Here is a 72089-nt window from a genome sequence, read left to right on the forward strand (position 1 = left end):
TGCCAACGAGGCACCAATGAATATTGGTACCATCTTCATGGAGAACTGAAGTGTATGCTGAGAAACCTGGGACCACCAATGTGGTTTTTGACATTGAGTTGCACAGACTATTCATGGGATGGCCTGACTGAATTCTTAAGAGAAGCAAACTCTAACCTAAAAGATATCAATTTAAAGGCAGCTGGAGAACTATGCTCATTAAATCCTGAAAATGTTTGCAGATATTTCAACGGCAGGTATCAAGCTATGCTTGCATCTATCTGCAACAAAAGCAATCCTCCTCTTGGAGACGTGAGTGATTTATTTTGATGAAAAGAGTACCAGGCAAGTTGAGCTCCTCACATTCCCATGATACTATGGATAAAAGATGCACCCAAATTTGGGCACAAAGTGATGAGTTTGTGTTGTCTTTTATAGAACAGTATGTCACAAGTAGCATACCAAAACAAACTGCTGAAAGAGGTCTCACACAACACTTTTTGCATTTTCAAAGACAGATGTTGGAAGTAATGTTGTTGTACATACAGGTCTAAGGGAAATATTTACTGAAGATGTCGATTTGGATTTCCACGACTTGTAATTTAAAATGGAACAGCTTTTTGGCTTCATTCAGATATACTGTGACACCAAAATCACCCAAAAAACATATAAGTTAAAGAGAACTGAAGATTCCAAATATATTAATGACTACAACCCTATGATTTCAAAAATGTAAAATGATAACATGGACATACAATTTGTTGCAGACAACTCCATTGCCGTGGCTCGGTATGTCACATTGTACATCACAAAGTCTGAAAAAACTGAGATGAAGGAGATGTGGTAGGAGATTTATGCAGAGACACTCTGCAAGAAATTGTATTCCTTCAGCTTGAAAATGCTTTCACATACGGAAATGGGATCCCATGAAGCCTGTGACAAACTGAGTTCTGCAAGTTTCTTTTCAAAATCAAAAGAAATTGTATGAGTAAGTCTTGGTCTAGCTACTAGAACCAGAAAGTACAGACATTGTAAAATCAAATATGTTGGATACAAACTATCCAAGAAGAGGTCCACAGCTAGAAGACAAGTGCCTTTATGAAATTCTTCAAATGTAAAGACACAGAAGTAAGGTAAGTGAAATCATAGAAGAAAGGAAATACGTAGTACGTGGTTGTGACGGATGTTTAGTGAAACATGGAAAAGAAAACCTAACTAACCACCCAAAACGTAGCTTCCAAACATCTGAGAAAAAATAATAATTTTATTTAGCACTTCTTCAACTTTTCAAACCTTGGCATAGTGAATTGTAATTACTTGGGGATTATGACTGCTATGAAGATTGTTTTAATACTGTTAAAGATAGTATTGAGTGTCCCCATGTTCGCAAACTACTTACAGATGTTAAATGATGAGATACAGCAGGAATAAATGATTGCTGCTGAGGATAGTTTTCAAAGTAGCCAAAGTTCTGCATCTTCAAGCAGTATCCTCTTGGAAAACCTATTATTGAAAATGAAGCTGGAGTAGCTATGAATGAAGTGGAAACTGCCATGGAACAAGCTAGACAAACATTTGTAGATCTGGAACAATTAGTTGGACAACTCAATGACGAGCAAAAAGAGATTTATATTGAAGTTAAAGAGAAAATAGAACATGCATTGCTACATGAGAAATGGCTATGCAATTGCTCATTATTCAAACCAATACTACTATATATTAACTGTCAGGCTGGTACTGGAAAAAGCTTTTTCTTCAAAGTTATCTCTAATTATCAACAGAAAACTACAGAATCAAACTTGCTGCCTGTAGTGATAGCACCTACTAGATTAGCTTCACAGAATATCAAGGGAATAATGTTACATAGACTAGTAATGCTACCAGTTGAAAATGAAAATAAACTGAAATACTAGAGGTTATCTGGTGAAGCTTGTCATGAGGTGGCAAGAGTATTGAAGAAAATAAAGCTTTAATTATTGATGAGGTGAGCATGGTCTCCAATCTCATGCTTGCCTTTGTTCACCTGAGAATGCAACAGGTACTCAAAACGGAGTAGAACATCTTGTTTGGAGGAAAGCATTTGATTGTTTTTGGAGACCTACTACAGCTAACTCCTGTAAAAGGACAGCCTGTTTTTAAAACTCTTTCACATGAAGAGACTCAAAGCTCATTGGGATGTATTGACAATGTAAATATTTGGCAATATTTTCAATACAATGAACTTATTACAAATATGTGTCAAGCCTCTGACATAGGATATGGAAACATTCTAAAGGACATTAGAGTAGGTGTTCTGATAGAGGAGGGAAGACTTATGTTGGAAAGTTAACTTATCAAGAAACTCTCTTCCTCTAAGAAGATAGCAGTAGAGCTAATGTGTAACTTTTAAATAGAGGAGACACATGTAATTTCTTTGATGTCTACACTTCAAGAATGTGCTGAAGAATTACTAAAACATTTTGGAGATTACTTCTACTGACAAAATGAAACACCAAGGAGTAACTGTCCTGCTGAATGAAAAATTACAAGAAGCATTGGACTCTTTGGAGACATCTGGATCCAGGACTGCTGGACTAGAGAAGTGTTTGCCTGTCTGCAAAAACTGTAGAGTAATTCTAAGATGTAATTTAAATATAAAAGAAGGATTGGTAAATGGTGCAGTGGGTAAAGTTTTGATTTCATAAATCTTTCTAACCGTGTTGAGGTTGAATTTTTAGCCATATAGTTTGATCAGGTTGATGGCATAAAGAAAATAGGACGAGTTGTTGTATGGTTTTTGCTTGTAAAAGATTTGTATATCCGACGAAAACAGTTTCCTCTTTGTCTTACATATGCAGTAACAATCCACAAGTCTCATGGCATAAATGTTGACATTACATTTATTAATATCAGAAGTACAGTTTTAAAGAAGGAATGTCATATGTAGCATTGTCTCGGGTTTGAACATTATATGATTTGTTTTTGATTCATTTTGATGAAAAAAAGCTTAGTGCAGATGCAAATTGTTTGAGAGAGTACAACTGATTAAGAAGTGAATATGCTTGTCATCTAGGACAGTACCCTGTTTATGAAAAGTGTATATTATGCCCTAAGCAGAAACTAACAAAACAATCAAAGAACATTATAGAAAAGACCAAAAAGAAAGCTAAAGAAGAAAGTGTCAAGAAAAAAAAACTGGAAAAGGATGGAGATATTGTAGGTTACCAGTTGGACAACACTACTGGTGTAAACCGCTGTGCTAATGTTGTTCTCAATGTTCTCTTCCATTTACCACGTTGTAAATGCAATCCAAGAAAAACCATTGTACAAAGCACTAAGTAATTGCCTTCAACGCTTATCTTGTGACAGAACTGTAATACATTCTGCTTCATGCATTCCATAACTAGAAGACAAATATAGTGGATCTGTAGTATTTATTCTAAATGCTCAACAAAATTCACAGGAATGGTGATGATTGGCGTTTTAGAAGATGAAGATGTAAATATTGATGACATATTTGGACTGAGTTATACATGGAACCATGAGTGTGAAGATTGATCTTTCACATCTAGAACTAAAATCCAATCTGAGCGATTTCAGTACTTAACCCTGCCAGATTCTAAAACTGTGGCTAATAAAAAAGAGTGACCAAAATATGACTTGTCCAAGCTGCAAATGTATTCTCTACATTGCTTATACAGTGGAGTGTTAAATGCATTATAGCAATGTTTTGGTGATGCAGAGCAGATGGAACAAAAGTGGACACTGAGATTACAAACTTTAAAGCTGGACAGATATCAATTTCTGGTAAAACATACTGTACTTTGGCTATCATTTTCCATAAAGGCCTAAATATTATATCAGGACATTTCTATACTATATATTTAAAGACTTAAACTGGATGGAAGGAGTGCAATTAGAGCAGTCTGCAATTTAAAAAAAACCCTACCTTTTAGACTTCCTAATTCTTAACTAATATTCCTTCAGCCAAAGTTCTAAGTCTGTTTTCTTTAAAAAAAAATTTAGATAAGGTCTTACATGTTGACATATATAGTGCTATTCAGCTTATGAGGGAGCAAGTCTTCAAAAATATATCAATACATGAATTGTGCATAAATGAGATGAAAGGATTTCTTTTATAAAAACATACGTCATTTTTTTCTCTACATGGATTTTCAATTTTCAGGGGTGATGTCAACAAAATTATATCCAAAACGTAAAGGACCTCATTATGACCCTGGCAGATGGGGAGAAGTGGCGGTAAAACCGCCAACAGGCCGGTGAAAAAAAAATTGAATTATGACCATGGCGGTTACCGCCATGGTCATCCGCCACTCCTCCACTCCGACCGCCAGGGCGGTGACGACCGATGGGCTGGAGACTTTGGTCTCTAGCCCAGCAGCCGTCACCATACCGCCGGCAGTATCAGGACCCTGCATACCGCCATGGATTTCGGGTGGTTTGGACCCACCACGAAATCCATGGCGGTCGGCACTATCAGTGCCAGGGAATTCCTTCCCTGGCACTGATAGGGGTCTGACCCACCCCCCTTCCCCACCCCGAGTCCTCCCCCCACACCCCCACACCCCTGCCACCCTCCTAAGGTGAAAGATTGTTTTCCCCACTGTTCAATGATGATTATACAGTACTATGTTTATAGGTGCTAGTATAAAGAAACTGAGAATAGAAAATATGGAAACTGAAATGTTTTAGTAAATTGTGATATACTGCTATAGCATAATAATGTATACTGATTTGTTTTACATCAATATTTGGAGAGATATGTCATCAAAATTGTGAAGATAGCAGACTGGCAGAAAGTATTTGTTTCTGGTACATACTGACACTTGTTTATTCTTAGTCAATATTCTTTATTGGTATAACAGTGTGTTTTCTGGTTTCTGACCTATATAGTGTGTGACACACACTTACTCAGTGTGTCATGTAGGTACTCATATAACTGTACATACATCACTTATACATTCACTCAATCATTTATTCACTCATTCACGCAGATATACTACCACTCAGTCACACATACTCCACCCATACATTCTTTAATTCATCCATATATCAATACTATACCCATTTAGCCATATACCAGTAATGTATTCACTTACTCAGACATAGATGCACTCATGCACCCAGTTACTTAACCATACAGTACCAACTACAAAATCTCACTCACGGATGACATTACTCTTATATCGACTCACTCACCTAAACAACCACTTACGTACCCAATCATTTATGGATACAAACACTGATGCATGCTATCACTCACACATCCAGTCAGTCATGCACCCATTCTCTCACTCAGTGCCTCACTCATCCACCCACTGAGTCATGGATACACCAAGTAATATACCCACTGACACACCTATGTAGTCACGTATGTACCTATTCACTAACAAATACAGGAAGTCATGCATTCTCTCTAAACGATGATCCCACTAATATACCCAGTCACACACCTATTCAACCACTCATACACCTAGTCAGTAACACATACACCACGTATGCACCCTATCACTCTTCCATACATCTACTCATGCACCCACTCACTCACCAATACAACCACTCATGCAACTTATCGGTCATACATACACACCCTCACGCAGCCATTCACTCTGCCATGCAGCCAATCATGCTCATATGCACTTAATAAAACAGACACTGAAGTACCCAGTCACTCATCCATACAGTGACTCCCACATGCATTCACTCATCTACACAAGCACTCACACACCCATGCACTCACCCATACAGCCACTCACATAACCAGTCAGTCAGGCGTAAAGGCATTCATGCACCCTACCACTCACTCATACAGTCAGTTATGTACCGATTCAGTCACCCATACACTCGCACATACCCTTTCACTCACCTATACAGACACTCATGCACCTAGTTACTCACCCAACTCACTCTTGCAATTTAGTTTTAACATGAAAGATGTGGTTCTAAAAAGAACTGTTATTTTGTTTTGTGGGTTTTGTGTGTGTTTGTTGTGCTCTTTTAACTATTTAGATTTTTTTGTGTTTTAGTGGTATTTTCTGAAAAAAAGGAACATTACATGCAACGGCAAGCAAAACAATTTGCATAGTCCGTCAAAGTAGAAAAACTAAAACAATGGCATTTTAACATTCGTGCGCCTTGATTGTTTGCACCAGATTTGGAACAGCTTGGTTGCCAACACTCAAAACTGAACTCCAGAAATATGGCGTGCACCAAATGATGGTCCTGGCTGGTGAGGAGATGCATTGGAATCACCTTCCTTCACCAGCCTCTGTATTTTCGCTCTTGGAAATCAAGTAGAGTGCATCCTGCTAAGATTTTTGAACATGCCCGATGTCCCACAAGAGTATTTCCTCTCACTCCCTATGGACAACACCTTCTCACAAAGAGTGCATGCCACTTTCTGAGCATTTACTTTTTTTCTCCTTTCTTCTTGTGCAGTTCCTCTTCCTCTAAGATGCTGATATCCTCCATGTCCTGCTGCTCTCCTGAAGCTTCTGTATCCAAAAAGAAGAAGAAGGACAAAAAACACCAAATCACAGGGACTAACTCTTGGGTTTGGTAGAGAAGTGTGAAAACACATAGCCACTCCCAAACTAAATTGCAATACATGGGACCTCTCACTATGGAAGATGGAAAGGGTCTCAGCCAAGGATTGGATTAGTTTATGTACCATGCATGGCAAACTGTCAGCAAGGGGTCATACATTCACCTAATTTCCCCTCCTATGTACAGCGTGTCAGTTAAGTTGTATGAGTTGGAGTTCAACCGGTACTATAACTGGAAGCAGTTATTGTTAGCACATGATGTGCTCAATGAAATGAGAAGCCTCAACACACCTTGATCGGTTTATTTACCAGTTAAAGACCTCCAATCTACATATCATTGAAAACATCTCTGTATAGCAATGCAGTGCAAGGTACCAATGCTTGCCAACATGTTTTGGTCACAGAACACGTCATGGTGACATTTAGTGCTACAGATTTCCTAACGCCATTCTCAGCCATTTTTATACTAACACACACTAACATGAAAGAACGTCACTGTAGAAAATACATAAGCAGGTCTGATTTCTACTGGCTACACCTCAGTTCCAAAACAACAAGTGCATCATCAAAATGGCCATCCCAGGCACTCTAACCAGTAGTCCAGGACCCGTTCAGTGCTAATTGAGTATAAGGGAAATCCAGGGAAATCCAGCCTATACAACTACACATTTTTTTCTTATGGCACACACTCTCAAAAGAGCATCATTGCAAGATTTATTGCGGGACCATAGGCACTGTACCAGAGCACATATCCAGAGCATGCTGCTCAGCCACATGCAAACCTTCAGTCAACTCGGACTCGCTCTACAGCCTCGCTCTTCTGCCAGCACAAGACCTCTGCAAATCTCTAGCTTTCTTGGTTCTCCAGAGGTCATGTTCTCTTCTTCAACAGACAGCAGTTGTCCTCAGGATTCATAACTACAAGGATCCTTCTGAATTTGGTCTGGAAACTAATGAATTTGTTTCTGCACAAGACCTCTAAACTTCCAATGACTAAACAGTTGTGAATAGAGTCCTAAGAGTTATTTAAATAGCTCCTTTTATGTTGTCATATGAGTGAAAAGATGTCCTCTCTTAAAACAGGCAAAACTTGGAAAAAATTGACTCAATCTCCACCTTTGGGTTACAGACAAATAAAGCAGAGCTCAGACTGGTCAACTTTCAGCTAACTGGGCACCTGCTGAATCTCAATTTCTCCACGAGAGGCATATGGCTCATTGTTCATGTTAGACAAAGCTATCTCAGTTGCGACTGTGAAATTAATTTCTGCCATCCGGGTCTTAAACAACGCGATTTGTGGGTTATGAACATTAAGATCCTGTGCTCTTGTGTCAATATTCACATTAACATCTACTAGAACCAACTTCTGATTGTATTGAATGACAGTATTCGGGTAGACCACACTCTCCTCTGTCATGCTCCTGTCAGCTCATCACCAGCTTATGAGCTTCTATGACTTCCAACAAATTCATGTCAGTGTTCCTGTACAAACAAATCTCTAGAAACAAGGCACCACAATGTATCTGTGATCTGACCATTGTTTGCCCAAGTGAGTTATAGAGCAGACCCATGATTGCATCCTTCATATTCCATTTCCATCTAATGTCCTAAAACTTCCTTAGGCGGGCAATGGCAGGGAAGACCAGGGAGAGGTTTCATACCTTTGTTACCACTTTAGCTAGGTGCAAAAGGATAACACCGAACACTGCCAATCTGAGCAGAAATGTGTTTGCCTCTGGCCACCAAACTATTGTGTTACCTATTTGCTGCCACACAAATCAAATTTCTTTTTTTTTCAAAACAAATAGTGTCAACGTGTTTCAGCCTTTATTATTTATCGGTCTCATTAGGACCTATGGTTGATAGCTAATTTTCTGATCTTAACATAACATATACAGTATATCCTCGTTATATGCGTAGGGCCAATGTGGCATCTCCAGCAGACCGCTAAAGACAGCGAAATATGTCCGGGGAAAGCAGAAAACAAATTTGCTGCAAGTGAAATGGAGGTGGTATTCATTTAATAGCCACTCTTCATATCAGGGGTCTACAAATCTTAACAGAGTCAGGAACCAAACTATGGTTATTAAATAACTAGGGATATGTGTCTTCCTTATGGCGACCCAAATGGTAGATTATGTTTTTGAAACCATATGTATAACCACTTTTGGACGCTTTGGTCCTAAACATATTGGCTTGATAGGTAATGGAATGCTTTTTGTATATATATATATATATATATATATATATATATATATATATGTATATATATATATATATATATATATACATATATATTTTTTTTTTAGATTGATGTGTATACGTTTGTTTAGATACATGTCTTGTTTTTATTAACAAAAGAGAAGATTAATTGACAATTTAACTCACATTTCAAATATGTTTGGATTAAAAATAAATGTGAAACAAAGTTTATGATTGCTGAGTCTAATAATTTAAAAGAATGTTGAATTAACAATTTGCCTTTACACAAATATGTTGTTGTGTCCGCCAGATTTATGGGTATTTGTTGGGGATCTCCTGTTTAAATTGTTATTCCTATTTCTCCATTTTCTTACTTTGTGGTTCTTGCCCTAGAGATGCAATAATTATGGGGGAACCCCATATTATATTTCTGACCATGACTAGGCTTGTGGCACTTAGCACCAGAATTTCATGGATTGCTAATTCTTGTGAGGTGTTAATTAGTGCTGCAGGTTCTGTTTGGTTTTAGGGGTACACTGCCTGCTTGCATCGCAAAGGTCTTTCAAGAGGTGGCCCTCATTATGGACATTACACTTGATTTACAGGCTTTTGCCAAAACTGTCTCTATGATTACACCCACAGAGTTGGTGGCATTCTGCATTGCTGTCTCTACCACCAGTTACAGTTTTTATTGTTTCTTCTTGCTCTTTTGTGTTTCTGGCAGGTATACGTAGACAGGTAGTCTAGGCAGGTAGTCTGCCATACTCTGTGCTTCAAGATGATACCCCATGATAAAATTATTTTCTTGCAATTAAAGAATCAACTAGTGGGTATGGTGCAGGCCCTTATAACAGGTGTACTAGTGGTGTATCATTGTTTGCAACCTTGGTGGCCATAAAGAGATGTGGAAGTGCCATCACCCCTAGAGAATTTCTCTTGGTTATTTCCGAGTCTGTGAGTAGCCACAATCCACCGAGCTGGCATCCACTATACGCTACATGAAGCAATGGGGCTCCAGACCTTTACTGTGTCATCCACCAGTGTGTTCTTGTTAGTCTGGAAGGATTTATTATGAGGTAATGACACTCCCACTTAATGTTCTTCTTGATGAGTTAATATTACAAGTGATATCAAACACTCTTTGATGAGTGGATGATTGATAATTTTTTTATTTTTAAAGCACGCTGATGTCCATGGACAGGGTTGCGGGTATGGTGCAAAGTCTTATAACAGGGGCACTAATGGTTGGTGAAAATTTGAACATTGACTGGTGTCCATTAAGACAGAGGTGAAAGTGCCAATACCAACAGAGAATTTCTATTGGTTATTATGTGATCAACGGGTAGCGCCTGTCCACTATAACATACATAAAGGAAAGGTCCAAGCCAGCATTTACTATACCATCCAGCAGTGTGTTCTTGTTGGCTTTGAACGCTTTAATTCTGTGGTTACCATACACCTGCTCAATGTTTTTCCTAACAATCTCATAGCCAAGGGACCTCACACATTCACTTTAATTATTAATTAATTCATTGAATACTTTTAAATTTATAGATAATTTATTTTGTAATTTGTTGATCAGCCAGCAGCACCTATCAACAGGGGATGGTGTCCACTATCACCTACATGGAGGAATGGGGTCCAAGCAGGCATTTAGGCCCATATTTATACTCTTTTTGCACCTGATTTGCGTCTTTTTTTAACACAAATTTGGCGCAAACATAACTCCATATTTATACTTTGGCGCTAGACCCGTCCAACGCCAAAGTTATGAAGTTTGAGTAATTGTTTGGACGTGAAAACCTACCTTGTGCTAATGACATGCAAGGTAGGAATTCCTGTGGCAAAAATGACTTTAAGGCATGCGCGTCTTATTTATCCTCTGGCATCAAAATGGCGCACAGGAAGAGGTGGGCCTCAAAACACGGCGCCCAGCCAGATTTGTGCTGTTTTTTAACGCCTGGGTCAGGGCAGGCGTTAAGGGACCTGTCATTTCCATGGTGGGAGGCCATGGAAACAGTCCACAGGTGCCCTTCCCTGCACCCAGGGACACCCCCTGACACATTAGCCCACCCCTGGAGGACACCAATGGTTTTATAGGTAAGTATTAGGTCCCTCTTTACAACCTCGCCGGTCTTTTAAAAAGATCGCTGAGGCTGCAGGAGCCAGAATACTGACAGTGCCGGCGGCATTTCTGGCTCCCTATTATGACTTTTCCGTTGGCCCAGTGGAAAAGTCACATCAACATTGCTGCCGGCTTGTAATAGAGCCGGCGGCAATGCTGATGTGCAGCGGGTGCAGTAGCACCCAATGCGCATTTCAAACGACGGGGCTATGCTTGGGGGCCCCTGCACTGCCCATGCCAAGAGCACCCAAAGTCCTCCTTACTGGCAGCCTTTCCATGGCAGTGTTTACCGCCGTGGCCAGGCTGGCAGTCGAGGACTTATAATCCCCAGGGCAGCGGTGCTTGTACCGCTGCCCTGGGGTTTATGGCCGCCAGGCGAAAGTCTGGCGGTATAGTGAAGGGGCCAGCGGTATGGCTGTGGCTATTGCACCATGGTCATAATAGCTGATGGAACACTGCCAGCCTGTTGGCAGTGTTACCGCCAGCTTACCGCCGGCCGCCAGGGTCGTAATGAGGACCTATATGTTTTATATTTATATCTATATATACAAGAGAGAGATAGAGACAGAGACAGAGTTTTTAGGGTGGGTATTGTTTTTTGGAGGGCAGGGCGTTTTTAGGGTGGGTATGAGTTTTTGGGTGGTAAGAAGTTTTTAGGTGTTTAGGGTAGTTGGGTTTAGGGTGCTAAGGGCATTTTTAGGTTTTAGGGTGGATATGGTGTTTTGGGTGGTAAAAGGTTTTTAGGGTTCTGGTTCAGTATGGTATTTAAGGTGGTAAGGGTATTTTTAGGATTTAGGGGAGTATGGGTTTTTGGGTAGTAAGGACATTTTTATGTTTTAGGGTGAGTGTGGATTTTTGAGTGATAAGGGCATTTTAGGTTTTATTGGTGGGTATGGATTTGAGGGTTGTAAGGGTATTTGTAGGCTACGTATGGGTTTGTAGGTGGTAGGTGCATTTTTAGGTTTTAGGGTGGGTATGGGGTTTTGGGTGGTAAGGGGTTTTTAGGGTTTAGGGTGGGTATGGGATTTAGAGTGGTAAGGGTATTTTAGGGTTTAGGGTGGGTATGGATTATTGGGTGTAAGGGGTTTTTAGGGTTTATGCTGCATATGGGTTTTAAGGTGGTAAGGGTATTTTTAGGGTTTAGGGTGGGTAGGGAATTTTGAGTAGCAATATAAATATATAGCCAAGGAGTTGTGGGCCCTAAGGTGAGGGGAAGCATAATTGTATACTAAAAATCAGTCACGTGTCTAAGAGGCTTTGATAGTCTAGCAATTAGGTGTAGGATGAGCTCAAGTGAATGAGAACAGATGACTTTTCAAAATGTCAGCATGTGAGCAAGTTTCTATTGGAGCAACAGTTTTTGAAAAATCATGCCTTGGTAACGGGCCAGAAATGAGAACATTTGGTTATCATGTTTTCACACTGTCAAGCAAACAAAGCCATTACAAGCTATATGGGGTCAAGGACCATCTCAAATGCAGCATAGACATTAGGAACAACTAGTGCAGCTTTGCCAACTTTGCCTAAGACTAAACCAATGTCATTGATGTGGTAAACTAGCCCAGCCTTTGTCCCACAAGAAGAGTAAAATCCTGAATGAGTGGGGTCCAGAATACAATTGCTTTCAATGGTCTTAATGAGATGGTTATTTACTGTACTTTCAAATATTTTGGCTGTAAAGGGGGTGTGGCCGGGTGATGCAAAGAGGACACGAAGGCAGCGTTTAACAGTTCAGGTGAGGTTTATTTTTAGTGTGAAAAAATAAGAATTCTGTATTGTTTTGTGTCTTATTATTGTGACGGCTGCGGCTCAGGTTCTCCGTTTCTTGTTTCTCTTCTTCCAGGGCTCCCAGGAGGCACATGTGAGGAAACACAAGATAAAAGTACCGGTAAGTAGGATATCCTAAATACAGGTTTTATCTTTTCCTCTTCGTCTTTTTTGTCTTCTTTTTCCCTTTTTTCTGTCTATCTTTTCCGTGCCCTTCTTTATTCTTTGTTCTTTATTACGTGATGGGAGTCTCTCCCTCTCCCTCTCTTGTTCCCCTTTTTCTCTACCGCTGGTAGCCTGTTAGTTTCTTGGAGGTCTTTCTCTCGTTCTCTCTTACTGTCTTTTGTTGGAGTTTCCTTCTTTCGTTTTTGTTCTGCCTTTATTAATTCTCGCTGCCTTTACTGGACCGTTTTTTGTCTGGCTCTGATTCTGGGTCCTTTCTGATCCACCTCTTTCTTTCTTGTATAAGTATTGCCCTTCTTACACCACCCCATCCCCGTATTATAGTGTCTCCTCCCTCCACCACACCCCTTCCTTTCCACAAAAACAAAAACCAACAATGCAAAAAAAAAAAAAAAAAAAGCTATGAAGTCTCACAGCCCAAATACTTCCTACTACTGTCAGGGCTGGGTATTGTCTCCCAACCACCCCCTCTTTCCCCTTTCCCCCGGAGCAACACACACCTGGAGAGGCCACGCTTCTCCTGAAGCGTGGCTGGAATTTGAGTTGGGCGCCTCCCTCGCCGCTGGTGCCGCTCTGGGCTCTCCTGTACTGGGTACGGCGTCCTCCTCAAAATGGGCAGCTCCTGGGCTTGGTTGTCGGTTCCTGGTCATCGTCCTCGCGGCAGTCTCGGTATCCTCCAGCTTCCTGACGTCTGGCGACTTCTTCGAGGCAGGGACATCTTTTATTCGTGAAAGGGCGCGAAGTTGCTGTCCCTGCCCTTTGGAACCCGGAAGTCGAAGGGGATTGGTCGGCGGACCTTCCCCTTCCGGGTCGGAGGCGGCAGAGGCAGTCCGAGCTGCAACCTCCGTTGGGGCCGTCGTGTGCCATGGCCCGTCACATACACTCCCCCTAGTGAGTGGCTGATAGAGCCGCACCGAAGCTGGGTAGCGAGAAAGATAATCAGCATTAACCATGCAGGATCCAGGGGAATGATGAACCTGGAAGGAAAAAGGCTGTAGTGAGAGGAACCATCTGAGAACCTGTGCATTAGTATCTTTATGCTTGGAAAGCCAGGTTAAAGGCGCATGATCCGTCAGTAGCGTGAAGGTTCTCCCAGGCAAATAGTAACATAGTGCTTCGACAGCCCATTTTATTGCCAAACACTCCTTTTCGAGAGTAGGGTAGTGTTGCTCCCGGGGTAACAGTTTACGACTGATGTAGACAATGGGATGTAAAGCCCCATTCCTATCCACCTGCGACAATACAGCCCCCAGTCCCACATCAGAGGCATCAGTCTGCAGTTCGGATGTAGAAAGGGTGGCTATATGGTTTGGGCTTGTTTTCTTTAGTAGGTCCGTAAGGGGCCCTGCTATGGTAGAAAAACAGGGTATGAACCTGCAGTAGTAACCCACCATTCCCAGAAAGGGGTAGTTGTGTAATGGCTTGAATTTTCTCTATTTGTGGTCGCACCTGTCCTTCCCCTAGTATGTAGCCCAAATATTTGATGCAGGTGTTACCTAATTTACATTTCTCCGGGTTTGCCATCAGGTTGGCTTCCCTCAGGGCCTGTATTATGTGGTGTAAGTGCTCAAGATGTTCTTCCCAACTTGCACTATAGACCACTATATCATCCAGATATGCTGCAGCATACCCGTGAAAAGGCCGGAGTATTCTGTCAATGAGTCGCTGGAAAGTGTCAGGAGCCCCATGGAGGCCGAACGGTAGAACCGTAAACTGATAGAGACTTGAAGGAGTGGCAAAAGCAGTTTTTTCCTTGTCTTCAGACCACAGAGGAATCTGCCAGTAGCCCTTTGTCAGGTCGAGGGCAGACATATATCGGGCTTGTCCTAAGCGGTCTAAGAGCTCGTCTATCCAGGGCATCAAGTAAGAGTCAAAATGTGATAATGCGTTGACTTGCCTAAAGTCAATACAGAATCGGGTACTTCCATCTCGTTTTGGGACTAGCACTACCGGGGAACACCATGACTGGCCGAGGGTTCGATTATACCTGCTTTCAACATTGCTTCTACCTCTTGTTCTACTATTAGTCTTTTTGCCTCAGGGATTCTGTATGGTCGTTGACGGGAGATTGTGTCTTTAGTGGTGCGTATAGGGTGTTGAATTAACAGAGTTCGGCCCGGGATTTTGGAAAATACATCAAGACTCGTATTTACTAGAGTTTTGAGTTGCTTTAGTCGAGTTTCCGTAAGGGACGCGTTTTATGGGGTAGGGGTGTTTCGGTTACGGGAGGATCAGGGATTGGGTATATGGGTATGTCTCGTTCTGGCTCTCTAGTGATGTATAGGGTAGGGTGGTCATCAGTCGGTTCATACCATCTCTTGAGAAGGATGATATGGTATATTTGTTCTCGGTCTATTCCCGGTGGTACTTCCAGTTTATAGGTGGTAGGATTGATTTGCTCTATTACCTTATACGGTCCGTACCACCAGGCTAGTAATTTGTTGTCACAGGTGGGTAATAACACCAGCACATTGTCTCCTACTCTCAGACTCCGGGTGTGCTTTTAGGGTCATATTATATTTTCTGCTTGGTTTGGGCATCTCTTAATGCTGTGTGGGATTCTTCCCACAGAGTGTGTAGGTTATCTCTCAGAGCTTTCGTGTATGTGAGGAAGTCTTTAACGTCCTCCTCTGATTCCTCCCAGTGTTCCGCTAACATTTCTAAAAGGGTACAGGGTTGATGTCCGAAGAGTAATTCAAAGGGGCTATGTCCCGTAGAGGATTGGACATGAGTGCGGATGGCATACAGAACAATAGGTAGCTTCTTTTCCCAATTCCGCCCGGACTCAGTGATAACTTTCTGTAGCAGGGTTTTAATGGTTTTATTGTACCGTTCAACTAAACTGTCCGTTCGTGGATGGTACAACGAGGTACGTATCTGTCGGACCCCTAGGGAATAACAAACTTCAGCCATAAGCCGAGACATGAAAGGTGTTCCCTGGTCCGTAATATTTCTTTTGGAAAACCGACGAAGGAAAAAAAAACAATCATGGCCTGGGATATGGTTTTGGTATGCATACTGGAAATGGGGATAGCCTCAGGATATCGGGTCGCGTAGTCAACAAGTACCTGAATATACTGATGTCCTTTCACCGACAGGGTCAGGGGTCCCAGAATATCTAAACCTACTCGGGAGAAGAGTGTGTCTATAATGGGTAAGGGCTGTAGAGGAGCCACCCCATGAGGTGAGGGATTAACGAGTTGACACTTTGGACATTCTTGACAGTGTTTCCTAATGTCCCCGTAAACACCTGGCCAATAAAACCTTTGCAATATAGCTGCCTCAGTTTTTTCTCTTCCTATATGTCCCTCCACATTGTCCCCATGTGCCAAGTGAAGGACCTACTGTCTATGAGTGTGGGGTACTACTAGTTGAGGGGTTCTTCCAGGAGTGTTAGGACTGGTTCTATACAATAAATTATTCTCTATGGCAAAGGTAGGACATACCGCTGTCTCATCCGGTGCTAATGCCTGTTGCCATGTGTTTTTCAAGGTGGGATCCTCTCGTTGGGCTTGTCTGAAGCTTCCTACCGCTGTTAACACTGTTGCTGGGTGGGGAATAGGTTGTACTGAAACAAGGGTGAGATTGGCGTTATAAGACTGCCGTTGTCCCACTTTTGTTTTCGACTAAGTTTGGGTCTCAGGGGTTTCTCTTCTACCTCCGCCGTTACATATGGGGCGTCCTCCCACCAGGTATTGGTTTTATATTCCTGTCTGGCTTTAGCTAACAATGGAATAAAGTCCTCGTAATCCGTGCCAATGGTTAGATCTTCACCCAGGGCAGGAATCACTCCCACTGTGAGTCGTGCCTCTGCTCCTCGCCAACTGAGGGAGACCGTTGCTACCGGGTATGACCGTTAGTCTCCATGGACACAGGTGATCAGGACCTGGGTGTGCGGGTTCCATTGTTCTGGCTTCACCAGGTCCTGTTTTACCACACTTTGGCTGCATCCTGAGTCTATCAAAGCTTTTCTCTCTTGGCCATTAAGATACACAATGATGGTGTATTTCGTTCTCTTGTTACCAGACCATAACACTCGTCCCTTCATCATTCCTATCTCCATTGGTTCATTTGTCTCCTTTTTTAACGGGTAGTATTGGGTGATATGGTCCCATTCTGAACAGTGAAAACATTGGGGCCCAGTTAGGAGGTCTCGAGTGGATGAAGTTGGTGTGGGGTTTGCACGTTCTTCTCCATGAGGAACCATGACCCGTGGATGAGTTTGTTTTACTGGCCCCAGCCGAGGCGCGGTGGAGGTTGTCGGTTTCGAGTGGGCTCCTCTAAAGTCTGGCGCTCTATGGTAAGCACAGGCGAGGTCTACGGCAGTACGGTTGGTTAAGTCAGGGTGTTGTCTGACCCAATTCCGGGTACCTACGGGGAGGGCTTCAAGGTATTGTTCTAGTATAATGGCATCAAACATGTCCTCTTTTGTGGACTCAGTGGGATGCAACCATTTTCCCCCAGCGTGGTGTACCCCATAGTATAAGTTACGTGGATTCTCCTGGGATGTCCATTTTGTCTGACGGAACTTGACCCTATAACTTTCCTGGTCCAACCCCAATACGTTCCAAGATGGCTTTTTTTATTTCATTGTAGGGTGTAACCCCTCCGGGATTTACCGCTTGGTATGCTGCTTGTAGATGACCGGTCAGGAGTGGGGCTATGTACTGTCCACATTTGTTCATAGGCCAATTGGCGGTGCTTGCTACCTGCTAAAAATTTGTAAAGAATGAGTCGGGGTCCTCCTGTTCCTGATATTTCTGAGGCTCGTTGCTCTGAACGTTGGGATGCACTTTAGTGCGTGCGATGGTATCCGTTAGTTTTCCCAAGGCGTTCTCGTGGACCAGTTGGTTATTAGCCATGATGGTGGCCTGGCTTTTCAGGGCTGTTTGTAGGGCTTCCCGCTCTTCCTTGGCCTCCTTCAGTTGTTGTTCCCAAACCAACTGCAGATGCCGCTGCCCTTCAGCCAATTGCGCTATCATGTCCGCAAGTGTGGGCTTTTCCTCCATGTTGCCGTGTTTCGAAATCCAACTTCTGACACCACTTGTGGCCGGGTGATGCAAGGAGGACACGAAGGCAGCGTTTAACAGTTCAGGTGAGGTTTATTTTTAGTGTGCAAAAATAAGAATTCTGTATTGTTTTGTGTCCTATTATTGTGACGGCTGCGGCTCAGGTTCTCCGTTTCTTGTTTCTCTTCTTCCAGGGCTCCCAGGAGGCACATGTGAGGAAACACAAGACAAAAGTACTGGTAAGTAGGATATCCTAAATACAGGTTTTATCTTTCCCCCTTTGTCTTTTTTATCTTCTTTTTCCCTTTTTTCTGTCTATCTTTTCCGTGCCCTTCTTTATCCTTTGTTCTTTATTACGTGATGGGAGTCTCTCCCTCTCTTGTTTCCCTTTTTTCTCTACCGCTGGTAGCCTGTTAGTTTCTTGGAGGTCTTTCTCTCTCGCTCTCTCTTACTGTCTTTTGTTGGAGTTTCCTTCCTTCGTTTTTGTTCTGCCTTTATTAATTCTCGCTGCCTTTATTGGACCGTTTTTTGTCTGGCTCTGATTCTGGGTCCTTTCTGATCCACCTCTTCCCTTCTAGTAAAAGTATTGCCCTTCTTTCACCACCCCCTCCCCGTATTATAGTGTCTCCTCCCTCCACCACACCCCTTCCTTTCCACAAAAACAAAAACCAACAATGCAAAAAGAAAAAAGAAAAAACAAGCAACGAAGTCTCACAGCCCAAATACTTCCTACTACTGTCAGGGCTGGGTATTTTCTCCCAACCACCCCCTCTGTCCCCCTTACCCCGGAGCAACACACACCTGGAGAGGCTACGCTTCTCCTGAAGCGTGGCTGGAATTTGAGTTGGGCGCCTCCCTCGCCGCTGGTGCCGCTCTGGCCTCTCCTGTGCTGGGTCCGGCGTCCTCTTCAAAATCAGCAGCTCCTGGGCTTGGTTGTCGGTTCCTGGTCATCGTCCTCGCAGCGGTCTCGGGATCCTCCAGCTCCCCGACGTCCGACGACTTCTTCGAGGCAGTGACATCTTTTATTCGTGAAAGGGCGCAAAGTTGATGTCCCTGCCCTTTGGAACCTGGAAGTCGAAGGTGATTGGTCGGCGGACCTTCCCCTTCCGGGTCGGAGGCGGCAGAGGCAGTCCGAGCCGCAACCTCCATCGGGGCCGTCGTGTGCCACGGACCGTCACAGGGGGCAAAACAATAGGTCTGAAATTGTCGAGAATAGAAATGTCAAACAATTTCAGACTAGAATTCTGGCTCCTGATGGTGGCCAGCAAATTATTGCATAATTCATTAGGTTAGTAGCTACTGGGAAGTGAAAACGTTTTCACAATGTTCACTGTGCACGAAACAAAAGGGAGACATAAGTAATGCTCGCTATCTTAGATAACATCCAGTTCCAATGCAGATGAGAAGAATGGCACATAGGCAAGGGCCACTGTCCCTGCCATTGCCATTATGGTTGTACAGTTTCATGCCAGTCCTAAGAGAATAATCCTTCTAAAATGTTTGCAGAGATATCTATTTATTTGTGCTATCCCTTTACTCCCTTCCCCCTTGTTACAACCTATTTAGTGATGTTTTCAATCAAAAAAACACAAATGGCCACATAAAAGTCAGATTTCCAAGATTAATTTGTATCTAGGTGCACATATTCCTTGTAGTTCAGTGTATACACTTATTGAATCAGAGAGAGAATACAATTGGCAGAATTGAGATGGAAATGTGGCTAATAGGTTTATAGGGCTGCCATAGTTTCCTGCTTCTTCTCCATTGTTTTTAGATCCCAAAAAAGGGGGTGAGCTGAGACCATGTACAGTACAAGGGCCTCAATAGAACCATAGTGAAGAATCATTACCCCTTGCTATTGATATCTAGTATGTCAATAGATTATCAGCTCTGTTAAGATATATACGATGTCAGATCTGAAAGGGACTTAGGGGGTCATTACAACCCTGGCGGAAGGCGGAGAACCGGCGGTAAGACCGCCAACAGGCTGGCGGTCTTACTCTGTGGAATTATGACCATGGCGGTTACCGCCATGGTCATCTGCCGGTTCTCTGTTCCGCCCGCCAGGGCGGAGACGACCGCCGGGCTGGAGACCTGGGTCTCCAGCCCAGCGACCGTCACTATACCGCCGGCGGTATTTGGACCCGGCTTACCGCCGTGGATTTCCAGCGGTTTGAACCTCCATGAAATCCATGGCGGTAAGCACTATCAGTGCCAGGGAATTCCTGCCCTGGCACTGATAGGAGTCTCCCCCACCCCCCACCCCCACCCCGACTCCCTCCCCTACCTCCCTACCCCCCCACCACCCCTGCCACCCCCCAAAGGTGGCAGGGAACCCCTCCCCACCCCGACCCCCAACATCATTTCACCCATACCCACACGACACGCACGCAGGCACCACCTACATACTTACACACACACACGCCGACAAACATGCCTACATCCACACACACAGTCATACACGCACACCCACATTCAAACATACACGCACACATCCATACAGACATTCACATACACACGACACCCCCGCAGGCATACACGCACTCACACACCCCCTCTACATACACACACGCACAGCCCCATGCACCCACACCACACACAACACCCCCTGACCCCCTCCCCTCACGGGCGATCGACTTACCTGGTCCGACGATCCTCCGGGAGGGGACGGGAGCCATGGGGGCAGCTCCGCCGACACCACACTGCAAACAGAACACCGCCACGGCGAATCACAGGACGTGATTCGCTGAGGGGTGTTCTGTTGGTGTGGCGGTGGAGGTGGAGCAACCTCCACTTCCCCGCCTCCCGCCAGTATGGCTGTTGGCAGCTCTCCGTCCGTAAAAGGACAGAGAGCTGCCAACGGTCATAATAGGCCGAGCGGCAAACCGCCACCAATGGCGGTCTTCTGCACGGCGGTCCCTCGGCGGTCTTCAAAAAAGACCGCTGAGGTCAAAATTGCTAGTGCAAAAGAGTTAATGACTTTGTCATGTGTCGTGCATCAAACTGTTTTTCTTTTTTTTTCAAAAAGAAAAATCCAAAGCAGGATTTTTTTAAATAAAAAATAAAATGCTCCACTCTCCATTGTTCTCTACCTTTGTGAGGGGACTATTTAGTCGTTTTCACTGCCCCTTTCTTTCAGGGTTTTTCGGTGGTGACAGGCAGTGAAAACTGACCTTTAATTCAGCCCATCTAAATTAGGTTGGCAGACTTATAGGTCTGCCTCCGACAGGACTTACTCCACAGGGCCATTGGTGGGGTTTAATCATGGAGGAGACAAAGTAGTCTCCACTGTGATTAAACCAAAGGTCCATCCACATCTAAATTCAATGGGGGCACCATTATGTTGGTAGTAATCATACTCCATCACCATTGCAACAGACTACAGTTACAGTCAACATATAAATCAGGCCCTATGTTTGGATTGTGCAAACACAAGGCCCTACCTTTTTGACTTTGCAATACTCCTTCACAATTTCAGTATCTCATGTTTGAGATATTGAGAAGATTTTTGGACGTCTCTGTACGTGCTCTGTATTGTCTATTTAGAGCATATTTGATCTACTCTGACACCTTGGAAAGTCATATCTCATATGTTAAGGCCATATTGCAGCAATTAAGAGGGCACCACTTTTTTGAGAAGATTGATAGATGTCTTTCCATTACTATGGAGTTTTTGTAATATTATTTTTATCTCCGAGGGCATTAGGTTGAATTAAAAGAAAGTGGCAGCAATTGCCCAAGCTCCCACAGCAAATTCAGTTAAAGCTATTGAGAGTTTTTTGGGGCTTTGGAAAATATTATAAAAGGTTTATTCATCAGTTTTCTAAAATCATAAGACCCATTACGAAGTTACTATGGAAGGGAGTAGTTCATGTTTGGTCAAAAGAATCAGATCATGCATTTTGGTTTTTAAAATAATGCTTTTCTAGTGCTCCAGTTTTTCAACATCCCCATATAGATTACTCTTTTATTGTTGAGACTGCTGCTTCTTATCATGCTGTTGGGTGAGTTTTGTCTCTGAGAAATCCAAACAGCAGTTGGGTTCACGCACTAGCTTACTTTTCTGAGAAATTCTCGTCTGCAATAATTGACAAAGGACCTTTGGCCATTCGGAGAACTTTTGATCACAGAAATGTTTATTTACTGAAATTAGAGCACTTACCCCAGTGTAACTTAGTTCTTGTTTTTCTCTAACTATGGTTTTGTGATAAACTATGGACTAGGTCCTATGAATGTACAGCATATGCTATCTTGCAATAAGATCAGCTGAATGGTAAGAATCAGTTGACAGTGGATCTACTATTAATTCTGTCCCCAAATGTTTTGCATGATTGCCCCACTGATTTAAGTAATGTAGATTTATGTCTGGCTAGGATACGTACAGAAAGACAGTTCACAGATAAACAGGCTTTCCTAAATGAAGAATAAGCAGAAAAAGATGGATGGTTGTATCAATTGAAACAAAAGGCTATTAATTGGCTCCATTATTCAAAGTATTTGGTGGCTGGACTGTAGCAGCAGTAGAGAGATATGTTAGATAATCATTTGATAATCATGATTATTCGTTGATGCTGAAATGTTTATACAAACAAGATCTAAATTCACAGTTCACATAATAAACAAATGTGTTGATTGATGCCCATACCCATTCAAACTTGACCTTGGCATACGGGGTCAATGGTTTTATGGTAGAGTTGCCCAAGAGTCACGGCTGCACAATACTTCTAGTGAATGACAATCATTTAAATAAGATGGGTCATTTAATATAACTAAAGCAATTCACAAAGGCAGCATAGATTGTGACATCATATCCCCCCCCCCCGATTCTTTCACTCAGAGTTTGCTTTAGCACTGGTGGTAGCCCAGTCCCACAAACTTTTTTGGCACATCACCTTCCAATGACCTTGTTCTCTACAGATTACCTTACTATAACCCTGAGACACTTCCCCTTCTCTCTTTATAGCCCCTCTCTCGCATGCATTTAATTTGCTTTGTAGCAATAATCATACCCGGGTATGGTTTCATAGCAGTTTGAATCACGCACACATTATATAGAAACAATGAATCATAAGTGTATAAATCAGTCTACAGGAAATGTTACCTTGGGAAATTGAGATAACAAGGTGTAGGACACATTTCATCTATACTAGCAGGAGGTATATATTAAGAGTACTTGGTCTGGAGAAGCACAAACTAAGGTTTTAATACAAACCACAGTGGTTGGAGTTGGCTTTACTAATAAAAATTTATTTTTGCCAAACCTAACCCTTTTTAGCAACATTAGGGTAATGAAAGACTAAAGAAACAACATACCATTCTAACCTATACCATGCCTGTCAGATTTCACCAGGAATTTTTACATATGTGCTGACAAACATGCACACACCCTCTCCCTCTCTGTTATGAAAGTCTTCAAAAATGTTGGTTATTTCACAAAATATTGTGTTTTTACATGCATGGTACCCCTAAAAAGCCATATTCCTCTCCTTTCCCCCTACTCCTTAAACCCTCTTGTGCACCCTGTTTGTCATATATTAGTATTTTAACATCATATGCCAGCGCCAATGTTGGGAAATCTGAAGCCACCCCCCACCCCCAGTCTTGCTGACTAAGGTGCGCCCATGATAAGTCCACTTCAGCAGTAAATTACTTTGTTTCTGCCAGGACTCTCATTTACTTCGCAGAGTGCCTAGTAGTGCACTGCCATTCCTGTTAGGCCCTCATTTACTATGCACAGTGTCAATGGGTGTTCGCAGAAGGGGGATAAGGGGAGGGTGTGCTTGCCCCACCTGGATTTAGGTGCAGCCTGGTGTGCAGGCTTACAGTGCAGTGTAACACTATGCCACCATAATGTTATGCTACCTCAGGATAGATGAAGTTAACATTATGCCCCCCAACCTAAAAAAGTGTCTGCGGACGCCCATGACAAAGGCAGCCCTGTTCTGTTCCTGCCAGGTCAATTATTTACTAAGCAGAGCAGCCAGAAGCCTCTATTCCCTGGCTAATAGGAGAATGATCATTATATGTGGGGCACTGCTTTTTACTTTCATGAGCAAAAAAGATTGCAGAATTCTAAAGCAGGATACTAAATGAACATGTCAGCTGTTCATCACTTACATCTGAGCTCCCATCTGTGTGGAGTTCTACAAAACTGGTTAGCAACCAATCATCACTGTGCTGCCACACTTAGGCCCATATTTATACTTTATTAGCGCTGCATTTGCGCCGTTTTTTGACGCAAAAATGGCGTAAACTTACAAAATACAATTGTATTTTGCAAGTTTGCGCCGCTTTTGCATCAAAAAATGACACAAATGCGGCGCTAAAAAAGTATAAATATGGGCCTTAGTGCACGTGAAGCCAAGCATAAAGTCCATGACAAACCTAGAGGCTAACATTATGCACATGCTTTATAGCTGGTATTATAAAAACAAAATTATTAGCGTCTAAAACAGCATGATTTTATTGAGTGAACATTTGTCAGGGCAGAAAAAGGTCTTGCACATGATCTAGTACTCAAACTAGGAAAATAGGAAGAATGTGTCTGAAAATTAAAAAGAGATGACTGAAACTATGCAAAGATTATGGGTATGAATTATCAGATCAAGCTTCCAGTGCCGTTCCCGACTTCATTTAGTCCCTCCCTCTCACTGCACACGAGTTGGCCTTCCTGTCGCCTTTCACTTTTCTAACAATCAGGACTATCATGTCACATGGTGAGACACCTCCGTTGCATTCACAAGATAGCATCTCCACCCAGTGGCTTTGTAGTGGGGCAGGGGCCTTAATTTAAACATAGAATTAGGGACCATATCCCACGATTTGGCAGTGAAAAAAACAGCCATTATTAGTGGGCCAAGTGAGCCCCTCCAACTCCTGGACCCTAGTACCACTACACTTGATGCTCTGTGGGGAGCTACATATCTATCCCCACCACTCAATCACTACACAATTGCAGCATTAGATTATGGTATTACTAGTATTCCAAAGAATATTGTCACTATCTGTGGATGTACCAGCAAGTAGTTCCTTTGGCTTTCTCCAGCAGTCCATCACACCAACACTGGATGAGCCAGTTGTTAGTAGCAGTGGCAGCTCGCATTCTGAGGTAGCGAAGGGCAGGCACACACACACAGACACATACTCACAGTCATCAACATGCACACTCACTCCATTCACAAGCACATACACATGCACACACACACAAACACAGATCTACAGTCATACGTGGATGTACACACCCAAACTTTAAAAAAAAACAATTACTGGGTCATGGATGGTCCAGCAGGTGGCGTGAAGAGAAGCAGAAGGCACTGGAAGGAGCTGGATACTTCGGGATGGAAGGGAAAACTGGAAGATCCTGCTGCCTCCTATTGTTGACTGAGCTTGTCATGTGTCAGACACTAAGAAGAGGACCTTCCCTACCTCCTCTCAGAGTCGCATGCTATTACTGAGAGTTACTGTCCCCACCCCACTCTGTGGTGAGGCGAAATGATGGATACTCAACCCTGGGCACTTCAGGGCCCAGGTCTGAGGCTATCAGTGATGCTCTCCCTCATCATGAGAGGGGATCTCACAGCGCTTTGCTGGGCTGAGGAGGTCACACCCAGAGGGGTAAGAAATCATAAGCCTGGCAAAGCTTGTCTCAGGCTGCCAGGCTCCTGTGCATATAGAGCATGCACAGCATCTGGAAGACTGCCTGTCAGGCTGATCTTTGCTCAACTTGACACTCACTCTTCATGGTTTGCAAAAGGATGGGTGGGTAGGGCCCTCCACCCTTATGTCAGGCTGCTGCTGGTTAGTAGAGGTCTTGAAGGAGATAGGTGCCAGCACTGGATGTACGGTATGCATTACCTCGTGTTGTCCCTCCCTATGCAGACTTTCACCAACACTGGAACTACTAAAGAGTAGTTCATTTGGCCTTTTCTAGAAGCCCCTCTGTAACACACAACTAACACTAGATGAACCAGGGTGCAGTATTGAAGGCTGTTTGTGGAGGCCCCAGTGGAGACTGGCATAACCACTAGATGTACCATATGCAGAACCTTATATGGTATCTAGAGGTCTCCCTGGAGACAAACGGCATTGGTTCTGCCACAGTGCAGGGCGGCAAGTATTATTATTAGATCACCCTACAAGCATCAGTGTTCAGTGCTGGATTTAACAGGGTTAAGACATAAACCTTTCTTGACATGATATATCAGACAAGCGTCTCCAAAGGAAACAGTTGAATTGGTAATTATTACAATCGCTTTAGAGTTTATTTTAAGACGGTTTTTGAAATCCCTGTTTTATGTGCTGTTTACTGGGGCGTCAAGCATATAATATTTCATAGGCTTTTTGAGGTTTGCCTGAAATGGTGACGGTGCCATTGTCATCAACCAAAGCTATCTCCTTCTTTACTAACTCGAAACAGCAGCCAATCAAAATACAGAAAAAACAATAACTACATATCCCATGAGGCATAAGCGTGACATCACATGGCCCAATCACCACCCATACCCTTTGTCCATAAATGCTTTGACCTTAAACGTCACTTCCTCTTTCTTTGCTGCTCCGCAGCAGATAAGTGATGTTTTCTTTCTCCTCACTAATTTGTGTGTTTAGAGTCTTTATTAATAGTTATACTGCTTTTAATTAATGCTATCGGGTAGCGACGCGATTCCGCTCGCGCTACCCTGTGTGTTTCCTGCTTGTGCACTTTGTTTACTTTGGCGGCTTCACGCCGACTTCTTCTTTGCCCTGTGGAGCGGGGAGCGGGAGCGTCTACACGTCTGTGTAGTCCCCTTTCCATGGCAACGCTCGCGCTTTGCGCGTGCGTTTCGAGCCGATCTCATCACTTTTGATGAGCCGGCTCGATTCTGCAGACGCGCAGAGCCCTTGCCAACCGTTTTCCCCTGACACCCGATGACTGTTGTTCTCCCTGACGCCCAGTTCAATTTAGAACTTGGGTTGTAAAATATAAAAAAAAAAGGCTTTGCCTAGAGTGTATATATTCAGGCAGCTCCCTCCACATTATATCTGGGCTTCTTGCCTGTCAGGGGCTCACACTCCCCCTGTTTCTCTAATAACAAAAAATCTTTCAACACTCATTATGGCTCAATGGAGTGAAAATGATACTGGGTTTTACCCTGATGATTTGGGCAATCAACTAGAAGTAAACCTAGTTGAAGCCCTTGATAACAGAGTACAACAATCTGTTAATGACGCCCTGGTAAGAGCTTTAGGACCCTTTTCAAGGCAATTATTAGACTACGCCAAATCCCAGGGTTGGCATAATGAACCACAATCCTCTTCTCATGAGAAAAAATCTAAATGCAAAGCAAAAACCAAGAATCTAGAAGGGGTTGAAAACACGATCACTGGAGTACATGCAGATGCATTTAACAAATTGCTTAAAAAGCACTCCAATGAACATAATTATAGTTCCTCAAAAGACCTGGACTCCTCTCAGTCCTCATCTGATTCCAATTCTAACTCCAGCGACTCAGATGCTTCGGAATCCCCTATCCCCAGTAAAAAACCCAGGAAAGAACCTTCCTCATCAAAAACCCTGGATTTCGATCCCACTCAGATCATGCACCCTAGAGCCTCTAACTGGACCCCGTCTCCTGAAGTGGCACAATACGTCCACGACAATGTCAGAAGGAGTTTTGACAAGGAGGTCCGTTCACGCCTTAGAGCTGAATGCCCTAGACCTGATGTAGAAGACAAGGTTACGGACACTCCAGACATCGACCCCACAATGGCCACCTTTATGAGAAAATTTGGCAAAGACCCCAAAAAAGGCTTGGACAGGTCATGGCGGATTTGCCAAGATAAGCTACTAGATGTCACAGGCCCCTTGACTAAAATCCTAGAAATGGCATTCCTTGCCAAAGAGTCGGGTACACCCGTGGATACTGAAGTCTTGATTGGTTGGGCCCAGAGGTCACTTTGCCTTTTGGGCAATGCAAATTGTGCGGTTTCGTCAGAACGACGTAAGTCAATTCTTATGAGAATCGATCCCAAATTAACAGATCTGGCAACTTCAGAAGCTGGCCCATCGGCTGATGGCCTCCTTTTTGGTTCTTCCTTTATAAAGGACCTAGTAAAATTTTGCGCTACTTTCTCTTCCTTAGACAAAGCTCATTTGTCTCTTAAAAAAGTATTCAAAAGAAACCTTTTTGCCAGGGCTGGACGTTTTGGAGGGCGTATGCCCGGCCGAGGATCCTTTCAAGGCTCTCAATATTCCTACCCTAGAGGGAGAAACAACTGGTACTCCGATCAATCGGACGCCACCTTCTACCCCACTCGCAACCGAGGGGGACGCCCCAGATACAGTTGTGGACCCCACAGGGGTCAGCAGGGAGCGATCCAAGAATCCAGTTATTCAGGTGAGCATTATTCCTTATTCTCAATTACGTCTTGGGGGCAGAGTGGGCTTATTCCTAGAAAACTGGAAAAGAATTTCAGGAGACCCCTGGATTCTTCAATTTCTGGTTTTCATCTAGAATTTCTAGGAACTCCAGTTCAAATTTCCCCTCCAACACAAATGTATTTTTCCCTCGCAGACCAGACTTTTATAGACTAAGAGGTACAAGACCTCTTACACAAAGGAGCAGTGAGTTTTTCAACCCCTCATCCATCAGGGTTCCTCAGCCCCATCTTTGTAGTAGACAAAAAGGGAGGAGGTCCCCGTCTGGTTCTAAATCTAAAATAATTCAACTACTGGATATTATACAGACACTTCAAGATGGTGGGTATCCACTTGTTACAAGACATTCTTCTAGAGGGAGGTTGGATGGTACGTCTCGACCTCAAAGACGCTTATCTGTCACTGCCCATCTTTCCCCCTCACAGGAGGTTCCTACAATTCCTCTGGAAGGGGCACTGTCTGGAATTCAATGCACTCCCCTTTGGCCTCTCCTCTGCCCCTTGGTGCTTCACAAAACTATTGAGGCCAGTGATGGAACGGCTGAGATCCAAGGGAGTCAGACTGATAATTTACCTTGACGACATCCTTCTGATGGCTCAGAACCCCCAGACACTCCTGATTCATCTGGAATGGACAATCAACCTTCTGCAGGAATTAAATTTCCTTAGCAATGTGCAGAAGTCATTATTAAATCCCTCCCAGGTGATAGACTTTTTGGGATTCAGGATAGATTCCATCCTCTCCCTTCTGATTCTCCCACCTCAGAAAATTTGAGGCATCGAGAGAGAATTGAGGTCTGCTTTGTCCAACCAGATAATTTCATTGAGGAACATTGCCAGAATAGTAGGCCTTCTGGCTTCTTCGATTCAGGCAATCTTCCCGGCCCGCTTCACTATCGCGCCCTTCAGAGACTCAAGATCAGACACCTACAACAGGGTCTCAGTTACTCAGAAATGATTCTCCTGACCGACGAAGTGAAAGCAGAACTTCATTGGTGGCTCCAACACATGGAAGCTTGGAACGGCAGGGCAATTTTCGGTTCTCTCCCAGAAATAGTGATAGAGTCCGATGCCAGCCGGTGGGGATGGAGAGCCGGATGCGGCTCAATAGTAACTGGAGGTCGTTGGTCGACCTGGGAGCAGTCTCTTCATATCAATTGTCTAGAACTCCTAGCGGGGTCCTTTGCCATCAGGATCCTTTCTCCTCAAAAGACGGACTATTGCATTCTGTTACGAATGGACAACATTTGTGCAGTGCAGTATGTCAACAAACTAGGGGGCACGAAATCCAGGATACTGGCAGAAATTGCCAAGGAATTCTGGCACTATTGCCTCAGCCATCGCCTGACTATCATGGCAGAATATCTCCCAGGAGACCAGAATACAATAGCAGACTGGAACTCCAGGTACCTGACAGACTTCAGCGACTGGAGACTAGATCCGATAATTTTTCTGCAGATATCCAAAGTTTGGGGCTCGTGCGAAGTGGATCTATTTGCATCTCGACTCAATACACAGATACCAAAGTTTTTCAGCTCGCGCCCGGACCCTCTGGCCTTGGCGACCGACGCTTTTCTTCAGGACTGGTCGAAGTTTTGGGGATATGCTTTTCTCCCGTTTCTAATGATCCCCAGAGTACTGTCTCCGATAAGGCGTGAGAAAGCAGAGATCATATTAGTGACTCCATGCTGGAGAGCTCAACCTTGGTTCCTGCTTGCCCTTCAGTTAACCTGCGCTCTACCTCTTCTCCTTCCTCCTTGCCCGAATCTCCTTTTGAACCCGGAGAATCATCAACATCCAATGATCCGTGTGATAGACGGGATCTCAATCCCGTGGAACTGAATGTTGAAATGATTGTTAATTTTCTAGCTGAATTAGCTGGCTCAGGTCTAGCTCATAGAACCGTTAACAACTTTAGATCGGCCATTTCAGCCGGCCATGCTCACCTGGATGGAAAACCTGCGGGTGAACATCCTCTCGTTTGTAAGTTACTTAGGGGTATCCGTCTATCTAATCCTCCACAAACCAAATATTCTGTATTGTGGGATGTCAATATTGTACTGAGATTTTTGGATTCCTGGCCAGACAATAGATTATTATCTTGTAAACAGATTTCAGCTAAACTGACAATGTTATTATGTCTCATCTCTTGCAAGCGCGTATCGGACGTCAAAGCCTTGGACTTAACAGGTAGAGTGTATTCACCTGAAGGGGTTACCTTTAACATTACCAAACAGACAAAGACTAATTGCAGGTCGGTAACTTACCTAGCATTCTCAGACACCAAAAAGCTTTGCGTGGTTCAATGTTTAAGAGAATATGAGCTAGTTACAGAGCAACTTAGACAAGATTCTACTGGTCAGTTACTCATAGCTCTGCAAAAACCTTTCAAACCAGTCTCATCGGCCACCTTGTCTCGATGGGTTAAATGGCTAACGAATGAGGCAGGCATAGATATTAATGTATTTGGAGCTCATTCAGTACGAGGCGCAATGGCGTCCAAGACATATGCTTTAGGTTCTCGCCTAGAGGACATTCTGAAAGCGTCTGATTCATCGTCAGAATCTACATTTAGAAAATTTTATCAGAAACCTGTTTTAGATGTTGCTTCTGTGGTTATTAATCAGCTTTAAACGAGCATAATCGGAGCATCCGGTCCTGAAATAGAATAAAAAAAATTCTAGCTTACGCTTCAAGAATTTTCAATTCTATTAAGGACACGGAGGCGAGGATTATCCCTCCCAAAGAAACAATGTTGTTAATAACAAATGATTGTACTTATTTATTGATTGTATATTATGCATTATTTCTTCCCACCATGAGATATTATGAACATTAAAGCTTTTGCTTCCCTACATTATTACATGATATTGCCTTATGTATATTATTTTTCTTAGGTTCTGATCAGAAGAACTCTTGAGATTTTGGTTTTTCTCCTCTGAGGATATCGTTTATGGATCTGTTCTTCGGTTCATTTAAGAGGCTTGGTTTCCAGCGGAGTTCGGCTCGCGCCAAGACTAGAGTTTGAGAACTTTTGACTTTTTGTCTATTTGTGAAGTTTTGTTTCTCTGAATTACATTATTGCCGGATTTAGCCAAAAAAAGAGGAAGTGACGTTTAAGGTTAAAGCATTTATGGACAAGGGTATGGGTGGTGATTGGGCCATGTGATGTCAGGCTTATGCCTCATGGGATATGTAGTTATTGTTTTTTCTGTATTTTGATTGGCTGCTGTTTCGAGTTAGTAAAGAAGGAGATAGCATAATCCTCGCCTCCGTGTCCTTAATAGAATTGACAATTCTTGAGGCGTAAGCTAGAATTTTTTTTATTTTCACTCAGCAAGATAATTTGTACTTCCTGTTTTCACTTGTCAGCCCACCATGTCTTGTTTTGCGTGGATAATTGAGTATCTGTTGAACGGGGCATGCCTGCAAGAAAAATGCAGAAGTTAAACTTAATAGCTTCGCTAGTTCTTCTATCGTTTAAAGTTTCCAGTTTATGTGAAGAGAAAACATATGTATTTAATTTCGTTTTCTTGATTTCATGGTTTTCAAGGAACACCGCTGGATGCGTACTTGGAAATGTTTGAAAAATTGTTCATTAAATATAACAGTTTGAAAAAAATCTTAGCTACATTCAGAGGCTTACAAAGCCCCTTTAAGGATATGTTAGTAATGTTTTAGAAAGTACAGTTATCAACGAGTTTTGAGTTACAGCACTTGGACTAGCACGGTTCTATAACTCCGATTTTTAGCTGATTGCGCCATCTAGCGAACTTTGCTGGCTATAGCGACTGCGGAAGTTAAATAAAAGTTGATAAAAACTACAGTTTGGGCTTCTGACGCTATTCCTGACGCAATCACCTATAATAATAATAATAATAATAATACAGGATAAGAACAACAACAAACAATTGAGAGACATTCAGGCTGTGGGATGGAGTGTGCTCAAAAGGGTGAGTGAGACATGAATATCGAGTCCGGTTTACCACGGTTCATTGAATGTAGGCTTTTGTGTGAAAACCCAGCAAAGACTGACATTGGACTACAGTCTAACATCAAAACCTTAATCAGTGGTGCCTTCATACACAAGAAAGTTACATTATTTTGTTCCTCAGATGAAGCGTGCAGATTAACACTACCTGTGAATACATTTAGTGGGGCCAGAAATTAGGAGATGGAACACAGAATTTGGAACTGAAAAGTAGAAGCGCGCAGCAAAACACATTTGTCTGAAATGGCACTGCATATAAGAAAATTATTTTCTGCAATTTATTCACCGTTTTGCACGAGGGCGGTAAAACTCCGGGTCAGTGGTGCTTTATAATTACCCAGGACAACTAGGTCCGTATCAGGGTCTCGGATAACAAGTGACTGTGACAATGTATCTATTTGAGATCCCTTTTTATGTTAAATGCTCTTTTATTGATATCCTGAATCTGTGGCGTGGATCCTGCCCACCTGGACCGCCTGTGCTGGACACTATTGCATGGCATTACCTAGTGGTGACTATTCATGGAGCAGCGAGTCTTCAGTGGCTGCGTCAAAAGTAAGTTGCAGGGTTATAGACTGAATAGAGTGTTGGGGTGGGGGGTTTACAGACACAGAGAGGGTCACGGGGTGGTAATCGCTGAGGAATCCAATCACAGCTCTGACGTGTTTGGGGCGACAAGGTGAAACTTTTGCTCAGGCAGTATTAAAGTGGAAGATGTATACATTGTTTTTTTAGCTATGGACATATTTTTCGCCATTACTCCTACGAATTCCCCTTACGCCAGATACACTGAGCTCAAAACATTTTAATTCACTTGCAGTGTCTTTGAGCAAGGCTTTGATATGCAATATAAAATTCTGCTTTGCAAAGCTGTTTCTCAATGGATATTGGCATTTCGAGACGCCCATATTCTAGACATCATTAAAAACAATAAATGACGACCAGTTGTAAAATGTAAAACATAATTGGAATGCACAGAATAGAACACGTCCATCTGTTATTAAATAAAGTGCGAACACGCACATTTGTTTTCCACTCAGTGCAACGTTGTACGTTTTACAGAAGGTATTGTACTCTGGGAGTTAGAAATGCTTTTACTGTGTTTCCATGCAAGAAAAATACTATTTGTTAATGAATAATATTTTCTATAGTATCTGGTTAAAGGGTGAAAGTATATACATTTCTTTCTTAATAAGTGTTGCATTTTCCATGTCATTCCGATCCATGTTCTAGCAATGTGTGTTAAAATAACAAAACCATAATCTAGCACTGTCACATAATGTGCTTCATATTGTTCATTATTTGCTTTCCTTGTTACACAATTTAGTCAACTCTTCTACGTAATGCTGTCCTCCTCTGCTGCATAATTCCAGTGGCCCTTTCTATACCTTATCATGTATTTATGAGCTGCAGGGTTTCATTCCACTTACTAGGAAGAGCCTCGCCCACTCTTTCACACACTCCTCCCTCAACGGTTTGACATAGGCCCCGGTACCGCACCCCCCTCGCGGTGAGAGGAGTCGGGCTTTGCCAACCTGGATGGGAGCCTCCAGCCCCCTCTGCGTCACGAGAGATTAAAACCAACTCGGAGGAGCCTCTGCTGTTTCCCCACACTGAAAGTGAAAAGTGAAATACTTGGAGGTAGAGACGGCTCTTCAGCCAAAAGTGTACGACGGCAGAAAGACTGGTGTGAGAGGGGAAGTGAGAGACGGACACCGAGACAAAGGGATAGAGAGGGAAAGAAGGGACAGAGAGAAGCAGCGAAATATGAGAAGAAGGATGTAACATAGAAAGACGTGTAATAGAGGAGGGTAAGAGAGTAACAACAACTGAAACAGCAGAGGGGGGGAAAAGAAAGAGAGGAGAAAGATATGGGGGGAGAGAAAGAGAGACAGGCATAGAAAGACAGGGGCCTGTGGGTTCGCATATAGTGCTCAGGTCTCTGAGACCTCATGAATGCTGAAGATGGTGGGCAAAAATGGGATGGGCGTGCAATTGGGGCCCCTCAAATTGAGGGCTTCCAGGGATGGAACCTTTGGGTGTCCACACCCGGGCAGCTTTGGGCGAGTGGTGAAGGCCAGGCCCGTGGAGCATTCTGATTGGTTGCTTGCAACAAGTGGGGGGGTGCAATATAACGGTAGATTATAACCGTTATATCGAAGTGCGTCATTCTGACGCTGTGACCAGGTAGCGCAGGGTAGGTACATTTTTGGCTCTCGGTCTCTTTATTTATGTCATGGCAGAAAAGGCATTGGCTGTCAGGGAAGCCCTCAGGGTAATTCGTGAGGCGGGGAGGGATGACCTTATCCGACCAGGTGTGTTGTCTCAAGCCTGGGTTGGATTTGAACTCCCTAGACGCGCTGCGGCTGGGGGGGGTGGCGGCAGTGCTAGCCTGCTCGCCGCCGCAGCAACATGTAAACAGATATACAAATGCTCATTGTCTAGGTGAACAGTAATGAAAAGTATAAAAAGAAACAGCACTCACTATGCCGAACAGCGTTACCAGTGTAGCATCGCCGGATATTGAAGTTAAACGAAGCCGCACTTGCGCACTAGCTTTGTCAGGAGAGAAGCCAGTGAAGGAGGGGCGGGCCTCAGAGGAATGCGAGGCCGAAATGGGTAGTGATCCTCGGCTTACTGTGGCAGCCCCTCCTGTGGAATTAGAGCGGAGCGAAGGAAGGCCTGACAAAATACGTTTGTTGAGCAACGCGGCAACACATGCAGTGCAGAAGAAAAGACCTATTTTTAAGACGTTAATTAAACGCTCTGAAGAAGTAAAGGCAGAGGCAGGTGTAGAAAGGGAATTGCTTCCCATGAGGTCGGTATGGGTGGAGAGCGAGCTGCACAACCATGAAAGAGTGACAGATGATGTCAAAGAAGGGGTTTTTGTAGGGGCAATTAAGAGTGGGTACCCCAAAACAGTAAAAGAATGGGAATTGTATCAAAGAGTGTTAAAGAAGGGCTAGAAGAAAGCCCTAACAGAGCTACCTCACAGTTTGAGGAGGGTAGGCGTTTTGAGGTGGTTGAGCACAACGACGTGTGTAAAGAGAACTTAGAGAGAGGCAAAACAAGGGTCATAGTTCCTGTAAGTTTTGGTGACTTACAGGACGTCGGAGGGAGCATGCTGCATAATGAAAGCAGATGTAACGGGGAACAGCCGGCCAAGTTTGGAGCGACTTGAGAGAACCGGCAGGAAGGGAGGGAGAGGTTCAGAGTAACCATCCGACAGCGTGGGAGCACCAAATGCCTTCATCTGAGGTACAAAAAAAAAGTGTTGACTGGAAGAATTTTGTTGGGGGGGTGGGAGATGGGGAATGTCCAGGAACTAGTTTTGTGGGGAATGATGATATTGAGATATGTGAATTGGACTATGATGAAGAAAGTGAAGATTTGGAAGAAGGGGAGATACCAAACTGGTGTAAAAATGGGGACAGACAAGAATGTTTGGAAAAGAAAGGGGGTGGAGGGGATGCTAAATACTTGTCCAAAGGTTATATTTTTCAGGTTTCTAAGGTGGCAGAGCAATCAGAAATGAGTTGGGGTGTTAAGAAAGCACGAGGGAGGAATGATAGGCTCAGTTTGGCGATGGACACAAGGAATACATTGAATACAGGTGAGACACAATGGTAGTGCAGTTGGGGGGGGAGTGGATTAAAGGATGAGGTTGGGGTCGACATAAACACAATTTCAAATGTTCAACCGATAAAAGTGTACAACCTGGAGTTGTAGTAGAAACAGCGAGTACACAGGTGTCAGGTATAAAGAATAAAGAGGTATCCAAAGACAAGAGTGGGGAGGTAGGCGGGGACCAAACTGGGGAGGATAAGAAAGAAAAAACAGATGAAGAAGTACTAAAGAGCAGAACAGAAGGCTTGAAAAGGTAACCATACATGGGGCTTCTCATGCCTTTGGGAGCACATTTAAGTGTAGGGACAAAGGAGAAGATTTGGAAAGTTGAATTTATGGATGTCTACAAACTTTTACATAGAGAAATACAATTGAAAGAGGGATCTAGGGAAGAGACCTGGGAGTTGGCAAGGAGACCTAGAGTTCCGACAACTATTGAGACATGGATGTCAGCATTTTTGATATTCGCAAGTGTTTATTGCGAAAACGTTCCTGAGAGGGCAGTAGCTCTATTTAAATACATGGACGCAATCAGGAAAGCGAGTATAGAATTTGGAGGTTTTGCCTGGATACACTATGATGAGAAGTTCCGAGCAAGGATGGTTCTATTGCCTGATAAACAATGGGGAGAAGTTGATAATGGGTTATGGGTCCAGTGGATGTATCCACAGAGGCCACTGCCTTCGATGCATACAGCCAGTGGTCTGGCTGTGCAGTCCAGGCCTTTTCTCAGGAAACCCGCCCAGGGGGATACCGTCAGAGAAATACGTGCAGATACAAACATGAATGCTCAAAGTGCGGAGGCAAACATGCAGTTTTGCAATGTTTTGGGGAGCAAGGAGGTTTTAACGTAGGTGGGCAAGGCAGAGGGAGAGCAGGATCCACCAAATTTGGACAGAAATGCTTTTACTCCTATTAAATTGGACATTTTGAGTTATTGGTTAAAATTTTACCCCAACAGAGAAGAGGCAGTGAAGATGGAATGGGGGTTCAGAGAATGTTTTTGGCTAGGTTACCAGGGCCCAAGAACTAGGAGGTTTGCCAATAACCTGAAGTCAGCAAAAGAGCATCACTACGTCATAAAAGAAAAACTGAGCAAGGAAGTCGCGGAGGGCAGAATGGCAGGTCCTTTTCCTTATTGGCCTTTAGAGAGTTTGATGGTATCTCCTTTAGGTGTTGTACCAAAAAAGAGCAAAGGTGAATTCAGGATGATTCATCATCTTTCCTGGCCAGAAGGTTCATCCGTATATGATTACATGGCAAGGGGGGATGCAGCTGTTCAGTTTGCGTCAGTAGACGTGGCCATAGCACTTATGCGAACAGCAGGCCCTAGGGCTGAATTGGCAAAATGTGATGTTAAATCATCTTTTCGTTTGTTGCGGGTACATCCTTTGGATTTTACATTATTGGGAATCCAGTTTGAGAATCAGAGTTATGTGGAAAATGTGCTACCAATGGGTTGTGCTATTTCTTGTAATCTGTTTGAATCTTCCAGTACTTTTTTACAGTGGTGTTCTACTTATTCCACTGGGAGAGAGCTGATTACACACTATTTAGATGATTCTTTGTTGACTGGTGCAAGTGGGGAGTGTGCAATAGCTTTGACAGAGTTTCAAGAAATGGCAGGAGAATTGGGTGTTCCTTTAGCTCCAGGGAAAACAGAAGGCCCAAGTACTTGTTTTATCTACCTTGGTATTGAATTGGATACAGTAAGAATGGAAGCCAGGCTTCCATAGGCCAAAGTTCAGGAGATTATAAAGGTTTTGGAAGAAGCAGTCCAGGCTAACAAGTTGCAGTTGCATCAATTACAACGTTTGCTAGGTCTACTTAATTTTGCATGTAAAGTGGTAAGAGCTGGTAGGTCTTTCTGCAAAAGACTGGGCTTTGCAATGTCTGGAGCTAGTTTGCCACACCACAGAATAAGAATCACAGCCGGTTTAAGAGCGGACTTTGGTGTATAGTTGACTTTTTTCAGAGGTTTTAACGGGAGAAGTATGTGGTTGCCGGACGAAGACTTTGTGTGGCAGTCCAAATTTTTTCAGATGCAGCAGCTGCTAAGGGATTTGGGGTGTTTTGGGAGAGAAGATGGTGTGCGGAGGAGTGGCCGGAAACATGGTTAAAAGAAAAAAGAAGCATTGCCTTCTTTGAGTTTTTTCCTTTGTTAGTAGCCCTAGCAGTGTGGGGGAAAGATCTAGAGAATAAGACAGTTACTTTCAACGTGGATAACAAGAGGTGGTAGATTTGGTTAATGGTCAGAAGGTCAAAGTAAGGATACTCTTAAAAATGCTGCAAAGATTCATGCTGGTTTGTTTGATGTTTAATATTGTATTCCGAGCTAAACATGTGCCAGATGTGACTAATATTATAGCGGACGCATTATCTCGTTCACAGTGGCTGAGATTCTATGGTTTGGCGGCCGGAGCAGATTTACTGAAAACACAGGTTCCAAAGGAGGTATGGGAGCTTGCAAAATGAGGATGCTAAGATTGGTGGAGAAGTCATTAGCGGAGAGCACTTAAAAGGCTTATAGGAGAGCATGGGAGGAGTTCTTGAGAACAGGTGCAGCATCTCGGCCTAGTAATGAGCAAGGCTGGCTATAAAGGAGGGATGATGTGCTATCTTTTATAATGAATAATATTAACAGACACATTTCAGCCACAACTATTGCTGGCAAATTGGCTGGTTTGAGTTTTTATGGCAAGTTTTTCTGAGGATATGAGCCTTCTGCTGGGGAAATGGGTAGGAGACTATTGCAGGGCTGGGCAAAAGAGAAGCAGTCCAATCGCCCAGCCAGGGATCCTATACCCATGAAAGTGTTGGTAAGTTTGTTAAGCATTTTGGGGTGGGTATGTTTTTCACATTTTGAGCAGACTTTGTTCAGGTTATGTATGTCATGGTTGTTTTTTGGCGCATTCAGAGTATCTGAACTGTTGGGGAGGAATCAGGAGGCAGGGCTGAGGGAGGAACATGCCACAGTGTCGGGTGAGTATGTGCGAATATTTCTTGAACAATCTAAGACAGATCAAAAAAAGAAAGGCACAATGGTGTCATTGAAGTGGATTGGAGGTATGGTATGCCCAGTAGATACTTGGTTCAGTTTTAAGGCACTCAGGAGTACTGAGTTTGTTTTTGTTTTTAGCCATCAAGATGGTTCGAGGCTAACTGCTGCGCAAGTGTTGGAGGTCTTGAGGAAAGTGCTTTGTTATATAGGATTGGATCCTTTACGTTTTGGCACGCACTCTTCCTGTATAGAAGCAGCATCTGAAGCAGCAAGATTAGGTTTTTCAATCAGAAATTTGAAGAAACTGGGTCGATAGTCATCTGGTTGCTGTCTTCTTTATATTAGGGATCTTGAGGACGCTTAGTTCGTACAGTATGTATAACAATTTTCTCTCATTTCAAGTTGTGTGGCCAGCCCACATGTCTATTTGGATAGTGAGACATTAATTCGTCAAATGGGCGGCAAAACAAGCGGACATCAGACGGTTCGGAAGGAATCAAGGTTTCAGGATTAATGAAGTTAAAATTTAATTGTGGGCTAGAGGAGGCATGAGATGGGGACAGTTGCTTCCTTACTTATCAAATTTGATATCTGTTATAATCTGTCCTGATGTTCTTATTTTACATTTAGGAGAAAATGATTTAGTACACTCTCAGGTTTAGGCCTGTTGAAAGAGATGAAAAAAGATCTGGACATCATTGGGAGGTCTTGGGCTGGGACGAAAGTGGTAGTGACAGCGCTAGTGCCCAGGAGGGTCTGGAGAGGGGCTGTAAAATACACTGCGGTGGAGAGGGCTAGACAAAAAGTGAACAGGGAAATGTCCCGCTTTTGCAAAGGAAGGAGGTTGGGTTGGTTGGAGCACCATGGCATTAGAAAAGGAAGAATTTCAATTTTATCGACCGAATGGGTTGCATCTTTTGTTTATGGGAACGGAATTATACCTTTTGGAAATGAGAGAAAAATTGGCATGCATATTGGGTATTCAAAGATGGTGTGGGTAACCGAATGGTTGTTTCTGTTTATTCATTTTGAAGTGTCAGCAAAGCATTTTGGCGATGTCTTTTCTGCTTTTGCGGCAGTTCCTTTTTCCCCCCTTTTTCAAGTAAACAGGGGGGTGGTCAGGGAATAACTCCTTGTCAGGGTTTTTCCTGGTGGCGCCGTAAACAGGAAGGAATGGGGTCATTACAGAGTAGGGGTTGGCAGAGGGGACACTGGGGAGCAATGGGGGAGTCACGGGGACGGTCAGGGGAAGAAAGAAAAGGAATGGGGAAGACTGAAGCCTGGAAGACTGCTCTGAAGTTTTGGGTTGTTTGGGGGGGGGTTTAAGGGTGGGGTGTTAGTATTGTTATGTATTAGTGAGGCCATGGTTTATAATTTGTAAAATGTGTTAAAGGTTTCAGAACTGCTTGCCTGTCCAATAAAACAGCCTTTTACTCTCTTGGATTATGGTCTGGCTAATTTACTGTCTTGCCTGATGAGGGCTCCCAGGGATGGCACCCTTGGGTGTCCACCCCCGGGCAGCTTTGGGCGAGTGGTGAAGGCCAGGCCTGTGGAGTATTTTGATTAGTTGCTTGCGAAAAGTGGGTGGTGCAATGTAATGGTAGATTATAACCGTTATATCGAAGTGTGTCATTCTGACACCGTGACCAGGTAGTGTAGGGTAGGTAAATTTTTGGCCCCGCCCTCCCTCCCTCGTTAAAAAGTTTTTTGGGTTCTCGTCCTGTTTTTTGTGTTTTCAGACTTGCAGTTCGGAATCGCTAGTTTGTCGCTGGACAGGTGGCAGTCAAGAGGTGTACAGTAAACAGGAAGGATTGGGGTCATTACAGAGTAGGGGTTGGCAGAGGGGACACCAGGGAGCGATGCACGAGTCACAGGGAAGGTCAGGGGAAGAAAGAAAAGGAATGGGGAAGATTGAAGCTTTGAAGACTACTCTGAAGTTTTGGGTTGTTTGGGGGGGAGGTTTAAGGGTGGGGTGTTAGTATTGTTATGTATTAGTGAGGCCATGGTTTATAATTTGTAAAATGTGTTAAAGGTTTCAGAACTGCTTGCCTGTCCAATAAAGCAGCCTTTTACTCTCTTGGATTATGGTCTGGTTAATTTACTGTCTCGCCCGATGCCCTTCGGGGGAGCAAACATTGTGTTCCACCACTGAGAGGGGTGACAGAAATGCAGGCGCCTGTGGGTTTGCATATCGATAGAGACTGATGAGCTCTGTGAGACCCCAAGAATGTGGGAGGTGTTGGACAAGGATGAGAAGGGCTGCCAGTTAGGGTCGCTCACTGCACGTTATGGGGTGGGGAGACCGAAGGTTTTGAGCACTGCGTCCAGTTACTTAATTCAATGTCACATTCACTCTGTGACAGATTGATTTACTTCCACTCCCTCATTTACCCATGCAGATAATCACCCATTCCACACGTTCATCTACTTTATTATTTTGTTTACTTGCTTAAATGTGTACTCTCTATTTCACAAATGAAATTGTGTCCAGGGAGAAAGAGTTTACAGACAAGGAACGCAGGCCAGAAAGAGTCAGAGAAAGCAACCATCTTTGTTTTCCATAAACCTTACCTATTTTTGTTAACAAAAAGCACACAAGGGGCAGTGCAATTACAAATGTATATGTATAGGTTTTGATGCCTGCTGATTATAGTCTGTGTGCCTCACTCCTGCTCTTCCAGGGCACGGATGCGCATTGGAGGATCCCTGTTTCCAGTGCAGAAGGATGGTCTTAAGGTGCAGCTGAACGGGAATTCCGGAAAAACAAAGAGTTCTGTTCTGCCCTCTACATTATAAAATGTCACACTACCACTATCATAGTTGACATAGACCCCCACGGTTCTGGGGCGGACCGTTGGATTGAGGCGGGTCCCAGGAGGAGGGAAGGTGAGAGCCCAGTAATCCTCGTTGTATCTACCAACCTCCCAATAACCATTCTTGGGTGACCTCATTAACAACCCCCTTCTGTCCACAGACTCGTCGCACACCCCCAAGCTCCAGATCTTCCCATCGCCCACTTCGACTTCCCAGTAATGTCTCCCTGAGGTGAGCTGCTCCATTCCCACCAGAGCGTTCCAAGTATCATATCTCTGGGGGGTTTCCTTTACTTGATGCCACACGTCGCCGAACCTCACACTTTTCCGATCCAAAGACAAGTAGAGCCGTGGATGAGCAGAGTGAGCATCCAGATGAATATCCCCTAGGAAGGAAAGAATGGAAAACTCAGGCCGAATGAATAAAACAACCAAAATACAGCAAAAACATAAGGGAGAACAACCACACCAGCCACCACTAAACCGAGCCTATATACTCTTGAGCACGGTTGCTTCCATGTATGAGGTATAACATGGTTGTTATGCACATACATACTACTACTGGTCACCCTATCAACTAGATTCAACATAACTAAGGGAACAATCATGGGTTGGGAACATAGTTCATATGAAGTAAATTAACGCACTAGAGGGGATGTTGTCCTGGTGCTTTTATATACTTTGTGATCTATCAGTATTACACTGTAGATCAGACTGTTAGATGTATCAGTGTGATTTAAAAAGTGTTTTTCAAATGTCCAGTCCTCTTTCTACTTTCGGTACAAACATGAAGGCCAAAGAGACCTCAGGCGACTGTATTACACTTTGGTTAGAGTAAAGAAAACGTGACTGAAATACATGACTTGTTATATAAACATTTATCAACTTCCAAAGGCGTCGAATTCCTCTCATCCAACATATGTTTATTTTTCTTTTGTCAGTGAACTAAAAGCAGTGGGCATCCATCACCACTCTGAAGTGTCTACCATGTGCTTGGAAATTTGTACTCTGTGAAGGATCATTGATCCTGAACATGTTGATGGACCCATAAAGAGCGACTAAGTACTTGTTAATTAGATTACAGTCAGACCCCCCTTGCAGACCTAGCTGGTGGCCTGATTTCTTGGCTCATGAAAGAGATGGTAAATCTGTGGAAGGAAGAAGAAGGTCCACTCAGTGAGACACCCGCTTCCCAAGGAGTCACCCCTCTGCTATAGCGGCGAGGAGTGAGCCACAGATTCCAGCTTTAGAGGTCGGCACAGGGAGTTCCTGTAATATGAAGAGATCCACTATGAAAAGTGTAAGCGAACCCTGAATCTTTCACCTCTTGCCATTCTCCTATTTCCCCACAATGAGTGATTTCACACCCATGGAAGACAGATGTTCAAAATTATACATTTTTATAAATCTCTAACTCAAATTAGCCCTGAAATAAATACAATTGCTTGAACCGACGCACATATGCACGAAATTCTCAACTGCAACCAAAATGATTTTTAGCCCTAAATGAAACCTACCCTCCAATCTGGTTTCAGAAGCTTTACCAACAGAATTGTGATTTAGGGTCACCATTGCATAAGTTGTATATTCAGGATCCCATTGCTTGCAAACGAGTAAAGCAACATTCACCCTTACATCCTCTGAACTAAGGTCACCATCTGAGATGCTCCTTATCAGGCCCGGTTCTAGCGGGTTGGCCAAGTGGGCCAGGCCCACCCAAACATGACCTTTGGCACTCCCAATAATAGCAAAAGAGGCCACAGAGAAAGTACTTGTTAAGTGGTTCCTCCGTGTTTGCAAATGTGATTTGTTTTGTTTCACTTTTGTTTACTTTAATTATAAGTCATAGGTCAATGAGAAATATCGAGAATACATTTTTTAGTGCATTGTTTTAATAATAGCTGTTTTACTTGTGTACTGATAGGGAGAAAATACCGCCTGAGGCAAAACTCTTGGCATGCCCGTGAAAAGAAAACAGCCCGGTGGCGAGCTTAGCTCATGTCTGAGGCAAGCTGCGGTGGGGAGGTGTGTGTTGGGGAAGAGGAGACAGGGGTTTACCTGCCAATGATGCAGCTGGTGCAGTTACAACCTAGCCCAGGTAGGCTACCTCTAGAATTGGTGAACATTGGGCACACACTGGCCCACCCAAACGCCCCCTTGGCCCATCCAGATATAAACTCCTGGAACTGGGCCTGCTCCTTATACATTGTCATCACTTGGTACATTTAGTCAGTTGCACAAGGTGACGTTTAGCACTCCCACAAAGGAGGATTATATGTGAAGGGATGTACGACTCCTCCCCCAACTGGAGGGCCAGATCACAAAACATTTTTGACGGCATTAATGCATTTCCTTGGTGGTAAGTAGTGTTGCGCTTGGTACAAACATTGTTTGCTACATTACCATGAAAAGTGAGTTGTCATGGTGGTAATATTCAACACACATATTTTCACATATTTAAGAAATTGGGTTGGAGCTGTAGGAGAAAGACAAAACATTCCTACAAAATGCACCAATACACCACACCACATTCAGTGAGAGAAACAGTCAACACAACAGCAACACAATGACACAAGAAAACCATGTAATAACAAAAATACAGCATAATACAAAAGAATAGACAAGCAGAATGCAGCAAAACATCAACACAACACAACAACATTAGCACACAAACACAGATTACTAACACACCTACACAATTACAATGGCAACAACACAACAGCTTAGAAACATAGCAACACAGCAGTAATGAAAATGCAACACAACACAGCACAACAATAATACAACAGCATATAAGCACAACACAATAATATGCATAAGAAATACAACAACACTGAATTAAACAATAAAATGATAGAGGAATTACTTTGTAGCGCATTGTGTTTTGGTGTTGAGTTTATGTTTTATTGTTGTGATGTGTTATCTTGTGCCTTTAATGTGTTGTACTTGAGATGTGTTTTAGTGTGCTTCTCTGGTGTGTCCTTAAAACATGATGTGTTGTGTTTCTGTGTGTTTTTTTTGTGCTGTAGCATTTTAATTTGTGTTATTGTGCTATGATTGTGTTGTATTTTTTCAGTGTGTGGTGTTTTAAATTGGGTTATGCACGGTTGCGTTTTTTAGTTGGATTGTTGTGTGTTGTGGTACATTACTGCATAATTTAGTTGCAAAATAGTTGTGTTCTTATTCTGTTGCTACTGTGTTGTGCTATATCCAATTCTTTGTCTTGTGTCTTGTCATGTTTTTGTTGTATTCTGGTTTTGTGTTCTTATTCTGTACTTTCAGGTAGCTGTTTTTCAGACTCTAACAAAAGCGGCCTGGTTTACCTGAGAAAAGCAACACATTCCAATAGAGTTTAAGTTCACAGCAAAGCAACCATCATCATTATAAAATGTGGCAACATAACATTGCTTCAGGGGCCTTATCACATAAAGCACTGGGTGACACTAGTCTACAAACAGCGCTATGACAACAAAAATCCTCACTTAGGAAACAAGTGGGTCATAAAAAGGTCCAGGGAAGATCAGCATTGGGCTAAACTGCTCTCATATATAAAGCATAATGACAGTGCACAGTTTTGGGCGATGGCCAACAAACTATTGTGTCGAGCCCATGGAGGAATCACCTCTTAAATACCTGAGGAAACCTAGGCAAACTTTCTTGATGACCATTTTAATCAGCAGTTGGCCAGAAGAGCCTTGAGTCAGACCTCCCTCCAGTAACTTCCAATGATACCAATCCCAATGCAGCCAGTCAAGCAGCAGTCCTGCTCCAACCAACAGCAGGCCAACTATTTACTTCTAAATCAATACATACCAAACTAATCAGATGTCAAATAGCAAAGGGCAGAAGAGAAGGGGCTCCAGGCCCAAATGGCATCCTCCCTGTTCTCTTCAAGCAAGGAGCAGAATACTGGGCTGAGACACTGGAACCAGTCTTTTCCCAAATCAGGCTCGAGAGCACACTACCAACCTCATGGAGAGGCTTCATAATCTCACCCATCTTCCAGAGTGTGGATAAGTCCTTGGCATAAAGCTACTGCTTAGTGGCACTCATCGACAATAAGGCTAAATATTTTGCCAGGACACTGCTTGAAGAATTAACAATCTAGGCCTCAAACAAAGCCATAATCCTGCCCAGCCATACTGGGTTTTCTAAGTTGTCGGGTACTACTACTAACACCCTCACCCTATCTCTCCTGATTGATGCAGCAAAAGGCGCTAGGATGCCTGTGCACCTTTACCTCATCAATTGAAGTGCAGCTTTTGACCATGTTGACTGTGACAAACTGTGGCATAGGCTGGCTCACTGGAACATCCCTTAGGCCTAACTAAATATTCTTCTTTTGCTTTACACTTATACTAGGGTCCAGGTCAAGCTAGGCACCAGTACACACTTCTCCAGAAAACACAAACAACTAAGGGGCTGAAGCAGGGATGTGTTCTTGTGCCCACATTGTTTTACCTCTTTAAAGCCTATTATGTGCTGGCAACATGGTCTTGTTGAGCCAGACCCAGGTGGGGTTGGAACGCCTACTCAGCGTTATGCAAGAGTATTTAATTGAAAATGGCCTGACCAATAACTTAAGAAAAACTAAAACTATGACCGTAAGCAGTAATAGGAAAAGAACACTGGTGCTGGCTAAAACACAGATTGATACAGTAGATGAATATAAATACTTGGAGACAATCATTGACAAAAATGGCTCATTTGTCCCCCAGAAACAGGTTATGAAATAGAAAGGCCTGATACTGGCCGTCATGCTCCAAAAATCTCAAAAGGAAATTGGCAGGACCAATATTGACGTCCCTTTTTCGGGTAGCGCAAGCTAAACTACTTCTGATCATCATGTATGGGAGTAAATCACTGAAAGGGAGAGATGCCAAAATACCAGTCACGGCTACCTGACCTGTAAAGGGGTGGGCGGTTAACATTTATTTAAAAAAAAAAAAAAAAAAAAAATTACCTCCTCCGTTGCTGCGCCGCTCCTCTTCCCCTCGTTGTCACTGCAGGCATGCACAGGCTCCCAGCCTGCCCTGCAGCCAATCCTGGCGCTGCTCAAAGCAGCGCCAGGATTGGCTGGGAGCACCCTGGCTGAGTGCTCACAGGCAGACTGGGAGCCTATGCAGGCTCTATCCAGCCCGGCAACACAGTGCCGGACTGGAGAGAGCCTACCGCACATGCACTCTGAGGGGAGTGCTATGTGCACCCCCCTCACTGCCCATCACCTCCATGGCCCACCCCTTTCACCACAAAGGAATAATAAACCTAGCTTACTATCCCTTCATGGTGAAAGGATTGCAGCTTCTGCTGCTGGCGGGGGGGGCATCTGTGGCAGGAGCTGAAGAGCAGGGGCGCCTCGGCTGCCAGAGACTATCTCCAGGAATCTCTGCTAGTCACCAGGGTAAGCCACTCGGCCTTAAAAGAACTGGTCAGGAAAACAATACCTTTTATTTCACTGACTGAAGAGAAGGTCACCTTAGCATGCAGGGCCCATGCCTGGCTACTCTAAAAAAATTAAGAACAACCGCAACTCAACAATATTTTAACACAGGGCACAGAAAAACAGTTAAGGAGAAGTTTCCGAAGTACTGTTTAGGTTTGCTTCCTTCCCTTTTATATCTCCTTCTTTGTAAGCAAAAGAGTACACTGAATGTTTGCTGCTTATGTAGCAATGTCAAAGAAGACATGTCACATCTAATATGCTCTTGCAAGGAGCTATTAGGGAAAGGAGGCAGCTGCCAAGAGCTCCCTTCAACCAAAGGGGAATACACATGCAGAGGCAGGCTGTGAAAGCTTGCTTCACTCCAGGGGACCCACAGCTGAACTGCCAACTGGTTAAATTTCTTATGAAGGTGGAAAAGAAAATGGCTACAGAGGACAGTTTAGCGCCCACCACCTTGAGTACCATCAATTCTCAGAGAAAGCCCCTAGCTGGTCAGGAGCTGGTCGGCAATTTGCCATTGGGCAGCTGCAACTTGAATGTGCATGCTGGTTATGAGTGGTACATATTGTAAGCCACACGTTCTGTCTGTGATTTCATTCTGCCGTAACCCACCGACTAACTCTTCAAGGGGGCATATCAACCAGTTGTGCCTCACTAGTGGCTAATGATCCGATAGCACTTTCAATTTGCACAACATGCACTCTACTTGCACCCTGGAACTCACCTAGCCTGCACCTTTTTGACCTGTTGTTCTTTGGTTGCTACTCTTTAACTCTTTCCTTACAGTATGTGAGGGAGTTGTGTACTGGCACTTTAGAACCCACAGGCGCTGCACTTCACTGATTTGTTTGTACTCTGGCTTCTAGCTATGTCTTCCTAATTTTTTATTGTGGAAAAGGATGGTCAAACAGGTTTGAATCTACCCTGCTTGTACGTTAATGAAGTGCTTGCACTGTAGTCGTCGATTTAGGTTTTATCACAAACATTTTAACACGCCTACAGTTTTTATAAGACCTTGCTCACTTCTTAGTCTACAGTGAAGGTTTTTACATTTTCCTATACCAGCTCACAGCTGGTATAAAACTTTGTTGTAAGATGTCATATCTTCTCAGACCTATTTGTGCACCCTGGTTCTTCTCCCACAATGGGTGTTATGGTTTTCTTTGCTCCTCATCGTTTTACTGTTAATAAGGGCGGTCAACGTGCTAAAATCTAGCTTGCACTTTTTGATCAGTTTGCACATCAGCTGATGAGGTAGATTTTTTGTACTCCTTGTTCACAATCGTTGCACATACAAATACCTGTTGCAAGATGTTACATTCTCTTAAATTGATGATTATTTTTTTATTGCTTGTTGATCTGTATTGCAAAATTTTAAGGAGCAGATTTAAATAAACTTGAAACTTATCACATAAAGGGGGATATTTATAGCCCCCTTGCGCCACCTTGCGGCACATTAATGTAATTATGAGGTTAATGTGGGCCAACGAGGCCTAAACCTCGGTGCCGTATTTACAGGGTGGCGCAATGCATGCATTGCGCCACCCTTTAACCCTTTGCTCTGCATTATACCTGCGCCAGGCATAATGTATGCAAAGGGGGCGTTCCCCCGTTAGGGGAGCTGAAAAAGTGGCATAAGGAAATCTATGAGATTTCCTTGTGCCATTTTTTATGGCACTTGTAACCCCTGCTCAAGAGCAGGCGTTAAAAGGGGGCTTCCATTCTTTAGAATGGAGCCCTTGGTACTCTGCAGGAGTAGTGCCAATATTGTGGCACTACTCATGCAGAGTACATCAATAGCGTCATCTGAAATTACGCTATTGCCTCCTATCCTGCACCATGGTGCACCGTATTTTAAATACGGCGCACTAATAGTGGCAGTAAGGGGGTGCTAAGGGGGGCAGAGAAAGTGGTGCTGCACTCTATGCAGCGCCACTTTCCATACATCCGCCCCAAAGTGCGCACTAAATTTAGACTTGTTTTCACCACAGTTATGAGCTGACTGGTGTCTTTAGCTGAAGAGCAGCAACAGCGCTATTTTAATACCTTTGACAGTGGTAAATTGTTGCTTGCCATGGGAACTTTAAAGTAATGTGCTGCATTTGTTAAAATAGCTAAAGCAAACTAGACATAACACAATAATACATAAAAAGCATCATAACACAATGCTTAAAACAAAAGAGCTCATCACAGCTATGCAGTACAACTGTTGCAGTACAACACAACAAAAAAGTTACGTTGCAATAACACAGTAGATCACAGTAGCATATAAGTAATAAAACACATGACCACCGCAACAAAACACCCGCATCAGAGATGCATAAAGGTTCTGGTCACACAGTACTGCCTCCAGAATTCTGCTTTCATAATAGGGTGGTAAAAGGTGTTTAGAGTAAGGGTCGCCTTAGCTTACAACCAATGTTTGTGATTTGGCCAAAGCTTTTCAACCTAACTCCAAATTTATACTTTGGCGCTAGACTCGTCTCACGCTAAAGGTTTGGAGTTAAAGTCATTTTTTGGTAGTGGGAAAGTATCTTGCGTCAATGAGATGCAGGGTAGGCGTTTCCGGTCAAAAAATGATGCTATGGCCTTAGAGCTATATCTATCCCCCTGTGCTAAAATCAAGCACGGGCGAAGGGGGCCTTAAATAATGGTGCTAAGCTTGCTTAGCGCCATTATTTAACGCCTGGGTCAGGGCAGGCGTTAGGGGACCTGTGGGCCTAATTCCATGATCAGAGACCACGGAATGGACCCACAGGGGCCCTTCCCTAGCCCCAGGGATACCCCCACCCACACCAGAGGGACACCAGGGGATGGGTGGACACCATCCTTTGACGATTAAGGTAAGTACAGGTAGGTATTTTAATTTTTATTAAGAAGTGCCACAGGGGGGCCTAACTTGGGCCCCCTTACATGGCACCGGCCCAATGGCAATGCCCAGGGGGCATATGTCCCTGGACATGGCCATTGGGGTGGTGGGCATGACTCCTGTCTTTCCAAAGACAGGAGTCATGTCCATGCGGGTTGTGCGTCAAAGGATGACACTAGTCTGGTTAGAGGCATTATTTATGCCTCAGCCCATACTAGCGTCATCCTTTGACGCACAGCCTCCTCCTGTTCCTCCTACATCTCCCCTAGCCGGCTAGCATCCTTTTTTATGACGCTAGCCAGGCCTTACCGCCAGCTACTGTCATACCATAAGTATGATGCTCAGCTGGCGTCTTGGGATGGCGCTAGCCGGCGGTATACTTTTTGTTTTGCGTGAAAAAGTATAAATCAGGGCCCAAACAACCCAAAACCATTGCCTGGATCATGCTTTAATTTAGCACTTCACTTGCTTACTTTGTGATCTGAACCAATAGGGCTCATCTCCAGATGAAACAATCTTCATACTGGAGTGCAGTGAGAACATCATGTGTTACAATGGTATGGTAGCTTCAAGACGATTGTCAATAACTGGAAAAAGAATATCCAAGAAAGTAACGTAATAGTTTTCATACAGCAGGTATCGGTCACCATTTATTGTGGCACTTATGTAAAAGTGAATTGGCAGTAGTTAAGGAATAGTCACATTCTGTTATTCCGCTCAAATCTCACCTGGTCATCGCATATCTAAAACCTAATTTCTCATGTGATGGTGGGTGGCCTAAGATTAAACCACTCCTGTTCAAGCTTGAGAAAACAAGGAGTGGACACTCTGAGAGTTACATAAGAAGCCAAAATAGAGTTGATGCTGTGGTTTAGCATGAGTGTCTTCTGATGACAAGGTAAGCCTGTTTTGATAGATCTTGGAGGCAACTTTGGAAGACTGTCACTAAGCACCGGCATATCAGCTCAGACTAAGCCTGATGCATCGAGATATAAGGGCCTTGACTTGTTACATCCGTACAAGGCCTGGGCAAAAATGTAAATTTATGCTGGCGTAAGTCCCTGAATTTTGAGATTTTTTTTGCATGCATTTACTCCATTATGCCCTTGCTTTAATTGGAGTTTGCTCGGGTAAAAAAAGCCTATATTTGTAGCACAGGAACACAGCGATCGGGCAGAAAGTGAGCTGCTCTTCCTTGCTGCATTTGCGTTTTTTTGCAGTTTTTTCTTTAGTAAAAGTAAGTTCTTGCATCAGTTTTGGACACAAGCGCACGCTTCATGATAAAAAATTGCGGTAAATGACCCATTCGTTTTTTGTGTGATTTCCCATAATTTCTCAGAAATTTCATGTAAGTACATAAACGGAAATTATTTGAATTACTTACAGCTAGCTGGAGTAGGCCAGTTGAAATTATGTATAAGGTTAATAAACAGAGGGAGTCATTACAACCCTGGCTGTTTTGGAGGAAGCACCACCAACAGGCTGGCGGTTCTTCCATGGGGGATTACGACCGCGGCGGAAGTGCCGCGGTTGCTCCGCCGGGACCAGCGGTTTCCCGCCACTTTTGTCCCGGCGGATTTAATCCTCAAGGCTGCCCAGGGGATTACGAGTCCCCCTTCCGCCAGCCTTTTCATGGCTGTTTGAACCGCCATGAAAAGGCTGGCGGAAAGAGGAGTCGCTGGGCCCCTGGAAGCCCCGGCACTGCCCATGCCACTGGCATGGGCAGTGCAGGGGCCCCCTGCCACGGCCCCATGGAGCTTTTCACTGTCTGCTATGCAGACAGTGAAAAGCGCAACGGGTGCAACTGCACCTGTCGCACAGCCGCAAAACCGCCGGCTCCATTTGGAGCCGGCTGCCGTGTTGCGGCCCAGTGGGGATCTCATAATGGACCCTGCGGGAGTGCGGCTGCATTGGCGGCAGCCCGGCGGTTCAACCTTGGCGGGCAGGTTGTAATGAGGGCCAGAATGTCCTAGAAACTTCTGGTGTCAAATGTAGAATGGAAGTCCGGGCCGCAATAATCCTGTGCTGCCTTAGTCCCAATTTCCTCAGATCTGTTGTGCTTGGTGCATTTGACAACTCTGAGGACCTGTTTTACATGCCTTGCAAAGTGTCCCTCGTGTGTTGGTAACAGAACGCCCCCAAGGCAGAATAAATAAAACTCTTTTCAACATGGGTGACTATCGTTCCCATGTCCTGGCCATGACCTGACTTGGCATTTCATCAGGATTTGTGAAGGAAAGACCTTTTCAATTGCACCATGGTTGGGGAGTCTCTCTACTGACCTTGATTGAATTTTCTTTACATTTATGACTTATGTTTGTGGCTTCAGTCTTCCATGTATGTGATTTGAACGATGTTTGTGTGTTGCCATTACATTACATTTTCTACCTATCTCCCCCTTTGTAGCCAGGTTGATCTGTTTCTGATTTGAATATAACCACTGTTTAACAATTTTGCTTCTAAGCCCCCCCCCCCCTGTGCTAAGCCTTTTTGGGGGTATTTGGGGTAGTTCGGGCTTAGGCCCCAGACATTTTTGTCCACATAAGCTATCCATGCCAAATTGGTGTCTTTTTTCCCACATCCTGGGGATTATAAATGGAACCAGGGTTTGTGGATTTCCCTGGAGGGGACCGAGAAATTAGCCAAAATACAGTTACATTTAGTTTTTTTTGGGGGGGGGGATGGAAAAAAGTGCTGCAGAAGAAAACATCTGCTTTTTTCCCTGCAAATAGCACCAATGAAGGGGTTGTGGTGCTAAAATCACCATCTTCCAAGCTTCCAGGAACAGTCAGTCTAGAATCAGAAAACCACACTTTTCAACCACAGTTTTGGCATTTTAATGTGACACATCCAATTTTTTATATGTTTTTGCGCTTCCAACCTCTTTCCAGTTAATGACAGAAATAGGTGTGAGACCAATGGCAGATCCCAGAAAGCAATACATTTCTGAAAAGTAGGTAGGATTCTGAATTTAGCAAGGGGTCACTTGTGTAGATCCTTCAAGGTTTTTCTATAGAAAGTAACACTTGAACTAAAAATAAATATTGAAATTGAGCTAAAAAAACGGTCATTTGTGTCTAAGTTTTCATCTGTTACTTTTTCTAAATATGGCAGATTTTCGAAAACAATAAACCGTTATGTCCGCTGGACCCTTGAGGTTGCAGGGATATACAGAGCTTGTAGGTTTTCCATGAACCCAAGCTACTCAGAGCCAGTAACTGAGCTGCACTGTGCAATGGTTTTTCATTGTATACCAGGTATACAGTGATTAATTTTGGTAAAATATCAAGAGTGAAAAATAGATATCAAGGAAAACTATGTATTTCCGAAATGGGTACAAGATATGGAGTTTAGAAGCAGTGGTTATTTGTACATTTCTGAACTTGGGAGTGCCCATTTTAGCATATGAATTAGAGGTCTTTTCTCCTAAGGACTTCTTTCTTACACCCTGTCTTACCTTTGGAAGGTGCAAATACAGAGAAAGACAATTGGTAATAACACTTGTTCTACTATTTTGTGTTCCCCTAAATCTCCCAATAAAAATGGTACTTCACTTTTTTGTGGGTAGGCCTAGTGCCCGCATCAGGAAATGGGCCAAAACGCAACATGGACACAGCACATTTTTCCACCTTAAACTGACACTTTTATTGCCATTTGCTTAGCTGTGGATTTTGTGCACAGGTTCAGCCAGCACCAAACCTGGTCCCTTTAACTGGTCCACACTCCATCCCAGTTGGTCTGAACTTTTCACTTTGTTCCGGTCCTATGTAACCAGATAGCCGTAGTTGGCGCTTTGTGCTTCTAGGCACTATTTTCACTTACCTGTTAAAAACTGCATATCTTCAGTTCTACTGATTGGGCTTTTTCTGTTTTGATCTCAACTTATTAAATTGTACTCTACTTTTTCTAAATTGATGTGGGACATTTCTTGTTCTGTGTTTTCACTTTGTTCATGTTCGAAGTGCTGCATAAATACTTCAAACATTGCCTCAAAGTTAGGCCTGACTGCTCTTGTGCCAAGCTACCAGAGGGCTGAGCACATGTTAATTTGGCATTTGCTTGTGACTTCACCCTGATCGAAATTGTAGTTGTTCCTTACATAGGGTTCCACTCCTCAACTAGTAACCAAGTTTCCAACATGCATCTGCACAAGTAGTTTGAGGAATGGCTGCACTGTTGGAGTCCTTGTTGTGTAATGCTCTTTGTATGTGCTCCAGGCCAGGGGGCATCTCATCTGGATTGATGAAGTAGACATGTGACCAGCTTGAGGGAATGTGTTGGTTAGTCTGTTAATTAATTTGTAACATGTCAATGGGGTCAGTTACACAAGCATGGTGTGTACTTTCCAGGTGTGGGTAGCAGGAGTGATATGAACTTCCTGGTCAGTGCTGTGGTGGACTATGCACAGGGTGCAATAAACGACTGACCACAAATGTCACACCAGCAGAAGCAAAAGGATAAACAGGACAACAGAAGATGTGCCAAAATGTCACAGCCTCAAGATTAAAAGACTAACCGGGACAACATCACAAGGGCCACACGTATGTCAGCTTCAGAGGTAAACGAATAAACAAGAAAAAAATGATACACAACAACAGAAGGGCCACAAATGTCACAGCCTCAGGTTTAAAAGAATAAACAGGACAAGAAAGGAAGGGCCACAAATACCACTGCCTCAGATGCAAAAGAATAAACATGACACAAATGTCACAGGACTAAAGAACAAGGGACACAAATGTCACAGTTTCTAGCAGGACAACAGAAGGAATGCCACAAAGGTCACTGTCACCGGACTAAAAGAATAATCTAGATGCAGGGAGAAAGAGAACAATAGGCAGCCACCAATAGCTAGTTATTTGCCCCATTGGTTTTTGAGCACTTCCCCCTTCTCTCGCTAACACAGACAAACAACAAAGAGGTATCTCTTGCAGTGAAAATGATGGGAGAGATGCAGAGTTAGGTTGGGCTTGGCAGCACTGCAGCACCTTATTATCTGGCAGTTCCTTGTCTTTCGGTCGTACATCTTCTGGGCAAGACTTGGAGTGACTGAGCCCCTGCAGCCTATCCAGACTTTTCATGAATGGTAACAGCAGTGTCCTGCTCATGGTCCAATGCTTTCCCATATTCAAGTGCACATCACTTTGACCAAGTGTGATAGTGAACTAATTCTCTGGGTCAAAGTATATTTTCAGAGTTAGACAGTAGCACACATACCGGCCAATTAGCACTTAAGCAGCTCTCAAAATTTCGGCAGAAATCAACAAAACTCTAAAGTAATTTTTGTTGGACATGTACACTGTTAGAAATGGAGTCTCTAGTTGGCAGTCGGTTTGCCCCCTGTCCAAGTAGGGACCCTCACTCCAGTCAGGATAAGGGAGATACCCACTCAGATAACCCCTGCTCTCCCCCTTGGTAGCTTGGCACAAGCAGTCAGGCTTATCTCAGAAGCAATGTGTAAAGCATTTGCACATAATGCACAGTAATAAATGAAAACACTACAAAGGGACACCACACCAGGTTTAGAAAAATAGCCAATATTTATCTATATAAAACAAGAACAAATACGATAAAAAAAATCCAACATAAAGTAATAAAAATATGCATTCTGCAAGATTTACTTAAAAATACAGTTCCTTGAAGTCAATAGCTCCACCTGGGGCTATCACAGTGTTGTGATCAACAAAACCAACAGTTCAGGCCAGCTGCAGCGTCGCGGGCCAGCTACAGTGTTGGGAAGATCCACAAACAGTACCTTTGGAATTGCTGGGCATTGTGATCCTCGCGGTGAGCTCTGGAGAGCAACGTCACTGGAGTTGCGGTGTCGGTTCCAGAGTCGGTGCAGGAATTGTCGAGCCCTAGAAGTTACACACGTTGCGGATCGAACTCCGGACTGAAGTCAGGAACGCTGGCGTGGATGGCATCGGGCTGCAGTGCGAAGCAGGACTGTGCGACTTGCGGTGCCCACAGATCACGGTGCAGGCAGCGGCTCGGTGACGGCGTCCAGCGGTGTCGGTGAGACCAGGGCTGCGGTGTGAAGAGGGCAGTGCGACATGCGGTGTCACCAGGTCACAGTGCAGGCAGTGGTGTCGTCGTTGCTGAAGCGCTGTCGTCAGTAGGCCCAAGTCGGCAGTGCGGGACAAGAAAGTGCTTCATGACCCTCACAAGCGGTGTCCACAGACCACGGTGCAGGCAGGGATGCCTGGTGATGACAATGGAGTTGATGGTGCTGGCGTCGATGGACCGGGGCTGCGGTGCGGGGTGGGATGGTGTTTTGTGTACCTCACAAGCAATGTCCACAGGCGACGGTGCAGGCATTGGCGCCGGTGTCAGCAGGAGAGTCGGGGATGCCCAGGCTGCGGTGTGAGCAGGTGATGCCGGAGTGCGGGACCAACAGGTAGCGGTGTAAGCAGCGGCTCGGTGAAGTTGTCAGATGATGGCGTCGGTGAGACCAGGGTCGCGTTGCGAAGCGGGGCAGTGTGGCTCCGTGCGATGTCAGCCGGTCACTGTGCAGGGCAGCGGTGTCTTTGACGGTGTCACTGTAGTTTTTCTCCTTGAACAGCACAAAACACACAGTTCCCAGTAAGGTAGGAAGAGGAAACTGAAGTCGTTGATATCCCTGAGATTTCTAACAGGCGGCAAGCTCTACTCCAAGCCCTTGGAGAACTTTCCTAAGCAGGACACACAGCAAAGTTCACCCTTTGCACTCTTTTCAGGCAGAAGCAGCAACTGCAGGCCAGTGTAGCAAAGCAACACAGCAAAGGGACAGTACTCCTCCTCCAGCTCTTCAGCTCTTCTCCTGGGCAGAGGTTTCTCTTGATTCCAGAAAGATTCTAAAAGTCTGAGGTTTTGGGTCTTCTTCTTCTTATACCCCGTTCTACCTTTAAAGTTAGCAAACTTCAAAGCAAAGTCTCAAGTGTTTGCAAGATCCTTTCTTGTCCAGGCCAGACCCCTGACACACACCATGGAGTTGGAGACTGCATTGTGTGAGGGCAGGCACAGTCCTTTCAGGTGCAAGCGACTACTTCTCCCTCCACTCTCGCTCAGATGGCTCATCAAGATATGCAGGCTACACCCCAGCTCCCTTTGTGCCACTGTCTAGAGGAGAGGTGTGAACAGCCCAACTGTCAAACTGACCCAGACAGGAAATCCACAAACAGGCAGAGTCACAGAATGGTTTAAGCAAGAAAATGCCTACTTTCTAATAATGGCATTTTCAAACTCACAATCTAACCAACTTCACTAAAAGACATATTTTTCAATTGTGAGTTCAGAGACCCCAAACTCCATATTTCTATCTGCCCTCAAACGGAATCGGCGCTTTAAAGTTATTTAAAGGCAGCCCCCATGTTAACCTATGAGGGAGATAGGCCTTGCAACAGTGAAACACAAACCAGTACATGTCCCACCTTTTAACTACTCTGCGCCCTGCCCATGGGGCTACCTAGGGCCTATCTTAGGGGTTCCATACATGTACCAAAAGGGAAGGTTTGGGCCTGGCAAGTGGGTACACTTTCCAGGTCAAATTGGCAGTTTAAAACTGCACACACAGACACTGCAGTGGCAGGTCTGAGCCATGTTTTCAGGGCTACTTATGTGGATGGCACAATCAGTGCTGCAGGCCCACTAGTAGCATTTGATTTAGAGGCCCTGGGCACCTCTGGTGCACTTTACTAGGGATTTACCAGTAAATCAAATATGTCAATCATGGATAAACCAATTAGCAGTACAATTTACCTAGGGAACACTTGCACTTTAGCATTGATTAGCAGTGGTAAAGTGTGCAGAGACAATAAACCAGCAAAAACAGACCTGAGAAAATAGGAGGAAGAAGGCTAAAAGTTTGAGGATAACCCTGAAAAAAGGGTCCTTTCCAACATACACCATTTGTAACAAGGCAACCAAAAATAAACACAGTGGCCTGGAATTCATGGTGAAAGCCAACATCTCATAATAGTCACTCAAAATGTATATTCATATCATCCAACTCATAACATAAAATACAGACAGAATCACACAACACATCTGTTTGTTCCAGGTCATAGCAGTGGCAGGAAGTCTTAAATCCTGGCTTGTGGAGTGTTGCAAGATCCCACGTCGAGGATGCATTGTGCAGCAGCGGTTCTAAAGAGCTGCGATGCGGAGTCTGACATTAAGGATGTGTTGCGCAGCAGCGGTTCCAAAGAAACTGTGGAGCAGCTCTACAAAGTCCTGCACTGTTTTTGAGAATACCACCAATGAGGGACTTGCGACATGAACGTCTGCGTTGAGGATGTGTTGCACAGCTGCGGTTCTGAGGAAACTGCAGGCTGTAATGCAAGGTCCTGCGTCGGGGATGACTCGCACTGAGGATGTTCCGAAGCGGCTGCATGGAGATACATCACGTGGGGTTGGTTCAGCTCACAGGACCACAGTTGGACTGGCAGAGGACCTTCTGACCCACTTCCAAGGGTCCAAGACTTGGATGGCACCACTTGGAGGGCAAGACTCACAACAAGTAAAGTCCAGGTGCTGGGTTCAAGATGGTTGGAGCCTTTTCTGTCCCTGAGGCTCTCATCAGGAGGCCAGCCAACTAGCCATTGGAGTCACTCTGTTGGTCCTGGGATCAAGATACAGGTCCAGTCTTTCTCCTTCATGAAGCAGGGCAATAGGGTAGCAGAGTAGCAGTCTTCCTTGTAGAGCAGCATAGAAGTCCTTCGGAATCTCCTATAGGTCCTGAGGTATACTGAAGGGTTGGGTCTGAGGTTCCACTATTTATACCTGGTGCCCACTTTGAAGTAGGAGAGGGTTCTGGAGGTTTACACACACAGAGCTGTTTGGAATTTCCTGCCTCCCTGCCCTGGCCCCAGCTTGTCTGGGGTTACAAAAGACTAGTGTAAGAACCCTTTGTGAGTGTGCTGAGAAGAGCCTTTGTGATGTGCAAGTGTGGTAGGTGACAGCTCCTCCCCCTCACCAAGTCAGAGATGGCCCATTCTTCCAACACCTTTTCCCCCTTTGTCTCACTGTCTGGAGTGATACACAAAGATCAAGTGCCAGCTACATCTAGCCACTTCACCCAGAATACAGGCTGGAGGCAATAAACAGTTGGGACAAGAACATGTCAACTTTCAAAAAGTGGCATTTTTAGAATTATGACCTAAACTCCAACTTTACCATCAAAGGGGGTTTTAAATTGCAATTCTTTACACACAAGTCAGCATTCCTATCTGCTCCCAATTGAAAGTTATCATTTAATGTAATAATTTAACCCAATGTTATCTCATGTGAGAGGCAGGACTTCCAGTAGCGAATAAATAATTTGAGAGTATTTCATTACCAGGACATGTAAAAGTTAAAAGTACATGTCCAACTTTTCAAATACACTGCACTCTACCTTATGGGGTCTACCGTAGATGTGACTTATCTGTATTAAAAAGGAAGATTTAGGCCTGGCAAAAGGTTTGCTTTGCCACGTCGAAATGGTATTTTAAAACTGCAAACAGGCCGCAATGGCAGGCCTCAGGCATGTTTAAAAGACCCACTATTAGCATTTAATTAATAGGCCATGGGCATAGGTAGTACTACTTTACCAGAGACTTACAAGTAAATTAAATATGTTAACTGGGTGTAAGGAAATTCTACCATGTTTAAAGGAGAGAGCGCAAGATGCTAGCACTGGTTAGCAGTGGCAAAGTGTTCATAGTCCTAAAGCCTACAAAAACAAGATTGGCAAAAAATGGAGGAGTAAGGCAAGAAGTTTGGGGGAAAACCACCCTAAGACTGACAGGTCTAAAAGTGCACATCAATAAGAAAAAGAAAGACTGAAAGATCGCTTCACAGTCCATTCTGCAATGCCCAGGAAGCCAGAAAATATTGCTTAATTATCTGCAATGATACTTAGTGGGTGCCATGTTGCAAAGCTAAAGAGAGGATGCTTGCTAAAAAAATCTTGCTGCATTACTATTAACGAAAAGGTGGCTGGATTATACTCCCTGCAACTTGAACAAAGAATCATGGGTACTTGTTTGTCTTCATTTGATTTATTTAGTTATTACTTTGACTTGGATCATTGAATTAAAAAAAGGAGAAATAAAAATAAAGGAAGAAAAGTAACATCAATCCTAATTGGTAGGTGTAAGGAAATGCCTCCTAGGCATGGTTACCCCCTGACCTTTTGCCTTTTGTTGATGCCAGTTATGATTGAAAGTGTGCTGGGACCCTGCTAACCAGGCCCCAGCACCAGTGTTCTTTTCCTAAACTGCACCTTTGTTCCCACAATTGGCACAGCCCTGGCACCCAGAGAAGTCACTTGTAAAAGGTACCCCTGGTACCAAGGGCCCTGATGCAAGGGAAGGTCTCTAAGGGCTGCAGCATGTCTTATGCCACCCTGGGGACCCCTCACTCAGCACATGCACACTGCCTCACAGCTTGTGTGTGCTGGTGGGGAGAAAATGACTAAGTCAACATGGTACTCCCCTCAGAGTGCCATGCCCACCTCACACTGCCTGGGGCATAGGTAAGTCACCCCTCTTGCAGGCCTTACAGCCATAAGGCAGGGTGCACTATACCGCAGGTGAGGGCATATGTGCATGAGCACTATGCCCGTACGGTGTCTAAGCAAAACCTTAGACATTGTAAGTGCAGGGTAGCCATAAAGAGTATATGGTCTGGGAGTCTATCAAATACGAACTCCACATTTCCAAAATGGCTACACTGAAATCTGGGAAGTTTGGTATCAAACTTCTCAGCCCAATAAATACACACTGATGCCAGTGTGGAAGTTATTGTAAAATGCACCAAGAGGGCATCTTAGAGAATACCAGTCCGACTCCTAGTGCTAGGCTGACCAGTTTCTGCCAGACTGCCACAACCAGACGAGTTTCTGGTCACATGGGGAGAGTGCCTTTGTCACTTTGTGGCCAGGAACAAAAGCCTGTACTGGGTGGAGGTGCTTCTCACCTCCCCCTGCAGGAACTGTAACACCTGGTGGTGAGCCTCAAAGGCTCATGCCTTTTGTTACAGCACCGCAGGGCATCCCAGCTAGTGGAGATGCCCACCCCTCCGGCCACTGCCCCCACTTTTGGTGGCAAGGCTGGATGAGATAATGAGAAAAATAAGGAGGAGTCACCCACCAGTCAGGACAGCCCCTAAGGTGTCCTGAGCTGAGGTGACCCCTACCTTTAGAAAGCCTCCATCTTGAGATTGGAGGATTCCCCCAATAGGATTAGGGATGTGCCCCCCTCCCCTCAGGGAGGAGGCACAAATAGGGTATAGCCACCCTCCAGGACAGTAGCCATTGGCTACTGCCCTCCTGACCTAAACACACCCCTAAATCTGGTATTTAGGGGCACCCCTGAACCCAGGAAATCCGATTCCTGCAACCTACAACAAGAAGAAGGACTGCTGACCTGAAAGCCCTGCAGAGACGACAGAGACGACAACTGACTTGGCCCCAGCCCTACCGGCCTGTCTCCAGACTCAAAGAACCTGCACAGCGACGCATCCGACAGGGATCAGCGACCTCTGAAGATTCAGAGGACTGCCCTAAACCCGAAGGACCAAGAAACTCCCGAGAACAGCAGCACTGTTCAAAAACAGCAACAACTTAGCAACTTTCTAGCAACTTTTAAAGACTTCACTCTTCCCGCCGGAAGCGTGAGACTTCACACTCTGCACACGATGCCCCCGGCTGGTGCTCCAGAGAACCAACACTGCAGGGAGGACTCCCAGGCGCCTGCAACCTTGTGAGTAACCTGAGACGATCCCCCTGGACCCCTACAGCGACGCATGCAGAGAGGATCCAGAGGCTCCCCTGACGGCAACTGCCTGGAACAAAGAACCTGCCACCTGGACCAAGCACTGCACCCGCAGCCCCCAGGACCAGAAGGAACCGAACTCCAGTGCAGGAGTGACCATCAGGCGACCCTCTGCCTAGCCCAGTCGTTGGCTGGCCGAGAAGCCCCCCTGTGCCCTGCCTGCACCGCTAGAGTGACCACGGGTCCCTCCATTGGTTCCTATTGAAAACCCGACGCCTGCTAAGCACACTGCACCCTGCTGCCCCTGTGCCGCTGAGGGTGTGTTTTGTGTGCCTACTTGTGTCCCCCGCAGTGCTCTACAAAATCCCCCTGGTCTACCCTCCGAAGAAGCATGTACTTACCTGTTGGCAGACTGGAACCGGAGCACCCCTGTTCTCCATAGGCGCCTATGTGTTTTGGACCCTCCTTTGACCTCTGCACTTGACCGGCCCTGTGTTGCTGGTGCAGTGACATTGGGGTTGCCTTGAACCCCCAACGGTGGGCTGCCTATGCCCAGGAACTTGAACTTGTAAGTGTCTTACTTACCTGAAAAACTAACAAATACCTACCTTCCCCAGGAACTGTTGATTTTTGCAGTGTCCACTTTTAAAATAGCTTATTGCCATTTTAACAAAAACTGTGTATGTTACTGCTCTAATTCAAAGTTCCTTACTTACCTGTGTGGAGTACCTTGCATTTCGTATATTTACTTCAAATCTTGAATCTTGTGGTTCTAAAATAAATTAAGAAAATATATTTTTCTATATGAAAACTACTGGCCTGGAGTTAAGTCTTTGAGTGTGTGTTCTTCATTTATTGCCTGTGTGTGTACAACAAATGCTTAACACTACCCTCTGATAAGCCTACTGCTCAACCACACTACCACAAAATTGAGCATTAGAATTATCTAATTTTGCCACTATCTTACCTCTAAAGGGAACCCTTGGACTCTGTGCACACTGTCTCTTACTTTGAGATAGTTTATACAGAGCCAACTTCCTACAGTAGGCAATAGGCATTACATTTCATAACAAGTTAATAAAAACAAATTATAGTTTCAAGATTGATCTATTTATCAATCATTAACGCTTTCTTGAAGACTTCCCCAAAGTTTCTCAAACTTATGAAAACAAGCATTTGCAATGCAATAGGTTTTGCGCTTGCGAGAGTTAGAGCTATTGGCACTGCTTTGCTGGACTTTCCTTGCCACATAAATTGGACTTGCTCTCACCCTAGCGTCAGCTGGCAGTGATCAATTCCCACTGCTGTGGATCTCCTCCAGCATCTTGGGCTGTTTCCAGGTGGCATCACTCTGCTCTGAGCCCGCAAGGTCTCACATGAGACACAACACAATCATGTGACCTGGAATCTCTACCCAGAAATGACTATTCACTGCACTCCATCAGAAGCCTGGGTGTGTCTCTGGGAACAGCCATGTTAAGTCCAGGCAATGAGCAGCAAACTGATCTTTAAACAACACCCATGAAAATAGAGACCTGAGTGTGCACCCTATGGGAATACAGTTTGAATACAAAAGTTTCCAGCTTCCTCTTGACATCATCATGAAAGCACCATTGCAGGGACAGAGGGGGTGAGCTTAGCATGACAAGTAGTGATAGCTGTTAGTGGTTGGGGGTGGGGGCGATGGCACAGATGGTCACTGAAGCTGAACACTCACCAAAGCACACTCCAGGGAACAAAATCAGGGAAACATAACTGAGAGAAAGACTGAAAGTGCACCTTTGGCCATGTTGGCTGCCGGGCTGGCTGCTCAGAAGTGGTGCTGTGCAAGGTGCCCCTCTCGCATGCCGCCTGCTCTGAGGAACGCCGGGCAAAAAAACAAAAGTAGGTCCAAAACACATGCTGTATCAATGGACAGCATATTTATCGAGTACTTGGTCGCTGCGCTCAGTGAGGAGTATAAACGGGAAAAGGCATGACAAATACATACCACTGGCAAATGGGAAGCAGAAATAAAAGAGCGACAATGGAAACAGCCAGATGAAAAAGATGGGTAGTATGTAAGCCCACACACTATCAACAACCGGTCACTAAGCAACAGCGCAAGCACTGTCTAGTCTCAACCTAAAAAGACCTTGATGGAAATAAAAAAAGTTTTTTTGGGGTCATGATCTTCATTTTCTGTGCTCATCCCCCATGCCGGTGAATGAGAGTCTCTGTTTCTGAGAAAGCTACAAAAAAGCTAAGATTCTTCTTACCAGTTTTATCTTTTGTAGCTACACCACTGATAACCCCCCCCAACATAATTTCCAGCAGATTCTCCAAATATATATATATACTTTTGAACTGCAGCCCTTTATATAGGAATATTCATAAAACATACACATTCAGGTTTCTAACCTTTTGATTATATCTATAAATTAATAACTACGCTCTTCCAAAATGTTATGCAAACCCTCTAGTGTTTGTTTTAAACTTTACAAGAAATACTGAATACGGCATAAGTCTGAATTTATAAGGAGATGGTGTACTTCTTATTTCATGTCATACCAATCTGCCTTCCTCACCCATTTACTCTATGCAAAGCAAAATATTAACTCTAGTTATGCACCCTATTAAACACCCCCTGATACGGAAGGGACCCTTTCTTCTGACTACAGAAGAAGCTCTTTAAAATGAAGGCATCTAAAAAACGATTCAGAACTTTATATTTTGTTCATGTTTCTTTGAAAAAATAAATCCCTCATTTTTTAGTGGTTGATCCATCTCTCACATGTCTTTATCTTGCATTACACCATAACTGATGTAAGATTAGCAGGATGGACGAGGTTATCTCATTTAGGCACACAGCAGGCATCCCCTCTCTCCTTCAGATTAGCTATCCACAGTGTGCATACCTGACATAGTTCTCTTAATATAATGAACGTTCTTTTTTTTTTTTAAACCTTGACCATGGAATATAGCAGCGAAGCCCACTGCCCCATGTTCACCTGTCATATTCTCCACAATATCTGAGAAAACTGGGCTGAGAAAAACATTGAGCTGAGACATCACCATCCATTGCAAAAAAACAAACAGAGCATCCAAATAGTGAAACCTAAATTCTGGGTGAATTCAATCTCCTTTACTGAGAAGGGTGCAGAGCTTCCTTCTGTCTGTATGAGTATGTACACCTGCTGAAAGCCCCTGCTATCCCTGGACGCCTAGGCCAATAGCAAAGCAGAACTTGCTACCTGAAATGGGAATCTGGAGAAACTGGGGGAGACAGTGTTCAAGACAGAGAGATAGAAAGACCAGACTGGAGCACATTCTCCAACACAAAAGTGCCTCTCTCAAGGAATGGCACAACATGGAGTGCATGTTGAAAGAATAGTTAGAGGGTTGAGGCGTAGCTTCATGGGGGGTGTTTGGGTGTTACACCCGCCTAAAAAATGTATTCTGTAGTAAATACTTGGCTACAAGTGCTTTCAGTTGGTTATGGCGAAGTGTCTGTTGGATTTCACCTGGGATTTGTACATGCCCACAATGACAAAAACATTCTCTCTCATCTCTGTTTTGAAGGCTTTGAAATGCTGATTAGTTTGAAAAATGATATTTTAAAGTGCCTCTATCAATCTGCCCTCCTCTCTCTTTACACTTCCCCCACTTAAGCCTACCTCATATTGTTCCACTAATAAAATGTGTTTTAACAAAATATCCCAGTGTGATTGTTGGGAAATCTGCTTTAGAATGACAGAGGAAACCAGTCAAGTACAGTTCACTAGTTGAGAAGGATAGCTTACCATTTTCAGCAGCGGATATGGATTTGACAAGCAATAGCCGACCTGGAATACAGCTGACTGCCCCAGAACACTGCTGACAACACACCAGTATGAATTTAAGAGGTAAATTAAAACAAGGCACACCCAATACAGGACTAGCAAGAGGTAGAGGGACTAAAAGGGAGTTGAGGGAAAAAACCTAGGGTGAAAAAATAACAAAGGTGAGAGACAAAATGCAGGTGTGAACTGATACAGATGCAAAGCCAATGCAATCAATGCCATTTTCTACACGAAGTCGACTAGCCCATGGCAGTCGTAAAAAGACTCTACCAATAATGCCCTAGAAATGACCCAAACCAAGGAAGTGAGTAACTGATTTAAAGTTCTGAAATTTCATACTTTCCACTGTCCTATCTTCCACCTTCTTCATTCTCGAATACTCTTTGTGCTGTGTTTCCATCATGCACCTGAATCCTGCCACCCTTGACCCTTGGGTAGGTCGCTTCCCCGCCGCTGCAGCTCCACCTGCACTCCACCTCTGCGCTTGCCTCTAAGCTGCCAGTTTTTCCCTTGGTGCCTTACATGCTCTCTCTTGCCTTTTTCTCTCCTTGATCTCTCGCTCTCTTTGCCTCTTCTCTCCTTGATCTCTCGCTCTCTTTGCCTCTTCTCTCCTTGATCTCTCACTCTTTTTGCCTTTCTCTCCTTAATCTCTCGCCCTCTTTGCCTCTTCTCTCCTTGATCTCTCGCTCTCTTTGCCTCTTCTCTCCTTGATCTCTTGCTCTTTTTGCCTTTCTCTCCTTAATCTCTCGCCCTCTTTGCCTTTTCTCTCCTTGATCTCTCGCTCTCTTTGCCTCTTCTCTCCTTGATCTCTCGCTCTCTTTGCCTTTCTCTCCTTAATCTCTCACCCTCTTTGCCTTTTCTCTCCTTGATCTCTCGCTCTCTTTGCCTTTTCTCTCCTTGATCTCTCGCTCTCTATGCCTTTTTTCTCCTTTTTTCTTTAGCCCCTGTTGCCTTCCTCGCTTTTGGCCCATTTTCCTCCGGTTGTCTTTCCCTCCTGTTTTCCGCTCTCCCGCCTTCCCGCCCTCCCGCCTCCCGCTTTCCCGCCACTGCCCCTGTGCGCCCCGCCCCCCTGCTCCCATTCGTTGGCCCCCTCCTGCCTCCCGCCTCCCAGCTAACCCCTCCTCCCCCCTTCCCTCTTATGGTGGCCGTGCGCAGCGGGCGCGTCGATGGCGCGCCAAAGGCAAGCCCGTCTGCGCCCGTCTGCGCCCGTCCGCACCTGGACCGCGCCCAGTGGCAGAACCCCTGGCCCCCAGTGCTCCCAAACCCCCCAGCTCAGCTACGACGCCGTGTCCCTCCACGCACTTCACCCTGGACGCACCACCACCTGCTTCCAAGCCAGCCACAGACGTACCCAGGGACCCTTCACCTGCCAAACCTGCAAGTATACCTTCCACCGCGACGACAATCCGTCCACCAGCCCACGCCCCAACAACCACCTCAAGTGCATCCTCCTCAACGTACGCTCCGTCCACAGACACGCCATTGAACTATGGGACCTCCTGGACTCTACCGCACCCGACGTCGCCTTCATCACAGAAACCTGGATGAACGCCTCATCGGCTCCCGACATCGCCCTAGCCATACCTCACGGCTACAAAATCGCCAGGAAAGAACGCACCAACCAAACCGGAGGAGGAATCGCCATCATCTACAAAAGCTCCATCAACGTCACCCCCTCCACCGAAGATACCCCCCTCGCCGCCGAACACATGCACTTCCAGATCCACACCGACTCCAGGACCACCCTCAGAGGCACCCTCGTCTACAGGCCCCCTGGCCCACGCGCCCCATTCAGCGAATCCATCACTGACTTCATCACCCTGCACGCCCTAGCCTCGCCTGACTACATCCTCCTAGGGGACCTGAACTTCCACCTGGAGAAGAACAACAACACCAACACTGCCACCTTGCTCGACAACCTTGCCAACCTCGGACTCAAGCAACTGGTGAACACCCCCACCCACACTGCCGGCCACACGCTCGACCCCATCTTCTCCGCCAGCAACCACATAGCCTTCAACTACTCCTCCGAGATACACTGGACCGACCACAGATGTGTACACTTCACCTTCAGACGCAAGACCCACCACCTTCGCACACAACTAATCTCCCGCAGACCCTGGAACAAAATCTCCACAGAACAGCTACTTTCCACTCTCAACCACAACCAACCCGCCATCACCCCCGACGCCAACACCGCAGCCCTCCGCCTCACACAGTGTATCACCAACTGCGCCGACAACCTCGCCCCCCTCAGAAACCTCCCAAGACAGACCGACAGGAAACCCCCTTGGTTCACAGACGCCCTCAAAGAAACCAAGAAAACCTGCTGCACCCTCGAAAAGACCTGGCGCAAAGATCACACCGCAGAGAACATGTTAGCCCTCAAAACCGCCACCCGCAAACACCACCAACTGATCCGCTCCACCAAAAGGGCATCCTTCAAAGAGAGACTGGACAAGAACACCCACAACAGCAAATAACTCTTCAACATCGTCAAAGAGCTCTCCAATCCCAACGCCAGCTCCAACACCATCACGCCCTCACAAGACCTCTGCAACTCCCTCGCCACGTTCTTCCATCGAAAGATCACCGACCTACATGACAGCTTCGGACCCCAAATCCCACCGACCACCACTGAACTCACAGCCCCTACCATCACCCTCAACGCTTGGACCCCATCGGCCCCAAAGAGACAAGAACCACCATGAACACCATCCACTCTGGCGCCCCATCGGACCCATGCCCCCATCACATCTTCAACAAAGCCGACGCCATCATAGCCCCCTATCTCCAGAGCATCATCAACAGCTCGCTCGCCATGGCCACCTTCACCGAGAGCTGGAAACACGCAGAAGTCAACGTGCTCCTGAAGAAACCTACAGCGGACCCCAACGACCTAAAGAATTTCCACCCCATCTCGCTCCTCCCCTTCCCAGCCAAGGTCATCGAGAAAGCCGTCAACAAGCAACTGACCAACTTCCTCGAAGACAACAACCTGTTCGACCCCTCCCAGTCAGGCTTTAGGGCCAACCACAGCACGGAAACCGCCCTCATCGCAGTCACCGACGACATCAGAACCCTGATGGACAATGGTGAAACAACCGCCCTCATCCTCCTTGACCTCTTGGCCACCTTCGACACCGTCTGCCACCGCACCCTAATAGCCTGCCTCCGCTCCACTGGTATCCAAGGACAGGCCCTGAACTGGATCATCTTGTTCCTCTTGGACTGAACACAGAGAGTCTACCTCCTGCCCTTTCGCTCAGAACCCACCGAGATCATCTGCGGCATCCCACAAGGCTCCTCACTCAGCCCCACCCTCTTCAAAATCTACATGAGCCCCCTCGCCAACATTGTCCACAAACACAACATCAACATCATCTCCTAGGCCGACGACACCCAGCAGATGCTCTCCCTCACCAAAGACCCAGCCACCGCCAAAGCCAACCTGCAGGATGGAATGAAAGACGTCGCACAATGGATGAAGCTCAGCCGTCTGAAACTGAACTCTGACAAAACGGAGGTCCTCATCCTCGGTAACTCCCCATCCGCCTGGGACGACTCGTGGTGGCCCACGGCCCTGGGCACCGCACCCACCCCCTCAGACGACGCACGCAACCTTGGATTCATCCTGGACCCCCTTCTCACCATGACCAAGCAAGTCAATGCCGTCTCATCCTCTTGCTTCCTCACCCTTCGAATGCTCCGGAAGATCTTCCGCTGGATCCCCACCGATATAAGAAAGACTGTTACCCACACCCTCGTCACAAGCCGCCTGGACTACGGGAACACTCTATATGCAGGAACCACCGCAAAACTTCAGAAACGTCTTCAGCGCATACAAAACGCCTCTGCACGCCTCATCCTCGACTTACCCCGCCACAACCACATATCTGCCCACCTGAAACACCTGCACTGGCTCCCTGACAACAAAAGGATCACCTTCAGGCTCCTCACCCACGCACACAAAGCTCTCCACAATAAGGGCCCCGAATACCTCAACAGTCACCTTGCCTTTTACACTCTCACCGTCATCTTCACTCTGCCAGCCTCACCCTCGCCACCATCCCTCGCATCCGCAGAACCACCGCCGGAGGCAAATCCTTCTCCTACCTGGCAGCCAAGACATGGAACTCCCTTCCTGTCCACCTCAGGACTACCCAGGACCACCTCGCCTTCAGGAAGCACCTCAAGACCTGGCTCTTTGAGCAGCAGTAACCCCCCCCCCCCTAGCGCCTTGAGACCCTCACGGGTCAGTAGCGCGCTCTATAAATGCTTGATTGATTGATTGATTGCCAACTTCTTGCAACTTTGGGAAATGTATGTTTCTAAATAAAAGATGTAACCAGATTATTCATTCTATTAAAGAATGGTTTTCAGGGTTACAGAGCAAACCCTGGAATAAAAGATTAACACTGGGGTAGGTTTATCATTTATTCAAATGTATTCGGCCAACAACATTAAAGGAAATATGGCACCATGATATACAATCTGTCTCAAGTTTATCTAATAATCTGACCTAATTAAATGTACACATAAAAGACATGTGTGCTTGCACCTAAAACCCTAAGGCCCTCATTACAACCCTGGCGGTCGGTGTTAAAGCAGCGGTAATACCGCCAACAGACCAGTGGTAAAAAAAATGGAATCACGACCATGGCGAAAACCGCCAACATAGACAGCCACTTTAACACTCTGACCGCCACGGCGGTAGAAACAAACACTGCGGCAGTAACCGCCAACAGACAGGCGGAGGACAAAGTACCGCCCACTGTATAACAACAGGCCTAACTGCCACCTTTTCCGAAGCAGAACTAATGCCATCAAAAGCACGGTGGAAATAGTACACAGAAGGTAAACCACTCACCTCTCGACACCCAACGAGGAACCAGGGCACCATGGAGCCCGAGTTACATGTACTGCCCATGCTGGTCTTCCTCCTGCTGTATCAGGAGCAGGACAGACGCCGTCGACAACCACAGTGAGTACTGCACCTACAACACAGGAGAGGAGGGGGAGGGAAAAGAGAGTGACATACACACGCAACACGCTATACCCCCACCCCCACCTTCACCCACAACACCATACACACAAATACATGCAGCAACATCACATATACAACCCCGCCCCCTGGAAGAACACAAGGACAAAAGGAAATAATTGTAACAATTGTAATCATGAAAAATCAGATAGTGAAAGTTCAAAAATCAGTGTATACAAATATGTACACCAACTACACAAGTCCGGATAGTGTACCAATCATTGTCCGTGCACCAGTGGCCCCAAAATGCATGAGCGAAGCCCACACAAGACACCTGACTCGAAACGGAGAGAATACTGCAGGGGCATCAGATCAAAATTAAACAGGCACCTCAGTGTGAGAAAGTAGCCTCTTTCTAGCCTTGTTACCCCCACTTTTGGCCTGTTTGTGAGTGTATGTCAGGGTGTTTTCACTGTCTCACTGGGATCCTGCTAGCCAGGGCCCAGTGCTCATAGTGAAAACCCTATGTTGTCAGTATGTTTGTTATGTGTCACTGGGACCCTGCTAGCCAGGACCCCAGTGCTCATAAGTTAGTGGCCTATGTGTATGTGATCCCTGTGTGATGCCTAACTGTCTCACTGAGGCTCTGCTAACCAGAACCTCAGTGGTTATGCTCTCTCTGCTTTACAAATTGTCACTAACAGGCTAGTGACCAATTTTACCAATTCACATTGGCATACTGGAACACCCTTATAATTCCCTAGTATATGGTACTGAGGTACCCAGGGTATTGGGGTTCCAGGAGATCCCTATGGGCTGCAGCATTTATTTTGCCACCCATAGGGAGCTCTGACAATTCTTACACAGGCCTGCCACTGCAGCCTGAGTGAAATAACGTCTACGTTATTTCACAGCCATTTACCACTGCACTTAAGTAACTTATAAGTCACCTATATGTCTAACCTTCACCTGGTGAAGGTTGGGTGCTAAGTTACTTAGGGGGTCATTCTGACCCTGGCGGTAAAAACCGCCAGGGCCAACGACCGCGGGAGCACCGCCAACAGGCTGGCGGTGCTCCCTTGGGCATTCTGACCGCGGCGGTACAGCCGCGGTCAGAAACCGAAAAACGGCGGTGTACCGCCGGTTTTCCGTTGCCCTGGGGAATCCTCCATGGCGGCGCAGCTTGCTGCGCCGCCATGGGGATTCCGACCCCCATACCATCATCCTGTTCCTGGCGGTTTTGGCCGCCAGGAACAGGATGGCGGTATGGGGTGTCATGGGGCCCCTGGGGGCCCCACCAAGATTTTCAGTGTCTGCCATGCAGACACTGAAAATCGCGACGGGTGCAACTGCACCCGTCGCACCCCTTCCACTCCGCCGGCTCCATTCGGAGCCGGCATCCCCGTGGAAGGGTGTTTCCCGCTGGGCTGGCGGGCGGCCTTCTGGCGGTCGCCCGCCAGCCCAGCTGGAAACCCAGAATACCCGCGGCGGTCTTTTGACCGCGCAGCGGTATTCTGGCGGTTCCCGCAAGGCCGGCGGCTTCCGCCGCCGGCCGGGATCAGAATGACCCCCTTAGTGTGTG

The 72089-nt window shown here is 45.0% G+C and overlaps 1 protein-coding gene across 1 annotated transcript; it reads right to left on the minus strand.

Moving 5' to 3' along the window:
* Window positions 1-11336: 11336 nt before the first annotated feature.
* On the minus strand, window positions 11337-34777 carry LOC138250243 (uncharacterized). Its single transcript, XM_069204880.1, has 2 exons — window positions 34703-34777; window positions 11337-19007 (listed from the first exon to the last, which is right to left on the minus strand). The coding sequence occupies exon 2, from the start codon at window positions 14193-14195 to the stop codon at window positions 13239-13241; it is 957 nt and encodes a 318-aa protein (XP_069060981.1). The 5' UTR covers window positions 14196-19007; window positions 34703-34777; the 3' UTR covers window positions 11337-13238.
* Between the last annotated feature and the right edge of the window lie 37312 nt (window positions 34778-72089).

Source organism: Pleurodeles waltl, chromosome 8 (assembly GCF_031143425.1).
Source record: "Pleurodeles waltl isolate 20211129_DDA chromosome 8, aPleWal1.hap1.20221129, whole genome shotgun sequence".
Lineage (NCBI taxonomy): Eukaryota > Metazoa > Chordata > Amphibia > Caudata > Salamandridae > Pleurodeles > Pleurodeles waltl.

Bases quoted from the DNA above. Each gene is read 5' to 3' on its own strand.
- LOC138250243 (XM_069204880.1), bottom strand. From the start codon at position 14,195: ATGGTGGGTTACTACTGCAGGTTCATACCCTGTTTTTCTACCATAGCA.